Consider the following 58,089-nt stretch of genomic DNA (forward strand, 5'->3'; position numbering starts at 1 on the left):
CAAGCCAGATTTTTTGGGTGAAACATGGTAACATAACAAGGGTCGCGATGCTGAAATCGTAGCGATCAAGGAGTGGCCGAGATTTTCTTTTTCATATACAGTGGGGAGAACAAGTATTTGATACACTGCCGATTTTGCTGGTTTTCCCACTTGCAATGCATGTAGAGGTCTGTAATTTGTATCATAAGTTCTCTTCAACAGTGAGAGACGGAATCTAATACAAAAAAAAAAAAAAAAAAACAGAAAATCACGTTGTATGATTTTTGAATAATAAATTTGCATTTAATTGCATGGAATAAGTATTTGATACATCACAAAAATCGAACTTAATATTTGGTACAGAAACCTTTGTTTGCTATTACAGATACCAAAAGTTTCCTGTAGTCCATGACAAGGTTTGCACACACTGCAGCAGGGATTTTGGCCCATTCCTCCATTCTCCAGAGCCTTCAGGTTTCGGGGCTGCTGCCGGGCAACACGGACTTTCAGCTCCCTCCATAGATTTTCTATCGGGTTCAGATCTGGTGACTGGCTAGGCCACTCCAGGACCTCAAGATGCTTCTTACGGAGCCACTCTTTAGTTGCCTTGGCTGTGTACTTTGGGTCGTTGTCATGCTGGAAGACCCAGCCACGAGCCATCTTCAGGGCGCTCACTGAAGGAAGGAGGTTGTCAGCCAAGATCCGGCAATACATAGCCCCATCCATCCTCCCCTCAATACGGTGCAGTAGTCCAGTACCCTTGGCAGAGAAGCAGCCCCATAAAATGATGTTTCCTCCTCCACGTTTCACGGTTGGGATGGTGTTCTTTGGGTTGTACGCATCCTTATTTTTCCTCCAAACACGACGAGCTGAGTTTAGACCAAAAAGTTCAGTTTTGGTCTCATCCGACCACATGACCTTCTCCCATTGCTCCTCTGGGTCATCCAGATGGTCAGCGACAAACTTCAGACGTGTCTGGACATGCACTGGCTTCAGCAGCGGGACCTTGCGTGCGCTGTAGGATTTTAATCCATGATCCATAATCCATCCGTAATGTGTTTCCGATGGTTTTCTTCGAGACTGTGGTTCCAGCTCTCTTCAAGTCATTGACCAGGTCCTGCCGTGTAGTTCTGGGCTGATCCCTCACCTTCCTCATGATCAGTGATGCCCCACGAGGTGAGATCTTACATGGAGCCCCAGAATGAGGCAGATTGACTGTCAACTTGAACTTCTTCCATTTTCTAATAATCGCTCCAACAGTTGTTACCTTCTCACCAAGCTGCTTGCTTATTTTCCTGTAGCCCATCCCAACCTTGTGCAGGTTTATTATTTTATACCTGATGTCCTTACACAGCTCTTTGGTCTTGGCCATTGTGGAGAGGTTGCAGTTTGTTTGTTTGAGCATGTGAACAGGTGTCTTTTATACACGTAACAAGTTCAAACAGGTGGAGTTACTTCCGGTAATGAGTGGAGAACAGGAGGGGTTCCTAAAAAGAACTAAGAGCCGAAATATTTACTAGTTGGTAATGTATCAAATACTTATGTCATGCAGTTAAATACAAATTTATTATTTAAAAATTATACAATGTGATTTTCTGGATTTTTGTATTAGATTCCGTCCCTCACAGTTGACGAGAATTTACGATACAAATTACAGACCTCTACATGGCTTGCAAGTGGGAAAACCAGCAAAATCGGCAATGTATCAAATACTTGTTCTCCCCACTGTATTTACCCTTTTAAACGTTTGGTTTTTTAAATTTCTTTGTTTGGATCGATTATTTATTATCTAAAATACTGGGGAAAATGCGACAGTAACAACAAAAATGAAATTAACCCATAGTTATGAGGTAGATATCCGTGACTTATTTACAGACACCATTTTTTTCATTGTGACGTAATTTGTTTATAAGTTTTAAAATATGCGAGTGAATAATTTTTTAAAGTCTTTTTTTTTTTTTTTTTTCAAGAAATATTAGACATTAATTAATGATTCTAAGCTATGAATGAAAGACCTTTTGAAACCTTTTTATGGCTGGGTTAAAACAAAGGCGGTTGCACGACATCTGTAAATGTGGGTTTCCAGGGTAAAACTGACACATTAAAAATAGTTCAGTAGCTTAATGCACTATGAATCTGCTATTGCAGCATATAGACATATTGATCTAACAAACACGACAGTTCTTTTGGCTTAAAATACAGCAGTTTATTTTAAAGAGGGGTGCAAGAGCAGAAACTGCTTTTTCAGTCTTGTCTGTGTTTTTCACCCTATATTATATACGTAATATATTTTTTTAAATCTAAATGGGATATTTGCAAACATCTGCTTTTGCGCTGTAAAACAATGAGAGTAATATAACAATAACATGGCGGTTGACATTTCAAATTACTTATTTTTTTCTAGCTGGAAACAAAATCAAAGGAAAAAATCTTCAACACACATACAAAGTTATTTTCACTTTTCTTTATTTGTCAAATATATCTCTGTTGTGCTATCAACAAATTTTGAGAAACTACATTTCATTCCACGCTTTAAAATATTGTCATATACATGATGTGCCATAAATGTTTGCTATAATGCACTGACAGTTGACACTTGAAAGAAAATGTTATCCCACAGATATTGAGTGTTACTATATCATAGACGGACATCGACAGCACGAGACATCATTTTCAATACGAGGGAGAGAGAAAAAGTGAAGAAATGTGCTTGATTACCGCGATGTCAACATGTAAACATTTCAACAGGTGCACTTGAAGCAGAGGATCATTTTAAGAAGTGTTCAAAAGTAAGACTCGTTGATCCGAACAAAGTGCGTAACTTTATAAAAGCATCTTTTAGCTTTGTTGTCGGTGACAAGAACCAGCCCACAACAACTGCCGTTGTCAACGACCTTGTAAACGTGGCAGACGGTGTAAACACTTCTTACCATTCAGAAAACAAACATTTTTTTTAAAAATGTACTACTTATACCACTTTATGACAAGTCCATTATGAATACACGATTCACCAGTGCACATAAACAATTCAGTCACATGCTGGTAAATGTTTCCGCGAGCTAATATCCGGTGAAAAAGAAAAGTTTCATTCATCACATACACTTTCAGTATTGAGTAAGATATGACAATAAGCATAAACAAAAAGGCTAAATTACATAGTGGTGCACCAATGACTGTTTTGTGTTTTCATTCAACTTTGAAAAACTTTCACAGCCATAATAAAAGCTTCATCATTTTGTAGGAGGCAACAATTGTGTGTAGATGCATAGTTTTATAATATACTCAAACCTCTTTGCATCGCCACATAGACACGGATGTGGATCAGAAATAAGTCGAGTATTGAACTGGTCCTAGTATTGGTACTTTTCTAACTCCATATATTAGTCATATACTTGGCTTACTTTCACACAACCTGCACATTTTCTGTTTTTAAGGCACACACACTCACCACTTTAGTGCGTGTAATGATAAATTGGAATGAATCATGTAAGAGCATGTACACAACTTTGTAGGAACATTATGAATTTTTATGATACGAGACAACAAAACGTGCTTTTAAAAGTAGATTTTCTTCAATCCCGGATAAGGTTTAAGTTTAGAACATGGCGGTGCCTTGAGATATGAGTGATCTGTCATACGGGTTTACTGATATATGAACTGTAGCAATACATGTAGACGGAACATATGAAAATACGCACAAGGTAATATTCTTTATCCTCTTTGAAGAACTCTCCCTGAGGTGAGCAAACAATGCACACCAAAAAGAGCAGCACAATATCCAATGAGGCAAAAAAAAGGCACTCATGATTTAATTCTTTATATAATAGGGTTTCCTTAGAAATGGCAACTCATTGGCTGCCATTGACGGCGCTAGACGTCCAATCCATTTTGACTGGGAGAGGGTGGCAGCTTGTTGTCTTAATGGCAGTGGAAGATGAGCATTCAATGGCAGGTAATCAGTTACCGTAAATACTATGAAACTACCATATGTATTTATGCTATGATTAAATGTCACTATCTCATGATATATAAATATTTTTTTAATGGGAAAGATGATCTGAGTTCCACGTTTTGAGTGGGAAGCAAATTCAACTCGTATTTCAAGGCACCACTTAATAATTTACATATTATTATTATTTTTCCAAGCTGTGGGCAGTGATTCCACACCTGGACCCACGATTTATTTATTTATTTGTTGTTTTTTTTTGTTTTGTTTTTTACAATTAACTCTGTGCTTTTTACATGACTTTACGCAAGTGAAGTTCAAGGATGATATCTAAATAAAAATTAAAAATTAAAAAATAAAGTCATGAAACTAATGTTCTGCTTATTTAAAGTCTCATGAGGGTCAGAAAACGGCACAGGCTCCTATTCTATTGCGCCCCCATATGACCGTTTAAAGAAATTACATTCCCAAAATAGTCCTGGATTTAACCTCTGCATGCCTGAATTTATATACAGTATAACAAATATACTGTACGTAACGCATTGGAGGAATACATAACTACATAAAAATATTATTAATGAAAAAATACTGAATATAGAAATTTTCTCTTAAAAACACAGCAAAAGGGGTGAAAAAGAAAATCAATTAAAAATATATATTAGTTTAGGAAATAAAAAATTAAATCAGTAATGTAGTGTTCATCATCATCTTTTTATTCAGTTTTCAAATCCCCCACCCCAAAATTCTTCAATTTTCTTCTTATTTTCAGTTTTTTTTTTACATTTCATTTTTGTGTGATTTTTTAATTTAGGGTTTTCCAATTTGAGTTTTCAAATTAATTCAATTTTTTTTTTTTCAAATTGTCATCATTTTTATGTGCTTATCTAATCCGCCAATGCTTTTTGATGTATAATTTAACTCATTCACTGCCATTGACAGCAACGTCCAATCCAATTTGGCTGCCAGTGATTTTAGCCCTTCCACTCAAAATGGATTGGACGTCTTTCGCTGTCATTAGGAGCCAATGAGTTAAATGTAGGCATCAAGTGGGTTAAATCAACACTCAATCAATGATTATTTAAACACATTTGGGGGTATGAGTGAAAAATAATTTTCCAAATAATAATCCAGATTGGCGGCAAATCCTGAGACAGCCTGAAAACTCTTTTCTGGTCTTATCATCTTGGTAATTTTGTCATTTGGCATGAAAAGACGAAAAAAAAAAAAAGACCCTGATTTGTAAACTTTGGAACATAAGTAGAGATTATTACGACACCTGTCACTCAGAACATTGTCGTTCCATGTGTTGACCAAAGTGAGGGCCCCGTGTCCGTTTTTTCGTGCCTCTTGGAAATGTACAACATCCGGCGCCGCTTGGATTCTCACTTAGTGTTGGTGAATTGACTAATCCACACCGTCAAAGCCTTGCGCATTCTCGATTGCAATATGAAGTTTCTCCCTAAGTTCCTCGAAGGACTCGTAGGGTGGGAGGTCTAGACGGTTAAAGCTTTACGGGAAAAATAAGAAGACAGATTATAAAAATTTTTTTTTTTTAAATCATCAGAGAGTTTAAAATCACACCACGGTACCTGCAACGTCAAATGAAAAGTGGTCGTTTGCCTACATTTTTAGAGCCTCTGAACTCACTGGCTGCCATTGTTGGTGCTAGACGTCCAATTAGATGTGGACTAGTGGCAATTCATCAATCATCTTCAAAGGCACTGAAAAAGTTTTACCATATTTTTCGGACTATAAGTCACAGTTTTTTTTCATAGTTTGGCTGGGGGTGCGACTTATACTCAGGAGCGACTTATTTGTGAAATTATTAACACATTATGATATCATTTCATATGTTATTTTGGTGTTTTGGAGTGTAACTGATGGTTTGGTAAATTTGTTAGCACGTTTTCTATGCTATAGTTATCTGAATAACTTTTAAGAGCTATGGCCACGTTCGCGTTCTGCCTTTGGCAATGTGTGTTCAATTTTATTATTGACTTTTTTATATTGAAATGCATGCTTTTAGTTTGTGAGACTTTCACGCCCACGTGGGGGCGCACTCGCACTTTTTTACGCGAAGAAGAGCGCTCACACGCCAGAAGAAGACAGACAGCTACGCAACGTCTCTGAGCGAGTGGGCGAGAGAGTTAGAGCCAGTTGTGTGGTTGTTTGAACGATGTGCTAATGCTAGCAAACGCATGCTAACCGTTTGTGTCATTGCCGTAATCGCACCTAATTATCATTTATTTACGTTGATGCGAACCTGTTTGGTATCGCGGACGAAATTGATTCAGCAAACTATACGGATGTCCAGCATCATCATTTGGGAGTTTAGCTTGCTGTATAGCCAGGACCGAGCCGTAGCGTCCTGGTGAGGACAGTATATTCGCATTTCGTTGTTCATGCACTGTACACTGTACGTTTATTCAGCATGTTGTTCTCTATTGTATTTTTATATTAAATTGCCTTTCAAAATGACATAGCTGTTCTATGTGTTGGATTTTGTCAAGTAAATTTCCCCCAAAAATGCGACTTATACTCCCGTGCGACTTCATATTTTTTTTCTCTTCGTTGGGCTTTTAATGGCTGGTTTGACTTATACTCAGATGCGACTTGTAGTCCGAAAAATCCGGTAATAGGGTTTATTTGAGTTTTATAGTTTTCCTATTTAGTTTTTAATACTGTAGTTTTTTAATTTATTTATTTTTCATTTAAAAAAGGGTTAGTACAGTAAATATTCTTATTCATTTTTCATAAAAAAAGGGGCAACCCTTTAAATATTATTATTATTATCTTTTTTTTTTAAATGTACAGTAATTATATGAAGAAAAAAAAGAAACAACCCCCTACACGAACACACACGCAAAACTGGAAAAAATAAATAACCCAAAACATTTTTGATTTCTGTAGTCCTTGATCTTTGTCCTTAAAATTTTATTTGAATTTCGTTTTAGTGAGCAACAAAGTCAATTAGACGCGATTTACTTTTGGGGGCCACATAAAATGATGTGGTGGGCCAAATCTGGCCCACGAGTCATGATTTGTATACCAGTGACTTAGGGCTAAGAAAGACCACAACGCAAATTAAGGCTCATTTGCAAATATTGTAGAAGTTAGTTGCGATTACTTTCATGTTACAACGTCGTCCACTACTTGATAAAATTCACATGAATGGTTGAGACAAAAATCTGGAGGATGGCTCACCACGTGTGTGCTCGCGGCAGTTTGTCCCGTGTTCCCCACTGCTCAATGGTGAACCGCTGCGGCCCATTAGATCCTGGATTAATGGATAAAAAGCACAACAATAACAGGTGTATTCAACACGCAAAACAACAAATGCCAAGAAAGACTGCAAAATTGCAGACCCAAACCCAAAGTTTATCTCACCATAGAGTTCTCCAAAACCGTTCATTGGCACTCTAGATGTTCCCGTCACAAACTGCAAGAGACGAATTCGCTTTTCGGCATCCATTAGCAGTACCGCCTACAAAAAGTATGGAGACAGAGAAGAACAATTCCTATTAACTTCTACTTTGAAAGGTTTACATTTTTTCAACAAAATCAGCTCTTTTAACCCTCAATAGCCGGAGTCCAAAATTAGCGGACCGCGGTCCACGGCACACCTCTCTGTGGACCCAGAGCAAATGGCACTTTCAAAAAAATTTTTTTTATTTTTTATTTTTTAAAAACATATACTATTTGTATGAATTGCAGATCTATCGCTATATGCTACTATTGTATCGCAAAATTCTGTTTCATTTTTAGTCAAATATCTTCCATGTTCCCACTTCTGTTGTTATCTCTATGACAACGATGCGCTGATTGGCTGAGAGAGCCTGCATGCTGCTAGCTAGAGTGGACGGACCGCGGCAGTGTGAAACCCGAGTTGCACCTGGAACTTTGCAATCTGTTTGTTTACATGCCACCAGTGGAAGACCGATCTAACAAAATGGCATGCTCAAAGTTGACCAAGAGAAGAAAAGTGGACAACGAAAATCGCCGTTTCAATGAGGAATGGACCGACAAATATGCGTCCATTTTACCACCTGCAAGTACCAAACATGCTTAAAGACAGTTGCTCGGATAAAAAGTGAAAATGTGAAACGCCATTATGCCATTTTGTATTTTTATTTAAGTCAAAAAAAATGTTTTGTTAATTTATTTTTATTTAATCAGATTGTGCATTGTATTTTTGTTTGGTCAAAAGAAAACCACCTTTACCACCTTCGACCTGCCTTGTACTTGACCAATATTAATTAATGGACCCATGCTTGTATGAAAAAAACAAGTGTGCCCCTTCAAGATTTGTATTTGAGAACCCCTGCTCTATACAGTCCCTGACAAAATTCTTGTCGCTTATCCATCTTGTAGAAACAATTGCTAATAACCTGACTTTTAATTATTCAATTGGTTTCAGAAATGGCTCATATGAAAGCCAAAACCCTCCCAAATGATGTTGAATGTACAAAAATATATTTGTTTCACTGAAAAAATATTTATCATTTAATGAAGACATACAGGTCAAATTTTGGCAAGACATAAGTTTTGTCGCCTACAGAAAGTAGTGTGAAAATTGAACAAAAAATATACTTCAAATACAAAAATATGTTACATAATATGAGCGAATTAAGTAGTGGTGCTGTGAGATCCAAATTTAATATTTTGTATGACTTCCAAGGACTCGGCAAGGATTCATACAATTTATTGATGAAGTCATCAGGAATTCAATGGAAGAATAATCTGAAAAATCCACCTTTTGCCGCTTTTCCAGCGTCCATCCTTTTAACAGGCCTTGGCAAATGCCACATGGTTTTTTAATTGTTTGCACCCTGAGACATAAATAGTCTGAAATATCAACAAATCTTAGCTGCCTCTCACATTCCTAACCATAAAAAGGGACAAATTCTGCAGCAGGATGGTGCTCCATCGCATACTTCAATCTCTACCTCAAAGTTCCTCAAGGCAAAGAAGATCAAGATCCTCCAGGACTGGCCAGCCCAGTCCCCAGACATGAACATCATTGAGCATGTCTGGGGTAGGATGAAAGAGGAAGCATGGATGGCAAAACCCAAGAATGTTGATGAATGTTGATGGCAGGCAAGACTGCTTTCTTTGATGTTCCTGATGACTTCATCAATAAATTGTATGAATCCTTGCCGAAGCCCATGGAAGTCCTACAAAATATTAAATTTGGATCCCACAGCACCACTACCACCACTGTAACATATTTTTGTATTTGAAGTACATTTTTTGTTCAATTTTCACACTACTTTCTGGCGACAAAACTTTTGTCTTGCCAAAATTTGACCTTTGTGTCTTCATTAAATGATCAATCTTTTTTCAGTGAAACAAATATATTTTTGTACATTCAACAACATTTGGGAGGGTCCTAGCTTTCATATGAGCCATTTCTGAAACCAATTGAATAATTAAAAGTCAGGTTATTGGCAATTGTTTCTACAAAATGGATAAGCGACAAGACTTTTGTCAGGGACTGTAGAGCAAAAAGCTATTTTGAGTAATTAAAAAAAAAAAAAAAACTTTACTTGGCTCCATAAAGACCTAGCATCCACATCAAGGTTATAAAATTGATTCATTCATCTTATGAGTCGCTTATCCTCACAATTGTTGCGGGCGTGCTACAGCCCCTCTCATTTAACTATCTGTATTTGGATTATTCATTATAGTTTAATTGTATTTAGCTTTAGATGTTGCTTCTAAAATTCAATTATTTTTAAGTTAAGTTTTTGGAGTGATCTAGCTATTTATTCAATTAGGTTTTCAGACCGCCCGGAGGAAGGTCTGAAAATTTCACTTTGCTGTTCTTGGTCTCCTCCATTATTCATGGGTGGATTAAAACGAAATTTGGTAGTTATAGTCTAAGGATATATACGCCTCGATTCTCTAAAACAGATTTTATTTTCTCTCAATTTTTTTGTCTCCATACTAATTAATTGGATAAATTTACGGCGGACATAAAATCCATTGTCCTTCGTAATTTGTGACCGGAGGAGAATTAAATTTGGTAGGTATATTCTAGGTATGTATACGCATCAACCCTCTGAGCCCAATTTTTTTGTTTTAGGGCTTATTATTTAGATTAATGATTTGTGGAATTACTGTTGCCTGTAGGTTCCGAGTTAGCCACTAGAAGGAGCTGGGCGGTCATATTTGCTTGTTCTTGGTATTACTCAGCTTAGTTCTTATAACCATAGTTTCAATATTAGTTTAATTTTCACATAATTCTCAAGAAGTACAATTTGCTATTCTGCAGTTCATGTACATGCACATTATTATTAAGTATTTAATAGGTCAAGTTAAGCATTTGGTATTTAATCATATTTTATGTTGTACATTGTTAAATTATCACTACTTAGCAAATATCAAATAAATGCTTTAGTAATTCTGAGCATTAAGAATTTATATCTTTAAAAAAAAAAATATATTATTTATATTATTATTTATATTAACTTCATTGTGTTTTCTTCTATAAATATAAATAACATGAAAAATATCTTGAATAGTAATCGGTTTCGTTTTTCAGCCACATTTTTCTCATTTGTTTTTTTGGTTTCAGGAAAGCATTTTCATTTTGGTCCATTCCTACTATTAACATTTGGCACACAAGCATAGCCTACATGACACAGATATGTGGACGACAGGTCTCAATTACAATTATATTCAGGGTTTTTTCTTTTTAAATTAATCAATATATTTTGTACATTTTTAATGATTATTCCTTAATAATTATAAACTAATAACATTTTAATAAAAAACTAAATCAATACAGCTAAAACAAATAAAAACAGAAATGCACTCTGATTATGGCAATAATAGTCGAAAGTTGATATTCATTCATTCATTTAACTCATTTCCTGCCATTGACAATAATAGACGTCCAGTGGCGCACCGCACGCATGCTATTTTTAGACCGTGACCTGCTACTTCTCCCCGGTAAAGTTTCAAAAACGAACATGCCGATCACACATTGCTTTTTTGCAACTTGTAGAAACAACTCTAGAAATTACTACATGTGAAGGATGTTTTCTTCATACCTTTCCCAAAACCAAAAACTCGGAGGAAAAAATGTGAAGAATGATTCAACTTGTGCGGACTTTTGACGACAGCTCGGTGAATCCATTCACATTTCATATGCAGTAAACATTTTGTTGGGTTGGCGTGGTCTTTCAGAGGACAAAGAGGTAAGCCATTTTGATATTTTTTACGTATTTTTTAGCGTGACGTTGTGCCGTGCTGCTTCTGTCAGACAATGAATGACCTGAAAAGAATTAAAATGGTATCTGACTGCCACTGTTAGCTTTTCTGTTGTTAAAAAAACAAACAACCTTAGTAAGGGGGACATGTAAATAAATTATAGAATTAAGATTTGTTATCAATGAAAAAATTAAAAGTGTTCATTGGCTGTCACTGAGAGGCATTTGCGATCGCTACACAAAAGAATATACAGTGGGGAGAACAAGTATTTGATACACTGCCAATGGGTTTTCCCATTGGCAGTAAATTACCCCCAAGAACGGTCAGAGACTTAGGACAAACAGAGGATATAATATACAAGATAGGGCATATGGTGGTAAAGAATAGTTTGTTGAAACAGGAGATTGTCATTGTCAGTCACGTAAGAAAAAGGTGTCGATAAAAAAGCCAAGGCTATGCTAAGGTCGGCTCGTTTTTTTCATCTTTTTCAGCCCTCGACACGCAAGCCATCTCTTTAACTCAGTGCTTCTCAATTATTTTCTGTTACGCCCCCCCAAGGAAGACGTAAATGTTTCGCGCCCCCCCCAACTCTCTGCCGCCACTGTAAATAGTATCATTTGTCTATATTACTATTATAAGTACGCCTCAGCCTAACATTGTGTCCTTTTTTTTCTATTAAAGAAAAAAAGTAACATAGATCAACTTATAATAAAGTATAACTTTTTTAACATTGTGTTGCTTGTAACAGAAAAGACTTAACGCGCATCAATTTGCCTGAAGTTAAAAAAAAAAAGAAAAAAAAAAAAAGTCACATCCAAACTGTAAAAATACACTCAAGGTACATTTTTGACCATTTGATACTGAAAAATAAAATGTAATAAAATCAGTAAATAATAACAAATTCAAATTGATTAGAAACATTTACTCTTCAGGACAACATGCCAAAAAATTTGACCGAAAAAAACCCAAAACTGAATAGAATTGGGAGTCTTTGGACAGAAGGAAAGTTTTTATTTTCGCTGATTCACCACAGTGCTCACTGGTTTACTGATATAACACTGACAAAGCGGGACGATTGTGAAAATTGGCAGTATTCGGCACATTTTCGCTGAAAAATAGTCAAGCGGCTTATCAATGAGATTGAGGTCTAATGTCTTTAAGTGGCGTCTTAACTGATTTGGCTTCTCCGCTATAATCATTTTTAGACTCAGTAAACAGTGGTCTTTCCTCATTTTCCACTATATTAAAAGTCAAAGGCAAACGGCCCGAAAAAAGCGCATTCTCGGCGGCCGAGGGAGAACCGTAGGTGAGGGCGGTGGTCGTGACGATCCCAAGCCGAAAACGGCACTTCTCGGCCGGACACGTGAGAACCGAAGAAGACAGTGGGTCGCTGCGTGAGTCCAGCTCTGCATGAGTCTCTTCCGTGTGCTCTTGCTTACTTCAAAAATACTGCACGCACTTTGAAAATGAGAGCGCCACTGCCACCTATGGAGTGGATGTGCAAGTACACTTTATTCTAGTACGGCAAAAAAAAAAAAAAAAAAAAAAAAAGCATGTTCCCCGAGGTCACTCGCGCCCCCCCGGCATCGCTCTGCGCCCCCCTGGGGGGGCGCGCCCCACCATTTGAGAAGTACTGCTTTAACTGAACATTTTTATGTTCTTCCACATCTTTGCAAGTGAATTTGGCACCAGGGACATCATTTTTGGAGAGGATTGGTAGGTTTAGCTCTGTAAACATCTCCTTCGTACACGATTTCCATTCATTTTCCTATTGGGGACAAACGGTGGCGTTTCCTCCCTTCGCAACAGTAGCTAACGTCATGAATATTAATTAGCGGAAGCGACGTGTTGCTTGCGGTACGCCATTCATTTAAACTACGAGGACAGATTAGGAATGCTTATCTTTCAATGCCATTTAGTGAGTACCCCTTTTATTCCTCTTCCGGCAAAACCTTTTGTCTCTTTTGTTGCTCTGGCACCTTAGTGGATTTCGCGCGAAAGCGTTCGCATCGACTTCTGCCTTTATAACGAATGGGGATATGAGGAAATGACGTATGCCGTAAATCAGTCAGCACATTAGTAGTTTTTTGTGTGGCAGAGTTCCTGCCACCCTTTTCAAAGTTGAATACTGCCGGTGAAAGTGATAAAGACCCACTCAAGATATAAAAAACATTCAACTAGTTGTCAGTCGACATATCATCACAAATGTTATGAAAATGTTTTATGAAGGTTGAAAAGTTGCCTAGTGTTGACTTAAAAGGAAGCAGGGGAAAGAGTTGCTTAGGGCATGGAACATCTCTTACTTTCCAGAACCAGCTGATTACCACATGGTTTGAATTGTAGCCACTCTTGTACTTGGTGTTCTGTCTCCAGTCGTTCACATCCACGTCTCCCAAGCCACACATGAGCAACTGCGGGGAGAAGAAACAAAAGCTCATTAGTCCTATTTATGAAATGGATCATAGAAATACAGATGGACGGAAAACTCACCTCAAGCTCGTTCTCATCAAAGATCTTGATCAGATCCTGAGGGATCAACTCAAAGAATCCCTGGAAATAAAAGCAAGCAAAAACTTTAAATACTACAAGCATGGAAATTTTCCTGCCAATGAAAAAATGTCTTTACATCCTTGAAGGCAGTCATCTGCTTCTGGATTCGGTTTACGAAGCGCCACTGGATCACAAGACTGTCGATGAGATAATGTGTATGTGAACAATTTATTAATAAGAGTTGAAAATTCAAGTTACGTTCTAGATTTTTTTAAAAATTTGCTTACTGGATGTATTCATCCTTGTTTTCATTTGTGACAACAATCTCTGCACCGTTGGGCTTCAGCTCATGCTGGTGAGTCTGTTGAGAGGAAATGGCACATTAGTGATACAAGATATTAACTCAGTGGCTGCCATTGACGGTGACAGATGTCCAAACATCTGGCTTTTTTCATCCTTCTGTTGTTAAATAAAATGAGTTTACTAGTAGACGTCAAATCCATTTTAACTGGGAAGGTGGCAGCGAACAGTCATTTGCTGCCAGCTCTTCCACTTCTAATGAATTGGATGTCTATTGTCGTCAATGAGTTAATCAAGACAACCAAACTAAGTAGATAGTAAGGCAGTGACTAGCCTACACATATAGTTATGGCTTCCTTCAGAGGGCCGTTATAAGACATTTTTTAGAGACATTGTTGACCTTAAAATCACCCAAATCCTTTTTTTGAGCCTCTCAATAGTAAATATCTTAATCTTTAATTTACATTTTTGTATAAAAATAACAACAACAAAAAACTTATTATTTGATTAAATATTTTTGTTTTTAAGTTAAAAAAGCAAACTGTGCTATAAAACAAAACAAAGCGTAAATATTGTCTTATTTTTTTCAATTTTTACTTTTTGATTTACATTTTTAATTGATTTTTAATTGAAGCGAAAATTGAAAAAAAAAATTAACTAAAAAGTCTTGTGTTCTTTGCTTTCAAGTAGATGCTAAATCAAGTTGAATGAAGTTAATTAAAATAAATGACAACATAGTAAATAAGAAAAAAATACATTAAAAAAAAAAAGGAATAAAAATATAGATATCATTTTATGTATGATGCAAATTACTGACAATAGGCATCTATGGTAAAAACATACATTGAGGCCTCTTTGATTTGGAAAGTGTTCATGAAAAACACTAAGTATTGCCGTTTTTTTATCATTTCAATTTTAATAAAAATGGATAAAAGTGAAAAAGTAAAAATTCTCTTATTATTTTGAATTGAAAAATACATTCTTAAGGGGAAAAAACGGTAAATATTCTCTCATTTTTGTAGGGACATGAAGTCAGTGCACATGATCTACTTTTGTGGGCTACACAAAATTATGTGTTGTGCCGGATCGGGTCCCCGCGCCGCCAGTTTGACACTGGTAGTACATGAAACAATCACTGACTACTTACTCAGTTTAAAATTAAATACCATGACATTTAATAGCTGGGAAAAATTCTTAAGACATTGATTTAGGCAAACGTAATTGAACTTTATTGTGCAAAAAATTTGCACTTTTTTTTTAAAGTACAGATCCTTCCGTAGTCTTAAGAGACGTGCGAAAATAATATTCAAACTGTCCATCATATTACTGTGGCTTACAAAGACAAAAAAATATATACTGTATTTAGGAATAGACCCTCACCTCCATTTTGATGAACACATATTCTGCATAGTTTTTAAGTGAGCCCTTTATTTAGGCAAATATACATATAACTGACCTGTCCGAAGAGCTCCTCATCAATGGTAAACATCAAATCCAGGTCAGTTGGGTCGTTCTCCAAAATCCACTTGAGTGAATTAAAATATTCACTATCCTGAGAGGACAACAACAAATCGGGATTATTTAAATGACTGCAAGAATACCTAATTCACCATATTGTTAATATGATAAGAGTTTGGTGACTTACGACAGACTCCATGTCCTGCAGGGTTATGGGCTTCTGCAGCATCATTTTGTAGAAAGGCCGAATGAAGAAAGCTTGACGCACAATGACAAGAAAGTCAGAATCTTAAATTTCATGACATCCTTTAAAACATCATAAAGAAAGTTTGGGAAGTTTGGCTTTTTTTTTTTTTTTTTAACATCCATATAGAACTCGGGTCTTAAATTTGCGGCCCACGTGACAATATTTTGTGGCCCTCATTTGACATCCAATTTTAGTATAAGTGTTGCCCACTTGTATTTTGTGATGAGAAGTAATATGTATATACATATAAAATGATTTTGATTGATGATTATTTAAATATTAATAAGTAAAAAAAATAAATAAAAAAAAATAAAAAAACACAGGTGGGCCACTGTCGGCCAGGCTTTGCAAGTTTTCTAAGGGGAACCTTTTTTTCATCCAGAAATTTCACTAGAAAACTGAATATCTCAACTTTTTGTGTAAACTCAAGTTAGCAAAAACTCACCATCAAGTAGTTTTCCATGCCAGACGGCCATTCCTGCCACGCGGCCAATGCACTTGAAGTAAGTTAGGTGGTCCTCATTACATAGACCTGAGTTGGGATTAATCTGCAGTGTATAGTTGTCACTGAAAGACCAACATCATCAGAATTCATGTTACTTCAAGGCTTTCTTGATAGCACGGGTGTCAAACTGGCGGCCCGAGGGCCAGATCCAAACTCCCATATAATTTTGTGTGGCCCACCTATCAATTAACTAATTTAGCAATGACATTTTTGATGACGCTTATTAATTCACAAAATCATTTTGGAACACTTAAATTCTTTACTTAAGTACAAATAAACATGTAAATAACAATATTTAATCACAAATAAACAATGAGGTAAAATGCTGATAGCATTTACTAGTGCAAAAGAATGGAACGTAAACACATTCTGAACAATGACTTCGCCTTTCCAACATTATTCAAAACAATTCTTAAAAAGAAAAAAAAAATCTAGGATTATTATTATAGTGTACTACTATATATATAAATGTATTATAATAATTATTCATTGCCAATTATATTTTTCATAAAGAGTGAAAGCTATTCTTAGCGTAGAATTTGAATTCTGGAGTATTATAGTATTTACATATTATAGTATTGATTCTGAAGTGTGTGGGATTAACTCCAGAAATCATTATCTATATGACGAACATGACGTGCTTTTATTTTGAAATGTTCACCTGAAGCACGTTCGCTAAACCGCTAACTGTAAACTTTACACTTTGCAAAAAAAGCACTTTTTGTCATTGCTTGTGGTGTCACTAATAGATTTTTTTTTTTTCGTTTGCACATGCTGTTAACCCGTGATTTTTCATGTTTGAAGTGTCACCTTTTAACCACAAGTTTGCGTTTTGGAGAAGACTGCTAATGTTTTATAGCAGGCTAAAGAAGGTTGTCTTTTTCCCCCATTAGTCTCAATGTAGCAATGGTAAGGTTTACAGTGTTTAATATAGATGTGTTTCCTTGTGTTGTATGTCTGAACTGTTATTCTACGGCGTGTTGATGACAAATAAACACCTGTGAAAGGAATTGGGGTCTCATATGTCACCTACACGCACGCTCGCACGCGTGATAAAACGCAGGCGTGAAATTACCGCCCTCATTATTATTTACCTTCCGATAAACGGACTCATTGCATATTGCGACAGGCTGAGCAACTTCAATAAAACACATCATTAGTTAGTCAGATGGACTTATGATCTGCCAGTGTCCAATAGTCTAAACTTTCCACACATATATTTTTTTCATAGCTTTTTTTTTTTTTTTTTAAATCCTTCATTAACCGTCGACGGGATGTTGTCAGCGAAGCAGCCAGAAGGGTTTGCTGACCATCCAAGTGTCACTTTTTTAAAGGGCCGATTTCTGAAGTGCTCAGTTTACGTACTAAGTTAATCACATGATAATAATAATAATTTTAAAAATCTCCCGGCCCCCATCAAAAAAATTTCTCCTCGGATCCAACCTTGTTTCCGCAGTAGCGGCTCCTAACATTGGCAACAAAAGAAAGCACACATTTCCAGCTTGCTATGTTGATAATTGCGATGTTTGTTTTCCGCTTTTCCTCTTACTGCGAAGAGGGAGGAAATGACGATCGGCCCGCCATGATATTTACGTCATCAGCCATCGTGCTGTGACCCGGGTATTTAACACCTGCTTTCACGCACACCGCTTCCCGGGAAAGTCCCGGACGTTATACTAAGACGCGCCCCGTGTAATGTCTGCGTCATCTCCGTGTCACATACAACTGCTACACAGTTAAATCTTGCGATATTCCCGGTGTTTCGGAGTGTGTGAAAGGGACTTATGATACAGCCCATGATAAATATCAGTTTGACACCCCTGCTTTGGACAATGCTTTTTCATTGTATTTAATAAGGATATTCTCCAGCAGGGTTTTGGACTCACGTGGCAGAATATTCAAAGAGTCCGTAGTAGGGATTGAACATTTCCTTGGACATGAGGAAAAACCACTCCCGGGCCAAACCTCCGTAGTCCAAACCCTTTTCTCCCTCGAACTCCACCCACAGTCGCGCTTTCAACAAGTCTGGCCGCTTCACAAGGAGGATTTGCCGGTACGAGTCCTCCAACACTGCGTTTCGTCTCACCTTCATCTCAAATCTATTCGGGATGTTGTCCTACAATAGAATGTGCGTTACATTTCCTTCGGATCAACAGGTCGGTAAGCAGAGATGGATAGTACTCACTGGTTTCTTTAGCTTCTTGCGGAAGTAATCATACTTCTGTTTGTAATCTCTGGAATAAGGCACAGCCTGTAGCCAAGCAAACACACAACCGATCAACCCGTGAGTTAGTTTTAAATGATACACAGATGACACCTCTGGGGAGCAGAGCAGTCTTAGTTCCTTTTAAATTTGTTTTTTATAATCTAGTAAGTGTAGCATTAATTATCAAATTGTGTCTTTATATACTATATACAGTATAATTTCTCTGAACATTTAGACCTAACACACTGATGTACTGTATATTAAGTCATTGCCTGTTACTGATAGCGACAGATGTCTAATTCATTTAAAATGGGTGGACTGGCAGCGAATGCTCATTTCTCAGTGCCATTGACAGGGCTAGATGTCCAGTCCATTTTGACTTGCAGCGGCAAATGAATTTGTTCGCCCCCTCAGTCAAAATGTTATGGACTTCTAACGCCGTCAATGGCAACAAATGAAATAATGTCTGCCTTAAAGGTGGTACTCGAAAAGTCAAATATTGTTTGAGTTGGTACTTGTCAAATGTTTGACAACCACTGTGTTACACAATTAATACTTACTGGTCCAGTTATTGCTGAGTTCTGTAATCGAGGATCATCCCATTGTGTGATCTTTGTATCTATGAAATACAGAAAGAAGGATTTGACCTCAATGAAAATATACACTTGTGATCGGATAATATATCAGATCAGGTGTGATGCTCACTGTGATCAATGTAAAATATCCTCCCATCTGTGTGGACCCTCTCCTCCCAACCAGGCTGGAAAGAATAAGAAATGTCAACAAAGATTCAGAGAGGGAACAAAAAGGACTTTCAATGAAGCTACATCACAGGTGTCAAACTCGAGGCTTGGGAGCCAGATCTGGCCCACCACATTGTTTTGTGTGGCCCACCAAAGTAAATCATATGCATCGTTTTTTGAAATGAAACTGAAATTTAATACAGTTTCCCTACTCCTCAACCAAAGAAGTCAGAAATTGTTCACTTTTTTTTAATTTTTCAAAATTTAAAAATAATGAGAATATTTACCATTTTTTCCCTTTTCAATAAAAAAGGGTTAAAAAAGGAACACTTCCAGTTGTTGTTTTTTTTTAATTAAAAAATGTCAATAAATTAAATAGAAATTTAAAATTAAAGAAGACAATTTAGTTGTTTGGTTGGTATTAGTATGTATCAAAATAGTTGTCGATTCATTTGATCATCGATTTAGTTGTTGATTAGTCCATTGGTCATGGCACCCTAATTGTCAAACATACAGTAAAGGCCAGTTGAAGGAAACCTTTACTACAATGTGGCCTGCGACAAAGATGAGTTTGACGCCCGATCTACAGAATGAACTCACTGGCATTGGGCCAAGATCAGATGGGTCCAGTGAGGGTCTACTCCTTGCATGAACAGGAACCGTAAGCCTGGGATCTTGCTGATTGGAGGCAAACAAACGTCTCTCATTCAAACAGGAAATGTTTGGGTGAACTTTTCAAAATATATACAGTAAATCCCTGCCTGGGATTTATGGTCGCTATGTAATTTGGAAACGGAATTGGAAAGGCAAATCATTACAGCATTGATAAAAACTACAACTACTATGTTAATTTCTCACCCAGGTAGTAGTCTTTGTATTGTGGTCAATGAAAAACGGTCTTCCATTGGGAGCACTGCGGACCTCCCAACCAGTTGGCATAGAGCCATACTCTGATGTGGCTTCCGGGCTGGGAGTGTGCTGGGGAGATGCTACAGGGGACACAGACGTGATGGACGGCGGACTCGCACGACTCTGTGTGGCAGCTGATGTTGAGGGAGATGCTACAGGGGACACAGACGTGATGGACGGCGGACTCGCACGACTCTGCGTGGCAGCTGATGTTGAATTTGTTCTCTGTCGGTTAAAAAAAAAATATATATATATATATTTGAAGAGACGCTATGGCAAAACTGCATTTTTTTAACCCTTTATTAGGCACTCCTTTAATTCAATGGCTGCCATTGATGGCACTAGCTGTCCAATCCATTTTGACTGGGAGAGGCGAATGTCAGTCAGAATGGATATAATGTCTAGCAACGTCAACTGTGCCAAAATATGAGCATTCACAAGCAGTCCTCCAGTTAAAATGAAATGGACGTTTTTCGTTGTCAATGGTGGGTAATGAGTTAAATACAATGAATAAAAAAAAAAATAAAACTTTAGTGTTATTTGGGGGCCAAAACAAGAATGTTTTTTTTTTTTTAATAATTACATTTTTATCAACATTTTAATCATTGATAATGTATTGATAAAAATAAAAAGAATATAAAGTATACAATAATGAATGATTAATTTTTTCCAAAAAATACTGTTATTATATTTAAGACCTGGTGTCCACATACAGTAAGTGGACATCCCATTTTAAGTCATGTAGGCCACACTTGTAAACCGAATGTTAATATTGTGACCAAAACTACGATGTCCACATTAATGGTTGGCAGGGCATTATGAGGTTATTTTTTTAATTACCAAAAATATTAACTTGCCCAATATTAATCAATTAAAAAAATGTAACATGTACTGTACATGCATGCGGGGTCGTATCCATGAGGTGGTTCGCTTATTGTGGTTGATATAGTAGCGTCTTCCTTTACTGTCTCTCTTTTCCTCCCATCCTGGAGGCAGCACCTCAGAGGTCCCAAGCAGCTATTGAACACCATGAAAATAATTGTGATCATTACAATACAGTAAAATACTTAAAACTGAAGTGATCTCCACAAGTGACTACTGCTTTGTTTTCAATCTTTGCACATATTCCATATTTAGAGTGGTATGAAAAAGTATCAGCCTTTTGGAATTTCTCACATTTCTGCATAAAATCACCATCAAATGTGATCTGATCTTTGTCAAAACCACATAGATGAAAAAAAAAAAACTCTTTGTGCTTTAACTAAAACCACCCAAACATTTATAGGTTTTCATATTTTAATGAGGATAGCATGCAGACAATGACAGAATGGGGAAAAATAAGTAAGTGAACCCTCTGCCTAAGGAGACTTAAAGAGCAATTGAAACAAATTTTTACCAAACAATTTCAGTCAGGTGTGTGCCCGATCACTGATGAGTAGTTTAAAGGTGTCCTGCCCACTATAAAATATACACCTGGTAAGAATTGTCTTGATGAGAAGCATTGTCTGATGTGTATCATGGCCCGGTCAAAAGAGCTGTCTGAAGACCTGCGATCAAGGATTGTTGATGTGTATAAAGCTGGGAAAGGATGCAAAACTATCTCTTAAAGTCTTTATGTTTATCAATTGACAGTCAGAGAAGTTTGAGAGAGTTTGGCACTATTCTCTCCCAAGGAGTGGCCGTCCACCAAAGATGATGCCAAGAGTTTGGCGCAGAATACTCATATAGGTAAAAAAGAACCCTAGAGTGTCTGCTCATTTAAGACTTACAGAAATCACTGGCCCTGTCCAATATCTCTGTGCACATGTAATGGGTACACAAAGCTCCGTTGTGGAGCGTGGAAACCTCCCTCCCAAGTGAGGAGGAAAAATGGAACACCTCACCAACTTCACCACCTCACCCACACCGTGAAGCATGAAGGAGGGAGCATCATGATTTGGGTCCCTGAGTTGGGACTGCTAACTCAGGGCCTGGACAACTTGCAATCATTAATGGAAGAATGAATTCAAATGTTTTTCAGGATGTTTTGCAGGAAAACCTGAGGCCGTCTGTCAAACAGTTGAAGCTAAAAAGAGGATGGATGCTGCAACAAGACAATGATCAAAAACACAGAAGTAAATCAACTTCAGAATGGTTCCAGAAGAACAAAATACACGTTCTGGAGTGGCCAAGTCAAAGACCAGACTTGAACCCCATTGAGATGTTGTGGCTTGACCTAGAGACAACGACTCAAGCTCGACATCCCAAGAATCTGACTGAACTACAGCAGTTTTGTAGAGAGGAAAGGGCCAAGATTAGTCCTGATCGATGTGCCAGACTGATCTGCAGCTACAGGTAGCGTCTAGTTGAAGTTATTGCTGGCAAAGGAGGCGCCACAAAATATTAAATGTGATGGTTCACTTACTTATTTTTCCACCTTCTGTCATCGTTTGCACACTGTCCTTATTAAAATATGAAAACCTATAAATGTTTGGGTGGTTTTAGTTAATGCAGACACTGTTTTCTGTGAGATTTTGACAAAGATCAGATCACATTTGATGGTGATTTTATGCAGAAATTGAAAAATCCCAAAAGGTTCAGATACTTTTTCATACCACTGTATCTTTAAACATATCTCATGTATTCATAAATAACTGTGTGGACTTTCCAGGATGTACAATTTCAATGTAAAGTTGGGTTTTAAAGCTTAGGAAATGAGAGCTTTCACAAGGAAAGGAAATACCGCAGAATTAACAGGATGTTCCGCTGTTGTTGACATGTGAAAACTTCTTGCGCGATTGGAATGCCTTGAATTACACCCATGATCCTGCAAGTAGAACGAGTGGAAGCAACAATGACAAAACGTGCCTCTTAGTGTCGATCCAGAACTCTCTCTCACATAAGGTCATAATTCATATTGATCTAATTATGGCGCTACTCCGGTTTCACAATCTTAGGGGAATGTAACCAAGAAATGACTCACCGCCTGATGGTCGTAAGATGCAGCCCCAGTAATATACAAGTTTCTTAGCTCATCATTCAACATCTGCATCTCCGGGGGCGAAGTGAGCCGGTTGCCCTGGTTCAGAGTGGATTCATCTTCCAAAACCTCCCATTCCTTGACAAGAGGACAGTCATATATTGAGCACACATTGAGATGGAACAAGTAAAGTCATCCAGGAAATGTAATCTTGTTAAAAATTAGTGCACAATATATACTGTATATGTATTTAAAATAGAAAAAAATCCTATTAGTCATGTTAAATTATACATGGGGCCGATCTGATAAATTTTTGGGGATTGGTGATTGCTCGATCACAAAAAAATATGTAACCGATCTTGTCAGCCGATCGAGTAACTTAGCCATATTAGCCCGCTAGGATTCGTTCACAGACATTTGTGGTTGTTAATATCAACATACACTCTAAACTTACTTGTTTTTCACACTTTCTGACCCCAAAATAATGTTTATGATTGTAACGTGCTCTATTCTTTGTTGTGCTAATGTGTGAACGAATGGAATTTGTGTTGAAGTTCCATATAGTCGCTGGGTGGTAATTGTTCCCCGGCCGCTAAATGGCCTCATTACCCTTTCCTTTGTGAGTGAATTCAGTCAGATAGTACTTGTTTACTGAATGCAGACATTTGGCTCACATTTAAACTGTTCCAGCATTAAAATGAATTAAGATGCAAAAAAGACAGATGGACACTCGATATAGTTTCGTACTTCTCTTCTTCAAAACATTAATTTATCCATATCCTCAAATCTTGAATTTTTCTCTTTGTAAAGCAAAATACTACTGCATTTAGATATTTGGTAAAGCAAATGAGAAGTTATTAGTTCAGAAAGACAGGTTTTTATTTTTAACATTTCAATTATTTTTTTTTTTTTAGCGATCTACCACATGTGCAGTTAAAAAGAAGTCTTGGTTCACAGGTAGTGTTCAATGTTTTACTGGTTTCAATCCCTGCTTGTTACAATTTATTATATATTTACTTAGACCAAGTCCAGCTTACTTAAAATGATACTTAAGTAATTGTTTTAAGTAACTTTTTCCATCAAAATTTGAAAATTCATGTGACATTGGTTGACGTGAATTTTCAAGTTATGCCAACTTTTTTTTTATTTTACAGCCTGGTGACATCGTTCTAAATCCATACAACACTTGCTTTCATTTTGAATAATCCTTACCATCCTTGATTGAGAATTGGGACCAGAACAGTCATGACAAGCAAGGAAAATTCAAATTAAAATAAAGGGATCAAAATTACCTCATCTTGTGCAGTGGTCTCATCAGGGTCTGAGATTTGTCTGCGTGTAATGTAACTCTGCGCCCTCTGTCTTGTAGTGTTTTGCCTCCTTGTGTCCACATTATTGTCACTGTTCATGCGAGACACAAACACACAGTGACCATCAAGACCAGCCCATATCAGGCCATAGAAATATGCTTTGGGAAGGGAAGGAGCAAGCGTCATCTTAACTGTAATGTAGGCGGCTGCCACTGTGTGGTTCTGCTCTCATGATGGACATAGTAGGTCCTTCCCAGGTTGTCCTGACGCTCCTCCCAGCCAGGGGGCAGAATAGGTGCCTGCTGGCTCTGCATTGGGCCCGATATGTCCTGAGATTCCAAAAGCTCCCATGCAGGCTGCACAAAAAGCAAAATACTTTGCTATATTCATATATACGGTATTTCATCATATTCATGCAGATATGCACACTGTGTGGGACAGGCCTTAAAATAGCAGCCTATGGTGTTAACATTAGGCTAGCAGACTGCCACTGACGACGACAGACGTCCAATCCAAATTGACTGGAGGGTTGGCAGCGATCATTCGATTGCTAACTTTGTCCGTCAAAATAGATTGGATATCTATTGTCAGCAATGACAGCCAATGAGTTTAATGGATATGCGTGTGTACTGGTACTTGTGTATACTGTAGATAATTGTGAGTCTCCTTTAAAATTCCATCAAAGTGGTTTTCCATGCTAGTCCCTCATTTGTTGACAAAGGGAGTGAGAGAAAACCGGTGTGAAGGAATATTTGAAGAGGGTGTTTAGTTGTGTATTATTACACCGAGCAACACATTTTTTTGTTATTTTAGGTCTGACAGCTATTTTTAAACAATTTCAAGGAATCCAAAACTGATCTCAGTTTTTTTTCCCTATCACATCAAGTTTTCAAAGTACATGGTCCCCGTTTTGTTAAGAAATGTAACAAACACTGTATTGAAATATTAAAATACAATTCTTTACACTATGAATGTGCTCAGTGAGGGTCCACAGCATTTTAATGCGGAAACAAGATACACTAGCTGCTGCAAAACCATACTTACATCAGTGTTTTCAGTTTGATCTGTCTGTTCCTCATCTGATCCCTGGTTCCTTGGCATATAAGTCATTTTGAGTCGCAAGTGGCCCTTTACTCTGGACTTGTGACTGCATTGCATAAAAACGATATACAGTAAGTCATTGTTAAGGGTTTTTTAAAAGCTGCCAAACAATGTAGAGTATTTCAATGGAATGCACAGAAAAAATATTAAAAGCTTTAATGATCATGAGATGACGCCAACCTTCTGGGGTGAAGCAGAAAATCCTTGAATGTGTATGGCCTTGGCGAATCAGGATTTTCTGTCTGAGAACAACAACAAAAATACAACAACAAAACATTTGAATATCTACTTAGAGTAATGAACTGCACCATCATTGCCCATGAACGTCACATGCACGTGTAATGGTTCATTTCTTAACATTTTTGTTTACTTTTAAACAAACCCATTAATGAGATATAAACATTTTTGACTGTGTTTTCATAACTAGTGACAATGATGCGGAACAGAACCAATGCTAAGGGTGTTTCTATTTACATGGCGGTAAGACATGGGTGCTGGGTGGTACAGTATGACCTTGTACAGTTATGCAAACAGCGAAATGAGCAAAGATTTACTGCAGCTCTTTGTATATGTCCAACACTTACTGGTATCTGATGGAGAGGAACATCCACCTGTCCCAGAAAGTCATCACGCGTCTGACAGGAAGACAGAAGCAGACATAGAAGTCATGACTTGACAGTTTCAGTTTTAGCAAACATACGTATAATACAGTGGGGCAAATAAGTATTTAGTCAACCACCAATAGTGCAAGTTCTCCTACTTGAAAAGATTAGAGAGGCCTGTAATTGTCAACATGGGTAAACTTCAACCATGAGAGACAGAATGTGGAAAAAAAAACAGAAAATCACATTGTTTGATTTTTAAAGAATTTATTTCCAAATTAGAGTGGAAAATAAGTGTTTGGTCACCTACAAACAAGCAAGATTTCTGGCTGTCAAAGAGGTCTAACTTCTTCTAACGAGGTCTGAGGCTCCACTCGTTACTTCTATTAATGGCACCTGTTTTAACTCATTATCAGTATAAAAGACGCCTGTCCACAACCTCAGTTGGTCACACTCAAAACTCCACTATGGCCAAGACCAAAGAGCTGTCGAAGGACACCAGAGACAAAATTGTAGACCTGCACCAGGCTGGGAAGACTGCATCTGCAATAGGTAAAACCCTTGGTGTAAAGAAATCAACTGTGGGAGCAATTCTTAGAAAATGGAAGACATACAAGACCACTGATAATCTCCTTCGATCTGGGGCTCCAAGCAAGATCTCACCCCGTGGCGTCAAAATGATAACAAGAACGGTGAGCAAAAATCCCCGAACCACACGGGGGGACCTAGTGAATGACCTACAGAGAGCTGGGACCACAGTAACAAACGCTACTATCAGTAACACAATGCGCCACTAGGGACTCAAATCCTGCACTGCCAGACGCGTCCCCTTGCTGAAGAAAGTACACGTCCAGGCCCGTCTGTGGTTCGCTAGAGAGCATTTGGATGATCCAGAAGAGGACTGGGAGAATGTGTTATAGTCAGATGAAACCAAAATAGAACCTTTTGGTAGAAACAAAGGTTCTCGTGTTTGGAGAAAAAAGAACACTTAATTGCACCATACCCACTGTGAAGCATGGGGGTGGAAACATCATGCTTTGGGGCTGTTTTTCTGCAAAGGGACCAGGACGACTGATCTGTGTAAAGGAAAAAATGAATGGGGCCATGTATCGAGAGATTTTGAGTGAAAATCTCCTTCCATCAGCAAGGGCATTGAAGATGAGACGTGGCTGGGTCTTTCAGCATGACAATGATCCCAAACACACAGCCAGGCCAACAAAGGAGTGGCTTCGTAAGAAGCACTTCAAGGTCCTGGAGTGGCCTAGCCAGTCTCCAGATCTCAACCCCATAGAAAATCAGTGGAGGGAGTTGAAAGTCCGTGTTGCCCAACGACAGCCCCAAAACATCAATGCTCTAGAGGAGATCTGCATGGAGGAATGGGCCTGAATACCAGCAACAGTGTGTGAAAAGTTTGTGAAGAGTTACATAAAACGTTTGGCCTCCGTTATTGCCAACAAAGGGTACATAACAAAGTATTGAGATGAACTTTTGGTATTGACCAAATACTTATTTTCCACCATGATTTGCAAACAAATGCTTTAAAAATCAAACAATGTGATTTTCTGTTTTTTTTCTACATTCTGTCTCTCATGTTTGAGGTTTACCCATGTTGACAACTACAGGCCTCTCTAATATTTTCAAGTGGGAGAACTTGTACAATTAGTGGTTGACTAAATACTTATTTGCCCCACTGTATATACAAACAAATAAAATAAATGAGTTTAATATAGATTGGACAAAAAAAGAGATAGAAGGACAACTATGATTTTTTCTTTTATTTTGTGTTCAGCCTTTGATACCACACTGAACAAAGAAAAAAACAACAAAAAAACATTTTGGCCTTTGACAGTATTAGGTTTTAGAGAAGTTTCTTTATTGCCACCCATACTGTGTACTAGGGAAAAAAGTTGGATTCCTCCGTTTGTATTAGTCTTTATTCCTGTATCACAAAGGCTTTTAAGCTCAGCGAGTATGCAGTAAATGGTAAATGGACAGTACTTATATAGCGCACTTATCTACATTGTTACTATGCCCATAGCGCTTTACATTAGCACACATTTACCTTTGCATGAACACATTCACACAATAGTGCTGCTGCCATGCAAGGCGCTGCCAACCGATTCGGGTCAATTTAGGGTTCAGTGCTTTGCCCATGGGCACTTCGACAGTGGGCAGTCGTAGCTGGGAATCGAACTGTTGACCCTTCGGTCCGAGGACAACTCCAGCTACCAACTGCGCCACGGCCACAGTAATTTAATATAAAAGGAGAAAAAAAAACTATAACGTGTATGTCCTTTCAAGAACACAATATCAGTTTAGTAATATGCACAGCTGGGTATCAGAATTGGTTTCGGGTCCAAGAAAATGGAATTTGTACAACACTACTGAGAACTGCCGTGACAACTTCATTATAGTTTGTTGTCATCACTAATCTATCCATCACATTGAAGCTCAAAATACCTTTTTGGTGAACTTTTGATTAAAAAATCAGAAGTCAGATTGTACAAATGATCTTAAGACTAATTGGGATAATGAACCTTTCAATGAAATGTCAGTGTAGTATTTCATAAACAGTTACAGGCTTCTGATGATGGCAATCCCAGCTGGTTTAATGACTTGCCCAAAATTTCAATATTAAGTAACACAAATGCCATGAACATCGCCAATGTTAAAAAGTCATCGTCAAAAGCAAATCAGAAAATTCCTGGACTGAAGTCTGCTCAATTTTCAGGTTTGTGGCAGAGAGTCGTAAAACTTTGAGGCATCTGGGAAGCAAAGTAAGTGATATTCATCTCCACTTGGCAGCTTTAAACTACTTGACAGGTGGAGCGCAGAGCTTGTGAAACCTTAACTACAGAAAAGCAAGCCAGCGAATGTTATTGGAGCGGCACCACTACAAAGTGTCAAAAATGAAGACGGCCTGATCAGGTGGTTAAGAACATTTTTAATCAACACACTCAGTTGTAAAACCAACAGCAGAAACATGAATATAACACAGTATCTATGAGACCTCTAAAGAACTATGATAAACCAGGAAGTGACTGTGTTACTGCCGTTTTATAGGTTATGTTTACATTTTATTAAAGCAAGTGAGGGTTTGGAAAATTACTGGGCTCCTTCCTTCTTTGGATGATTTCTCCAAACAACAACAACATTTCAGCAGGAATCAACACGAACCCTCAAATGTAGCCAACCGGGCCCCACCACCAACACCACCACCACCACAACACAAACAAAGAAAGGGTGACAGGTGCTCCTTGCACCACTTAAGCCTGTCAAGCAACTCTATAACAGCATTTAGGTCAAGATGCCTGTGTTATTGGTGATCGCTAGACATTTCTGACTTCTTAGCACTCTATGAGCGTGTGAGCAATCAGATTTGGAGTGACAACTTGAGACCAAAATAAGAACAGAGGTTTTTGAATGTACTGACAAGCGTACTACTGTGCTTAGTAGTTCATTAACTCGTGACATCACCCACGGGCTGATAAGAGTTGACCCAAGTGTTACACATTTTTACTCATCTTTAACCAGGGGTAAAAGTTGGCCAGAACGCCGTTCCGGTAAAAGATTTGGATCTGGAACTGTGCTTTGAGCCTGAAAATATGACGCCAACTATCAAAACCCTATGTTTAAATAAAAACCTGGCAGGCTGTCTCACACGCATCTCTAAAAAGAACAATTCGTCAGATTTACATACACAAGTGTTAACAAGTGCTTATGTCGTGTAGCGTAATCCGTTTCTACAGATATTGAACATTTATTTATTTGTTTCACGTAGTTCTTCCCAGCTTCTGCGCGCCGCAATGCGCAAACAACCCTGGACTCTGCTGTCTGTTCAATTGGCTGACATACTGACATGTGATCAGCATGGTTCGTTAGCTCTGATTGGTGAGGCGGGGGAAAATGTTTGTTGAATTAATGCTATAAAAAGGGCAATGCAACAGACAATTGATCAGATATTTAAGAGAAAGGAAAGAGTTGAAGAGGCTCTGACTTGGAGGTTCAGAACATCTTCCATGTTAATGTGCACTTTGGACTTTTGTTCATTTATGTTAGGCTACTTATTCATTTTTTTATAATAAAAAGAAAAGTAAATGTTTGCATTTTCTTCAAAATAGTCAATTTCACTGTGCATAATATAAGTCAATTGTACTTATTTTTGTTAATGTACGTTACTTATTTAAAAAAAAATATTTGTACATCCTATGTTCTTAAATAGTTAAAATTGAGGTTTTGCATTTAGATTTGATGAAATGAGGAAAAATACAAATTAGATAGAGTTTAGATGGAATTTTGCAAGTCAGTGAAAATCAGTTTCTCATTTATGCCTTGTTTCAGTGTAATGCAGTAGCCTAATGCATGTGTAAAACCTTGTTGTTTAATTGTGTGTTATAATTTTATGTATAACTCCGCCAAAAGCGGTTTTTGCATTTTGGTGGTTTCAGGATGTTTGTCATTTCGAAGCTTATAAACAGAAGTAGCTGTCCAATTTTGTAAACAAAATTTATACTAGATAGCAATCTCACGAATGATAAGGTAGGAATTTATTGTTTACACTTTGTTAGCAAGCTAGTAAATTTCTTAACATTGCCCATAGTCGGGGGACGGATGTTAACTTACTCATTTGTATAAGAACAATAAAAACACACGCCCGATAATCGCGAAGGTCGGCCCACAAGGACAAGAAGCTTTTTCCTTTTCTTTCCTTTTCCCTTGCACAGTGGATTTTTTTACCTGATTTTTGTCTATATTCTGTTTTGCACTTTATTCCAAGTTTTATTTATTATTCTTATTATTGTTTTCTTTGTTGCTCTGGGATTGTGGATTATCATCTTCTGTTCAATTAAGAGATGTTTAAAAAAAAAAAACTGTAAAAAAAACAACTGACTCCAGTTTTCTTTGCATCAACTTTTTGCTCATATATACAACCCCAAGCAAAAAGTTTGGAATCACCAGTCTCGGACGAACACTCACTCAGACATTTTATTATGTACAACAAACTCAGATAAAAAGCTTGAAAAAATAATGAACTAGTTAAAAAATGCAACTCTTTAGCATTCAGAAACACTAAAAGAAATGAATAAAAACATTGTGGTGGTCAGTAAATGTTACTTTTATAGACCAAGTGCAGGGATATAAATATAGAATCACTTCATTCTGAGGAAAGATATATGGAATCATGAGAAACAAACAAAGAAATAACAATCAAAACACATCTCTAGTATTTAGTTGCACCACCTGTGGCTTTTATGACAGCTTGCAGTCTCTGAGACATGGACTTGATGAGTGACAAACAGTATTCTTCATCAGTTGCCAAATCATCCTTGCAGTTCAGAGCCTTGCTGTGGACCATTTTTCTTTTCTTTCTTTTCATTTCCACCACAGGTTTTCAATGGGGTTGAGATCTGGGCTATTTGCAGGCCATGACATTGACTGGATGAGTCTTTCTCCAAGGAATGCTTTAACAGTTTTAGCTCTGTGGTATGATGCATTGTCATCTTGAAAAATGATTTCATTATCACCAAACATATTTTCAATTGAAGGGATAAAGCCTGAGTTATACTCCCGCATTGCGGTGACGGCGCAGCGACTACGGCGTCATTCGATATTCGATGGTTCTGCGGTGAGGGAACGCGTTGCTCTGTAATTCACCGCCAAGCCACTAGAGGGGTGTGGCGTTATGTTTGTACGGTTTTGGGGCATGCTTGTTGACTTCCGCTAGTCGGAGAAAAAATAAACAAGGCAAGATGGATCTTTTGAAAGTAAATATTCTGCTCATCAACACTGAATAAATATTGAACATACAAATGTGGAGGGGCAGGCGACGCAGAAGACTGTTTCAAGGCGGTTGGCCGACTTTTGATGCCGCACAGAGAGTTTTAGACTCGGGTGGAGAGAGCTAGCTGTGGCGGCTAGCTTCAAACTGGCTTCGAGCACTGAGTTCAAGGTCTGCAAAGCCCTCCAGCCCGATTTGTTTGCCGTGTCCTACAACCAGCCAGTGGGAAGCCATAGCATATTTCTGGCGTCTATGGAATTTCCCAAACTGCGTTGGGAGCCTTGATTTTAACGTTATCATAAAAAGCACCGAGGCACTCTCAATCAGTGATGATGTATCGTGTGTGAACTGTCTGTTATTGAAAATTAAAGATCAAAACAACTCTTTTGACACCAAATCTGTGCTTTATTCTTCATATACTTGAAGTGTGACACGTAAATAAGTGACATACACACAGCAAACATATGTACACAATAAAGGAAGTGCACCAACCAAAAAGACGACATAAAGTGATAAAAAGTTGGCAGTTTTTGGACGACTGGGTAACCGCTTCGTGTGGCCACTCGATTCCGAACACACACGTCTCGGTGGTTCTTCCCCCCCCCCCCCCCCCCCCCCCCCCCCCAATCGCCGACCTAGCCACTTGGCAATCACAATAATCTCTTGACGAGACTTGCTCTTCGATGATACTCCCGTCGGCTTGGTCCATTTTTGCGTGTAGAAAATAATGTTCAATTCTATTCTACAATGGCAGTGATTTCGCGCTAAACCGGAAACAACAGTCTGAGCGGACCAATCACAGTCCGTTTCTGCCACGTCATACGCGTCTACGCGACGCGAAGGTTAGAAAATTCGAGAGGCGCGCGTCAGGCTACGGCGCAGGGTCTTTCTTGACAGCGCAGGTCTGACGCGGAAGTATAACTCGGCCTTAAGAAAGCTGTCTAAAATTTCAATGTAAACTTGTGAATTTATTGAAGATTTAACCACAGCCATCACCCCAGTGCCTTTACCTGACATGCAGCCCCATAACATCCAGGACTGAGGGAATTTTGATGTTTTCTTCAGACAGTCATCTATGTAAATCTCACTGGAACGGCACCTAACAAAAATTCCAGCATCATCACCTTGTCCAGTGAAGATTCTTGACTCATCACTCGTCTACTAATTCCCATTAGGAGTCCTGGTGCATCCTGTCTATCCGTCCTGGGAGTGGAGCTCTCCTGATTGTGGTACTCCCCAAGGTTTCTAATTTTCTCCCAAAGAGTTTTTGGAGTTTTTCCTTGCCGACATGGAGGGTCTAAGGATGGGGGATGCCCAGGACTTGAACTTTATCTATTTCATCTTTATTTATATCATCTGCTGTTTCTGGCTGTGTATCATATTGCCTGTGCAAAGCCCTCTGAGACAACCTTGTTGTGATATAGGGCTATACAAATAAAATTGAATTGAATTGAATCACTGAAAATAACATTCATTCAGTCATTCACAATCCATGATTACCTCTCCAGTCCTGTCTTGTTCTTTTGTGTTTAAGCGTCAATGATGGGTTCCTTTTAGCTTTCCTGTATGAAAATCCCATTTCCTTTACGCGATTTTGCAATGTTCTGTCACATACCTTGACTTCAGCTTCCTCCCATTTCTTTTTCATTTGTCTTGTTGTATATCTTGTGTTTTCAAGACATGGCCTTTTGGTGTTTGTCATAACGTTTGGATGTCTTCCACAGTTTACCAGAACGCGTAACTTTAACAACCTTGCCATGCTGTTTGTACTTCCAGATTTTTGATACAGCTCACTATGAACCGCCCACATCTTTGGCAACCATACGTGTAGCGCTACCTTCTTCAAGAAGTTTGATAATCCTCTCCTTGGTCTCAAGAGACATCTCTCTTGTTGGAGCCATGATTCTTGTGAATCAACTTGGTCCAGCAGCCCTCCAAGGTGTGATAACTGCACTGTTTTTAACTGCTGACTAACAAGCAGATCTAATCTGAGGCAGGGGCCCAATTAAGGAAAGGAAATTGACTTTTCTATTCAAAATGGAGTGATTCCATATTTTTTTCTTCAGAATGGAGTTATTCTATATTTCCCTGCACTTGCTCTATAAAAGTAACATTTACTGACCACCGCAATGTTTTTTATTCATTTATTTTAGTGTTTCTGAATACCAAAGAGTTGCACTTTTGAACCAATTCATTAGTTTTTCAAGCTTTTTATCGGAATTTGTTCTACATGATAAAATGTCTGAGTGAGTGCTCGTCCGAGACTGGTGATTCCATACTTTTTGCCAGGGGTTGTATTTACACACTGTACATATATAATATATAAGAGTGAAAGTCTAAAATTATCCACACAGTGATTTATAGAGAACTCTTGCTTGTTTTTTCACAAATTTTTAACACACATGGACTACTGTGTCACGGGATCATGATCAGTTTTAACACGTGTTATTTTTGTTTGATAAAAATGGACGCGCCACTTGCACAACGCACCAGAGAAGAACAACGTGCTGTGGTCGGATTTTTGTGGTCAGAAGGTTCAACGTGGGCTGAAATTCCCAAAAGACTCTTAGCACAATATACAGACAGTGCACTATCGAAGCGAAAGGTGTATGAGTGGATTGAGGAGTTTAAATGTGGCCGGACAAATGTGAAACATGCAGAAGGAGCAGGACGTTCATCAAGACTGAGCAAGCTCAACAAATGATATTGGCAAACTGGCGACGCATTACCATTAATGAGTTTGCACAATCTTTGTAAATCAGTCACGGCTCTGCTCAAGAAATCATTCATGAAATCCTTGGGTATCGTATAGTTTCTGCAAGGTGGGTGCCAAGACACCTTACAGAAGAGCACCCGCGTGGACATGTGGAGATCTGGCAAACATTACTGAACTGCTACAACAATGAAGGTGAAGAATTTTTTAAATCAAATAGTCACTAGAGATGAATCATGGGTTCATCACTACAGTCCTGAATCCAAGAGGCAAAACTTGGAATGGAAACATCCGTACTCCCCAGTAAAGAAAAAATTCAAGAGTCAACTTTCTGCAGGAAAGGTTTTGCTAACAATTTTTGGGGATTCCAATGGGCCTATTTTGGAGATGTGATGTCCATGCATATGGATGCCTTTATCAGGTTAAGTTTTTGATTTTTTTTTTTTAAATTACCAAAAATAGTCACTTGTCCTTTAAGGGGTCAATCTGGACCAAATTGTGTACAGATTCATTCTTTATTCACTGAGAATTCAAGGAAAAGCTTCATCAAAAAAACAATAAACAAACAAAAAAAAAAAAAAACAGGTCTGAGAAACCAGTAACCTGGTTTACGGGTTTTCCCAGATACAAGCTTTTGTTCCAATGATTTTTAGCTTTGACTTGTGTGTATATATATATATATATATATATAAACTAAATAAATAAAAATACAAGCGGCAGTGAATGCATGTCACTTCACAACAAGCAGTAAGTATCGAAATAAAATTGATTGAAATAAATTACTTGCATAAACCCAATGGAGTCACAATATTTCAAGCATGCTGCACAAATGTTTTTTTTCTTTATTCGTAATTATAGAATTAGAACTGTATTACATAATGTTGAATAAAGTACAATATTATGGAGTGTGCTTTAATGAACTTTTAAATACCTCAATTAATTATGTGATTTTGGTTTGCAACAGAGTTAGCTATATGGATCTCTTGTGTTCATTAGTGGAGTTTTTAACGTCTCTGTGATAACCAGCAAGTGCATGAACTGGGTTAATTACTGTTATCTGTGTAACAAGTTTCTGATGGGAAAAATTGTCATTCAGTGAAATGGCTATTTCTTTTAAGAGGATGACTCACATGATAAATAATATACTAATAGTTCATTTGATCATTATCCAGTAGGCAAAAAAAAACAAAAAAAAACAAACAAAAAACATCTGACGACTTAAGTTAAAAACCCTATTCAATATTGATACAAGGTATTGACAGCATCAAATCCCACTCTCAAAGATAATTACACCTGACAAACTATGCAAGTAACAATGAAAACAAATCTGGATTTACAGAGCAATCTTTTAAATAAACACACTCATTAACTCATTGGGTGCCATTGAGGGCAATAGACAAAAATGAATCAGTGCCAGCCCCTCACAGTTCAAATGAATCGGACGTCCATCGCGGTTAGTGGAACCCAATGAGTTAAATACTTCAGACTCTGACTTGACAAGCTGCTAAATACGGGGGGGAGGGGGGGGGGGCCCTAATACTTCACAAGCACAGCCTCGAAGGGGCACCTGCAAAGGAGGGGGCTCACCATGCTTTTAGAGAGAAAGTTTCGCACTACCACCCAGCCAACGTTGACACCCACCAACATCAGCCCACCCCATTTCCAGACACGGCTGGCATGACTGCGCTCTGCTCTAGTATCATGCTGTTAAATTTGAATCCACGGGACTGAGCAGTGCTACACAGCACCAGACTCTCTGGAGTCACGGGGAATATTTCAGAAGCACTTTATTTATATCTGCAAAGGGGCAGTGCTTTTCTCACCACTAATATTAGCTTGGGTAAATACTTAACGAGATTACTCATAGTGCAAAGAGAATAATGGTATATGGTACAGTTAGTGATATTAAACTGAGCTTCCGCTTAAAGATCATGAATTTCAGCCATGAGGGATTCAATTGTAGAGGATTTTCCTTTCTCAAACAACAAACATGTTTACTGTCATGAAATTTAATATTTACATGGGTCTGTAAGCAACAGGTTGGTTAACTGTATTATTTAACTACAGCATTAGCCATGATTTAAAGGGAAAGGCATATGAAAGACAATTGTGTAAGGTATTTAAGAGTGCAAATTGTAAAATCTTTTCGACCTCTTATAATGAAGAAAACAATAGTTAACCACGAAAAATTATACTGCCTTATGAACTTACTGGCTGGCAATGCCCAATCGCAACCTGGCCATTAAAATGGATTGGACATCAATCACCTTCATTGGCACTGAAAGATGAGCATTCACAGCCAGTCCTCCCAGTTTAAATAAATTGGATGTCTATCTGTGTCAATGGCAAGCAATGGGTTAAAGTGATGACTTGAGTGTAAACATTGTTACGTAAGTCTCTATAGACCCTACTCACCAACGTCACAGAATGACGTGTCGCTGTATCAGGCCGCCATATTGTCCGTCATTGTTTATCTGTATTCTCAATGGTTTCAATTTGTCGTGCAATTTATAGTGCAATTCATGGAAGCCCCGGTGCTTTCAGACGCTGTAAACTCATTGGATGCGTTGCATAAAAGGCGTTATGTGGAAAAGCTTCAGTCTATCCATTCGCCAGATCCATATTTGATGCCTAAATCGATATTTTTCGCCCGCTGTCTTCGCCCTCTCTGTCTGACATCTGCTACCCTGATATCTACAACTATCTTATCCACACAAAATCAGCATATTCTCACGAAAGTTTGAAAGTCTGGCGACAATCAATAAAAATAAAAAAAAGTTGACTGCGATGGCCGATGCTTCAAGGATAGGTGGATATTGGACTATTTCTTCAATAAAACACGCAACAACTGTGTCTGCCTCATTTGCAAAGAGACAGTCGCAGTTTTCAAAGAGTTTGATGTGACGCGATAATGATATTACCGAACAAGACACGCTGACATGTAAGACAACATTACAGGGAAGATACGCAGCGAGAAATTATAGCAACTTGAAGCTAGTTTAATGTCACCGCAGCAGTATTTCGCAAGAGCCCGAGTGTCGAAAGAGAACGCCACAAAGACGAGACTGTTGAAATTATGAATTAAAAAAAATAATAAAGCAAATGTGACACACAGAAGGGCTTGCTAAAATTTGTTTAAATATATTGTTCTACGTAAATCAGCCAAGGTAGCCCCCCACATTTTTACCACACCAAATCTGGCCCCCTTTGCAAAAGGTTTGGACACACCTGTTTAAGTGATGATCCGTAGACGAGGCCAGCTTCTTTCACTTGGTACCAGCTAAATATTATTCAAAATATAATGATGGTGGAAGAAATAAGCATCTTGAATTTGAAACTGTATGTTGTCGGCGATTAGCCTCGCAATGATCTTAATTGTGGTTGTCAGCCCAAAACCCTCTAAATATATATTAAATGCATCTTACCAGATATTAAATGACTACTACATAATCTGTGGTAATCGTTTGGAGCCCAGTTTTCTCGTCGAATTGCAGCAGTCCATCTCGCTCTCCTCTCCGGGTCTCTCGGAATACGGTAGAACTTCAAGTCTCTCCGTCTATCTTCTCTGTTATTGCAACCAACAACCACACACGCCTTCACCATTTTGATTATTAATGTTAACGAGCAGAAAAACACGCCATAATAGGAGGAATTTACGTAGCGGTAATGCGTCAACACGACGAGTTGACGGACAATATGGCGCAGAGGCGTGGTTGTGACGTCATGTGAGTAGGGTCTATAGCCGCATGGGACAATGGGTTTTACTGAGGTCATGAGAAGCAATTTCTGATACTCACATTTGATTGGCTGAAACAATACCGGCATTGACAAAATGTCTGCCCCCATTGAACGCAGCTATTTCTGAGACATACAGTCTTTTATTTACGTTTTTCCTCAACTATTACATAACAATGACATTCCATTTTTTCTTCCAATTCATTATACAATGTTCGTTCTGTTTGTACGCATATGATAAAGGTGTTGTCTTCTCCTTCATTATCTCTCTTAGCTGCTATAAGTTGATATTACTTTGAGAATTAAGGGTTTTTAAGGATAAAGCTAGTGGAATAGATAGGAATTAACATTTTATATTAATTGCAGAAAGCCATTCACGCGTCTGACAAAAAAAAAAAGACTATCCCTGAACAATGACTAAGCATAATAGGTTTGAGACGAGCACAGTACTTTGCTGATGCACAAATTGTTTTGCATGACTCACGCCCTAAGTCAGACTCATTTGAAAAACTGTCTCTTGAAGTTGTCAGAATCTTCTTCTACCGGTTTAACAACATTTTACCTAAATGAAACTTTGTTATCTGGCAGTTTGGAAAAAAACAACATGATGACCTGCTCGCCATTAAAGCGCTAAAATTTTTTGAACATTTTTAGCCCAGGTTTCATACAGCATCAGTCAATGTCAATCAAAGAAACTCACCTTAGCACTTAAACTTAAGTTATTTGTAGTACTGTTCCCATCCCTGCTTTTCTCTGCATCATTAGGTAAGTTTGGCAACTTAGTTGGACAGCATGGAGACAGATGAATATGCACGTGTGGAGAGTATGTACTCCCGAGTTTTGTGTTGGAAACATGACAGGAAATCCCAGTGTTTGCATAGGGCACTTCCAAAGAAAAGCTCCGTTGTATGGCGCGATGACAATGGTTTTCCTCTAACCTTCCCTGCCCTTTTTCTGAGGCACAGTGCTTTTCCTCTGATGGTTTCACGGATGAAAACAAACAAGCTGAAGTACTACGGTACAGTTTTTTCTTAGGGTCACATTTAGTCTCAGGATCTATAACTGGGTAGGGAGTGTCGGGATATTCCGCATGGACTTCAGTCAATTTCCCAGTCGTAACTGGTTTCTGGGCAAAGTGTAGCAGAACACTTCTTGAGCGACTAACGTCCGCCGCTTTGCATTTAGGTTTGTCTTGGAGAGGAATATTGAAGTGTACCATATGTTTGGTGTCCCGACAATCAGATGAAGAGTTTCCTTTGAGACAATGTTGGCCACTTGCAGATGTGGCAGAATCCTTCCAGATTAATTCCTCATCATTCCATGAAGAATCAGCGATAAGGCCCTGGAAAGGTCCTCTCGCGACAGGGTTTACCGGAGAAGACGGCGGCGTGCTGCAAGGACTCTTTGGAAATATAACCAAGGAGGAACAACGTCTCAAGGGGACCTTGGACTTGCGGCAGAGCACGCTCTTCTCTTGGGTGTTCCTGTGCTTCTCTGGGGTCTCTGGTTCAAATATACTGTTGCTACTCCAGTACCCGGCATCGCTGGCCATACTGCTGCTACACGAACCTCCATCAGAGCCTGCCACAGCTCCAGCTTCACTGCTACCAGGATCTCCATCCAGGTCTCCACTGAGCATACCACAGGGCTGTAATGAGATCTGCACGACACTTTTTTGGCTACATGCCCCTTTGTTAACCCTTGGTATTAAAACTGAAGAATATCTTTGGAAATTTCCATAGTCCGGTGACAGCGAAGTCACCTTGAAGTGTAGAGAACTGTGCGCCAGACTCTCTTTGGGGGTACCAGCTGACAAAATGACTCCGCTCTCCTCACCATGGTTGCTGAAACAGTCTGACAGCGGGTCGGTGTGGCTTCTCCTTGACGCGAAGTCCAAACGGAGCCGGTTTGCCATACGTTTAACTCTCTAATCCCTGCAGCACTGAGGAGTGCTGCATGATAAAAGCTGGCGGTTGAAAATGGCTCTCCGCTTTGCGATCACAATCATTAGTGGGTGTACATAGCCAAAATAGCACTGGTGACATCCTACATTCCACTCAAGGCTGATCTCAACTTTTAGTCACAGGAGGTCAGTGATTCTGTTTGGAAATATGACCCATACACACAAACAGCAATCCCAGGGGTTCAGCCGCATATGGAAAGGAAAATCATGGTCAGAATTTGAGGACTTGATTAATATGTAAGCTTAATCAATCAGCTAGTTCAGTTGACCCCAGGTTCCGTCCTGTTTAGTGTGACAAAGCTCCTGTCTTGTCTTATCGCTTCACTCAAGTTGAAGACTGAAACTAAAAACTACACGGGACCCTTCTGTGTTGCATCTCAAACTGAAGTGCTGGTAAACTGTTACATCTGCCTCTGGCTTCTCACTCAAGACTCTACTTCCTGCTGCGGCTAGGCTTCTAATCTTTCTACCACTCGGTGCCCCCACAAATATTTTTACCAGCTGCTATTGAATTACAGGAAATCGAAGGAATGACTTGAAATACATCTTAACGTTAAAAAATGTGGTTGGTCCTGTCATTTAATGGTTTTTCACTGATATGAATTTGCCAACAGCAAAAATAAAAGTTGTAAATCTGTAACATTATCTGCCCTCCAACAGAAAATAGAAAATACGAGCAAGGGCGACCTGATTTGACTGTGGAAAGACTCCTGCTATATGACACCGTATGTTACTGTCTGTACTGGTCTGATTTCCTTTCATTGCAGTTGCTGCTTATTAATGGAAGGCTATTGTGAACCAGGTTGTGCTATTTAAACTTCTATGCTCTAAACCTTGTGACTGGCTATTAATTGATGCCGCAGGAATAAAGAATGGATGACGCATGTGTATTTTTGTCCAGTCGTATTCGATAGGACAATGCCATTGAAGGTGTTAGACGTCTAATCCATTTTGACTGGAAGATGCTGGCAGCGATTAAAATGGATTGGACATCTAGCACCTTGCACTGAAAAATGAGCATTCACAGTCAGCCAGTGATTACAGTTTAAATGTAGGGTTTCCTACCCAGAGCTGTATCGAGGCTTTGCAAGTTTTCTGGGGGATACACTCAAATGGATGTCTATTGCTAAAAATTGACGGCAATTAGTTAAAAGACTTAAATACAGTATATCTTCAATTTGTTATTGGGGGCCATTAGTGAGTACCAAATGTTAATGTTATTGTGACCGACATGACCCACATAACTCTGATGTCCACACGTGTGATCACCAGGTTTTTATGAGGGCAAGTTTGTTTGTTTTTTTAATCACCAAAAATAGTTCACTACGTACACTATAAAATGTTAAAAGTCAGCTGCCAGTGATGATGAAACATCAGGTGAGACCTATAGTATTTAGCATTTTTTTTTCAAGAGAACAATTTTCTTAATGAATGATGGGAAACCTAAACACGGGCGGTATCAATACTTGAAAGGCATTGGCACCCATTATTTTTTGAAAAGCAGTCACTTGCTATCAAGAAATTCTGCCATGAAACACAGTCGTATAGTTTAGTGGTAGTACAATGTAAAAGGTCAAACTCTGGCCATACAAAAAACATGTTCTCCCTATTCTATTCCCATTAATGATATTTCACAGACCAAACAATGGAGGCCGGTGAGTCGAGCACCACCCAAAAAACCGATGAGTGTACTATGCAAAGTCTGCTGCAATCCCCCCAAAAAGGTGATGAACTTATGGGTTGTAAATAGCCATGGATTTTGTGACTTTTACAACTCTTGACAACAGAAAAGCAAGACAGTGCATATTTTACTGAAGTTAGTGGGAACATACACATTATTGGAAACAGGGAAATGTTTTTATTCCCCTTTTTTATTTTATTTTATTTTTTTAAACGAATGAAATGACCAAGTCAAAGTGATCTATCCAGGAAGTAGATAACGTGTCTTGACGACAAATGATAAGGAATAATAAGCTTTTCCCTTTCTCTCAGGAGTTACCTAGTTCCATGGAGGAAGGGGACAAGCGGATGAAGAATAATGGAACGCGGCGCTGGCCAATCAGAGGGAGAGGAAGGTGGGCTTTGTATGAAGAAAGCGTCATTCTATTGGTCAAAAGTGGGAGACCCAGTGAAACGATCACTTCCAGAACTTCCCAATAAAATGTCTCGATTTTATTAGCAAATTTAAATTGCAATATTTGAACATAACTTGAATTATATTGACATACAGATTATATACACAAATTTTTGAGAAATATATTTAGGATTATTCAAATAAAACATTGATGTATGTTTAATAACACTTATGTTGCACACACAACATAATAAATTATGTAACTATGTATCTGATTTTTTTTTTTTTTTTTTTTTTTTGATGTCGCAATCTACCTACACCAGCATTACGATCAACTGGTAGACTGGTCGACTGCCTTCACAAATGACTGACCACTTCTGGGAAATACTAGTTTTTATTAACATTTTCTCTACTAATACACATCAGTCAGAAACCTTCTATGATTTTCAATTAAAACATTCTTTCTGATGGGATGCACATAATGTGTTGTCTGTCCCTTGGAGGAAAACCCCTACTTTCAGCCTTTGCAGTCAAGCACCAGTTTGTTAATAGCTTGGAACTTGCACGTACGCTGCATTTCAAGAATGTTTTTTTGGCTGACAGAATTCGAAACAATCGATTCAATTATTGTAAAAATGTATCATTTATTTGCAAAGGTTATTGGTTAGAGGCAAAATGGAGCACAACAAAGTCTCTCTTTGTCCAGTCCCTTCTACTTGAGTAAAAAAAGGAACAAAACAATGGACTATAGGAAGTTGAACCATAGACTTTACCATCAGGAGACAGTGAGGGACAGGAACAAGTCCAGGAAGCTGACCGGGGCCCACAAGTCATAGGCCAAGAGGCTATCTGATTGTTGAAAGACGAGGGCCAGATAGCTGACAAAACGTGCTGAGGCAATTGTGACATTGGATTTCAGTAAGTTCAATAAGTTGTCATTGTATGTAGAAAAATGCCAGTTTTGCTTTTGTTGAATAAAATTAAGATGATTCTGCATGCTTTTCTCAAGTAGTCAGTTTCTGATGTGAAAATTGACTGATTTACTAGCTGTTGACAACTTACGTCAAAATTGCACTAAATAAAATAAAATTTGAAGTTGCTATTACGGGCAAAAACTTATATACGTTAAATATTGCTTTTGATCTGAAAATATAGGGGATTATCCCTCCATTTGGTGATTTTTGTGCATCGAGCGTTTTTTAAGCCGCTGCTCATGGAGACTCATTTAAGTCTAAGGGAAGTGCCTGTTTTGGTTTTAGGTCGCTATGTGAATTGAATATATTTGAATTTTAAGTTGTTGTTTTTTTAAATAGGCCCCCTATGGACCGGCCCCGAGTCTCATCAACTGATAATGAAGTCTATGGTTGAACGATATCTACGTAGACCTCGGCTATGGCAATTGTTTCGGACGGCCAAGCAGGAATTATAGAATAAAAAATAGATTATTGATTTCCCAATAACACAACATTTAAAGAAGATATTTTTGCCCTACAGCCAAAATCACACTTCTTTGCTTGGACATAGGTACTACTGTGAGAGGATGGGTAGAAAGAAACCAAAAAAATGTAATCACCAATTTACTTTCTCCTTACATGATTAACTTCAGCTGCAAAACATATGGGGCCCTTGAGAGGGTTTTACACTTAAATTATCCAAATGAGATGCAATAACTCCCCTTCTAAGAACATCACTATCAGATAGAAATTCAACAGCCCATGTGTGATGAAAATCCCTTTCATTTACTTCTACACCTTTAGGCAATGGGTGCAGGGTTTTGTTTTTTGTTTTTTTTGGAAGGGACAGATTTACCCATATTTACAGCTGGAGACGATACCGTGCTGCAGTTGTCAAACAGTATACTGTCATCATGGCAAAATAACGGTCACTTAGTCTTTAACAGGCAGTCAAACAAAACTTAACCTTGCGATATGTCAGTCTTGGCGTCATCTGCCTACTTAAAACCCATTGCTCAATTAATGTATAAAACATTCACAACTAATATCTGTACATTAAGTTTGATTTCGAACAGACAACATATTCCTCGGTAACGCCTTAGCCTGCATCTTTAGTATTTGGAACCTGAAATGTCCAACCCATTCATTGTGTTTCAAGGATCAACACTGTAACTATCCACATATAGAGTACATAACTATTACAGTTTACAACAAAGTGCAAGGGGCTTCTAAACAGCGTTGGACGCATATTGATAGGATGCATCAGATATCAAAATGTTTTTTTTTCTTAGCACTAAAAAAAAGAATCACCTAAATTAATTCATCACAACCACAGGCGAACAAACACGTGCTCAAACCAGCAATTAAGAGACTAAGATTATGTAACATTCCAGTCAGCCAAGTGTTTAATTCATTTTAGATAGCAAATAAACATATCACTTACCAGGCGGTTCTCATCAAACACCTCCAGGAGGAGGCGGTTTTTCCTGGGATGGACCTACAGTAGAATGTGTAGGAGGCCAGTTAATGATTTGATGCTCGCGACAATTAACACACACATGCACACAATGGTCTGATTGTTGACGATTTTTGAAAATGGTATCACAGCTAAATTAATAACATCAGACATTGCATATTGTACTGGAATGAAAGTACACCTTTCTCAGAAGCCTCATACTTTGCAGTAATCAAGTATACAATGAAATGATTTTAATTTTGCTCGTACAAATGTATATTGCGACCCCCACCCGACCCGATTCAATATGATATTTTTATCTCATTTACTTATATCAACTTTGCAAATGTTTGAATGTGAGCGTGAATGTTTCTAAACATGTGCGCTATGATTTACTCGTTCATGTGATGCAATAAGCCACTTACTCGAAAATAAAATTCTTCATTCCATTTTGGATCCAGGGACTGCAGATGACAAGAGACATGTGAGACAAAAACACATAAGTAAGTAAACATTCTGTGGTATCAGCACAATAGGCAAACATGTACTGTAAAACCTGACAGTACCACATTTTAGTTGGTTAATTTTAGACAGACAAAAGTAATATTCATCTCAAATTTCTGATTACTTTCCACAAAGGTTTACCAAGTTGTCAAATTTTGACTGTGGTTGATCGCACAACATATCACACCACATTTAAATAAAACATATGAGCTAACTGCAGTCAAATATATATATATATTTTTTAAAACAAATATTTATATATTTTTTTAGTTACTGTATTAAACTAAAGCATTGCACTGTGCCTTGCGATTGGTCGGCAACCAGTTCAACCTGCCTACATTTAGCTGGAAGACACTCCAGCACCTCTGTGACCCTCGTGAGTAGGGATGGCCTTATTCGGATCATGTGATTGGTATTTGGGCCAGATCATTCTTATTTTTAAGTATTAACTAGCTGGCTGGATGCTATCGACGGCGATAGATGTCCAATCCATTTTGACTGGGTTGGTTGGCAGCTGCCCTGTCAAAACATGATTACTCAACGCCAGTCTTCCCAATTAAAATAGATTTGAGTTTAATAACCGTCTCTGAATCACTGTCTTTATGTCATGCCACAGCATCTCAATGGGGTTCATGTCTGGACTTTGACTTGGCCACTCCAGAACGTGCATTTTGTTCTTCTGAAACCATTCTAAAGTTGATTTACATCTGTGTTTTGGATCATTGTCTTTTTGCAGCATTCATCCTCTTTTTAACTTCAACTGTCTGACAGACGGCCTCAGGTTTTCCTGCAAAACATCCTGATAAACTTTTGAATTCATTCTTCCATTAATGATTGCAAGTTGTCCAGGCCCAGAGGCAGCAAAACGGCCCCAAATCATGATGCTCCATCCACCATGCTTCACGGTGGGGATGAGGTGTTGATGTTGGTGAGCTGTTCCATTTTTCCTCCACACATGACGTTGCGTGTTACTCCCAAACAATTCAACTTTGGTTTTATCAGTCCATAAAATATTCTGCCAAAACTTCTGTGGAGTGTCCAAGTGCCTTTTTGCGAACACTAAACAAGCAACAATGTTATTTTAGACAGCAGTGGCTTCTTCTGTAAAGTCCTCCATTCTTGGCCATAGTTTTTCATATAGTTAAAGAGCATACGACACCAGAAAAAAAGTCTTAAATGGCATTATTATGTGAATTAGAATCATATTTTGAGACGATTCGACCATATACAACAATTTAGCAAAGCGCAGATGACGAGAAATTAGTCTTTTAATCTGCCGGTTAGCCACGCCTACAATTATAGGGCTTTAGCGTCCCCAACAGGTGGATGACGTCAGCGGTAGACTAGGCTCATCGGTTTTACTATTCAGCCCATTGAGGGGGAATTGTTCAGAACGAGGAAAACGAGACGAAGAGAGCTGCAAAATGTCATTGTTTCAGTCTCTCTACTCCCAATATTTTTACAGGATATTCTTTTTATCCAAGTATTTTCCCCAATAGCTATATAAATGGCTTGAGAAGGACCAGTCAGCCCGTCGAGGGGGAACTATTCACAATGAGGAAAATGGGACGAAGAGAGCGGCAAAATGTCATTGTTTCTGTCTCTTTACTTCAATATTTTTACAGGATATTCTTTTTATCCAAGTATTTTTCCCCAATAGCTATATAAATGGCTTGAGAAGGACCAGTCAGCCCGTCGAGGAGGAACTATTCACAATGAGGAAAACGCGACGAAGAGAGCAGCAAAATGTCATTGTTTCTGTCTCTTTACTTCAATATTTTTACAGGATATTCTTTTTACCCAAGTACTTTCCCCAATTGCTAAATAAATGGCATGGTCATGACAAATAACTTGTGCTAAATGGAATATAAAATAATAAAAATCCATTTATTCAAGACGACATGGCAAAATTACTCCATAATGGTCAAAACAGTCGACTTTACCTTTACTGTCACACCTGCCGAACGATATTTTATGACACCTAAATCGGACATATGTCATTTCCCTTCCCCGGCTTCGGAGAATGTAAACAGACCAGAAGGAGTGACAGCTAGCCGACATGCTAACCCGAACCGAGGGATGTTTCAAAGTCTTCGAAGTGGAAAATCACACATAACTATCCTGGATTATTTGACATGACGACCCGGTTGTCGAGTTTCTTTGCGGATCGGCAAACCGCCCGGCGGAGAGCAATTTACAGTTCGTTCCCTGGAGGAGGGTGGCTGGAATTGTTGTGTAGCTAACGTGCTAACAGCTAACTGCTAATGAGCGTGAGGATAGCTTTTTACATGCCTATCAATGATCAAACGTAAGTAGTCCTTTATTTAAAGGAATTTTATAGTGTTTACTTTGTAATCACTGTATTCGTATTTGACATAATACAAAACAAGATGTTTACTCACTTCCTTGTAAGTCCAATGGTCCCACAGTAAATATCCACGGTGAATGGGAACCTTTTGAAACTCCAAAAAGGCGCATACGCCTCTCCCGCATACAGAATGATTTTTCTGCAGCCGTTTGGCTGGCGTGATGCAAAAAATAAAAGTATTAATCCGCAAAATCAGCTGAATCCTTCGTCCTCATACACAACAGTACACTGTAGCGTGAAGAGGACGTCTTCTACCGTACACGTCACAGCGCCCTCCTCCTCAATGCGAGACCGAAGCCGGAAGTCACTCATTTTCCTGGCGCGGGATTCAAAAAACTAAATAAATATAGCGATCGCTTCCACACACATCCAAGCGGTCCATATCATTCAGGAGCATAAAATACCGCGTGTATTATGAAATAAACATGCTTTTTCGTGTCACAAGCACTTTAATGTGTGCACAGAGATATTGGACTGTGCCAGTGATGTCTGTAAGTCTTTAGCAGACACTATAGGGATTTTTTTTTTTACCTCTATGAGTATTCTGTGCTGAACTCTTGGCGTCATCTTTGGTGGATGGCCACTCCTTGAGAGAGAGGCAACAATGCCAAACTCTCTCCGTTTGTAGACAACTTTTCTGACGGTTGATTGATGACCATCCAAACTTATAGAGATGGTTTTGTATCCTTTCCCAGCTTCATACAAATCAACAATCCTTGATTGCAGGTCTTCAGATAGCCGTTTTGATTGAGCCATGATGCACATCAGACAATGCTTCTCATCGAGACAATTCTTACCAAGTGTGTGTTTTATAGTGGGCAGCGAAGCTTTACACCACTCATCAGTGATTGGGCACACACCTGACTTGAATTGTTTGGTAAAAATCGGTTTCAATTTCTCTTTAAGTCTCCTTAGGCAGAGGGTTCACTAATTTTTCCCCCTTCTGTCATTGTTTGCATGCTATCCTATTTAAAATATAAAAACATATAAATATTTGCGTGGTTTTTGTTAAAGCAGACACTGTTTTTACATCTGTGTGATTTTGACAAAGATCAGATCACATTTGATGGTGATTTTATGCAGAAATGTGAGAAATTCCAAAAGGTTAAGATACTTTTTAATACCAATGTAGAGTTACAGCTGAGAAGGGCAAAAAGTAGGTGGGACTCAAGCTTCTTGTGCGGGCCATATTCTATTGTATTTTCATAATTTTCTACAGGCCAATAAAAAGTGGTATGCGGATTGCAATTGGGCGGCGGGGTGAAGTTTGGAAAACCTTGAAGTTGAGGTTTTAGAGTGTGTGGGTTATCGCTCACCTTTTTAATCGTTTTAGTCTGGATGCTTGCTATTTCCCCGCTAACGGGATCGTAAAGAGACAATCTTGTGTATGGATCGCTGCAAAAGAAATAACATACATTTAGATGCAGTCATGAAGTCAACATTGATCTGCAGAAAACAGATGTGTACAGTGTAAGTGAATTGTAATGTGACCAAATGACATCAACATACAGTAATGGTTAGGGTTGGCTACTTTTTACTCTACTCAAATTGGACTGTAAGTGTTATTTCATAATGCTTTAGGTCATTGTGATGCACATTAAAACTACATTCAGTGTATTAGTAATGTATTATAGTAGCAGGCTGGCAGCAAACAGTTTTTGCCAATTACATACAGTAATTCTGGCCAACAGCAGAAATGCTGTAAACGGTAATTTTTTTCCCATCCAAGTATAAAAGTGAACCAATTAAATACTTAATCTGATATTAAAATTCTATTTCTTTTAGTAACTAAAATGTCATTTGTAACTAAAGTAGTTGTTACACATTAACTTTCACTGCTCTCAGAGGAACCAAAGGTCGGAAAGCTGGACGACTAATCGAATAATGCCTTCCCAACATTAGAATTAACATTCGTCGCAAATTGTAACCGTACGTTTTATTACACGGAACCTAAATGGGATACTGGAAACCAAAAGCTGTCATCAAAGTTCACTGCCAGACAAGAATATACTGTCATCACTGACTCTTTAGCTGATGAGAGTGAAATTCTACTAATTCAACTAGAGTAAAAGTTAGTGACAGACATTTTACAGTGAGATGAAAAGCATGGCATACTGAAGTGCAGACAAAGCACCAACACCATTTTTTAGACAGAGAACTAAAGTAAAATACATTATACTAGCGTGTGACATTATTAACAGTCTTACAAAAAGGCAAAGTCTCAAAATACAGTTTTAAAAAACAAAAATACAACGCAATTCAGTGCAATGGCAGAGAGCTGGGACAAATTTGTTCACACACTGACAATAAGATGTCGCTATTGCAATTTCAACTGTATCACCAAACGTTGGTAAAATGTGTTTAAATTATCTATAGTGTTTGTACTTCAATTGTAGCGCTTTTTTGGCCTAACGGGGGCAAGAGAAGCCTGGCGGCCCGCCAAACATATAAAAACACTGGGGGGAAACCCTGATTATCCAAAGTAAGCGGGGGGAAAAAAATCATTTTATAAGGTGTGTGTAAACATTTACATTCAATAGTTTGGAGCCACTTTCCCAACGGGTGCAATAAAGTTAATCCAGATCATATTTGTGTAGGGCTGAATACATATATGAGCATGTTTAACAATATGACATCTACTACTGGTTAGACTTGAGATATTCCACTTACCTTGCCCCGAGGATGTCTTTTTTAGCCAGGCCAATCCCAGCAATAACTTTCACTTTAAGGATTCTGGATTCACTCTAAAATAAACAACAAAAAGATTGACTTTATTCATAAAATCATGTCATGCTCAATGTCTTTTTGAGTAAAATTAGGAAATTGAGTATTTTATCATGAGTATATATTTTTTATAATGTTTTTGCTACAAGTGGTCATTTTTGGTGCTACAATTTTGTTTTTCAATTTTACGAGTGGTGCATACATACTTACTAGTTGTGTTACTTGTACATCAGAGTACTTTATGAGGAAGGTCTACTTACGTACGGGTTTGCCAAAAGTGCTAAAATAATTGGCAAAAAAACAGCGTGCATAGCGGTTCTACTAATGTGCTTATTTGTTTGACTAGCAGTGATAGGAAGTAACAGTAAAACATGCATGTGCTGTTCTTAACGCTTCATAATTAACATTACCTGTGTCATTGGCTACAAATCCCTTCGGATTAGAAGAGGCTGGCAGTGAATGATCACATGGAATTTATTTAAAATGTTTTCAACCACCTGATCAGGTCTCATTCATTGACTGTGCTAGACATCAAATCCATTTTGACTGGAAGGCTTGGCAGAGAATGGTCCCCGCCAACTCTCCAAGTCCAAAATAACTGGACATGTCATGACGTGCCATTAATGGCACTGAAAATGAGCAGTGACAGCAAGTCTTCCTCGTTTAAAGGACTTGGACATATGAAGTTGTCAATGGCAGGAATTGAGTTAAATACCATAATTTTCGGACCAAAAGCCGCAATTTTTTTTCTTCATTTTGAATCCTGCGGTTTATAGTCCAGTGTGGCTTTTTTGTTGATTCATAAGACTATCATAAGACCATCATAACAATGACATGAAACTATCATGGGCATTACTGAATGCTAATGTCATAAAGTGTCATCCGGCAAATTATGTCACTATGTCCATTTATGTCCAGTTTTGATTTTTAACATCCATTCAAAAGTGAGATAATTTGCCGGATAACACTAAATGACATCTTTTATAAGCATTCATTAATTCTCAGGACAGAGTCATGTCATAATTATGATTGTCTAATGACAGTCTTATGGCGCCACTGTCAAATATAGTGTTACCAAATACCATAACTAGCAATTAATGAGTGGAACAGTAACTGAAGAAATAATTAGCACAGAACATGAATTATGATTGTTATTTACTTCTGTAGCACTGCAATGCATGCTAGAAGGCATGTTGGATAACAACAGTGTTGACAGCAGGTGGCAGCAGAGGTTGACTGTCTCCCCCAAGGGATCAGTGGTGGCCAAATTAAGCTTCTTGAAGCAATCAAACTTTGCAGCTAATTGGTTCAAAGCTTTATGGTGGTTCATTTGGTCTTATGACAGTCGTATGATGCCGCTGTCAAATAAAGTGTTACCGGTTAATATCTTTTGGTGTGAATATCCCATGATGCAGTGAGGACAGCTGTAGCTTATAGTCCAGTGCGACTTATCTATGAACAAATACCATTTTAGTGCCAAATTTGGTGGGTGGCGGCTTATAGTCAGATATGCCTTATAGTGCGAAAATTATGGTACTATGAAATTAAAAAAAGAGATAGAGTGTTAGTGGGGGCCACAACCAGTGTTATATTTATGTTATAATTTATTTTTAATATATTCATTTTGCTTTTATTAAACATTTATTCATTCATAAAAAAACAACATTGTACCTACATACTGTACATACAGACATAGCTACAAAGACACACACACAAAATAAAGACATGACATATGGCAACACTTGTATACCAAATATTGATTTTTTTTAATTTACCAAAAATAGTTGTAAATAGTTAAGCAGTTAATGCAGTATCGAACCCCAGGGGTTCGGTGAAGGTTAAGAAATGCAAAACCCTATTTTGTACGCTGACTAAATCTAGGCAAAGTGGCATTTTAGACCAGGATTTGGACTTGTTTGCCCTTAATTTACAGGCTTTATTCCATTTTTCAAATGCTAGCTCTCTATCTAATGGGAGGAGAAATCTGTTTGCTCAGTGGAAGGTTGACTGGCACTTGGTATGAGGACGTATAACAGACCTACAGACAGCGTGAAGTGCGTAGATAAATTTTAAAAAATGTATGTAATCCAAGCGATAAAATAAGAATGTAGACATGAAAACAAAAGAAATGTGTGAAATTAAATGAGTTTCATTCCAATGCAAAATTATTTGTAGAAAATTTAAAATCTGCAAGAAATTTAAACAGGATTTCACTTGGATACTAGCTTGCTAAATTTTGAATTCGTAATAAAATGGCTTTATTATGAAATTCCGAAGTGTTCGGTGAATGCGCCTGTGAACCTGTGGGGTTTGGTGTCTTTAGCAAGGTTAAGAACCACTGAGTTAATGTAAATAGTTATAAAAGGATGACTCATTGATGGCAGTGAATGGGTTAAACAGATTCTTGGGGTCATTTTACGTGAGTGTACATTTATCAAACATCTTTTAATCCCTGCCTGTACTTTCGAAATTCTTTATTTGCCACAATACTATTAGTAAACAGTGTATTTTTTATTCCATTATACAGTAGAGTGAATTCTGAACAGTCACATCTACTTGTATAAAAAAGTTGCTTCTGACGTCACAAGACGATAACTTGCACGAGTCCACGAGAATGATAGGATTTCGCAATGACTGACTAGAAAGCTATGACGAGTTCCCTCGAACCGGAAGTATGTTTTCACTAATTAAAAAAAACAAACTCTACACCCCTAAAAACTCCCCCAAAAACTCACGTCAACCTAAACTTTTTTTTCCGAGTTGTCTTGGCATTAAGTAGACAGTTGCGACTGCAAAGCAAACGTTGTTGGTGGTGTTCGCGCTAACTGGCTAATTCCTAGTTAGCATCACGTGAACGACGACGCCGTCAAAAACTGTTTGGAGACTTTTTTTTTTTTTTTTTTTTTTTACCTCTTGGTCGCTCGGAAGTCCTGGAATTTGTAAGGGAAGTGTGGCCATTATATCCCAAGTTTTCGCCCGTCGGTATAGAACAGGTAAGAACACTTGTGCTGTTTGGAGTTGGGACTCTGGCGAGGATTTCCTCCGAATGTTTACTGCCACAAGGCGTTCACTCCCTCTATCCATCCTTTCGACCTCCCCTTCTTCTCTGCCTCCTCCTCCTGTTTGTACACTACAGGAAAAACACATGAATACTTTCTATTTGGACGATTTCCAGTACTTCACTTTTATATTCATTAATGAATAAGATCTGCTCTAAAATGAACTGTTTTTACATTGACCACACATGAACCTTTTCATGCATTTTTTTTTTTAACCCTTACTTATTGACAGCCACTGACGGCGCTAGACGTCCAATCCATAGGACACTGAAAGATGGGCATTCACTGCCAGTCTTCCCAGTTTCATCATTTCAGGGAGAGTAATCAATTCACTGGACACAACATGTTGATGACCCTAAAACACTGTGTCAGCAATAAAATTAACTTACAAGAATATTTGTAATAATAAGTTGAAAATGAGCGTTTTTGTTTCCCATCATTCTTGAGGGGAATTCTAAATCAGGCTGCTTAGGACAGCTATACTTTTCGCCAAGATCGTCATCCATTTAATATGGTATGCCCGCCGGTGTCGTGCCAATGTCGTTACCCCAGTTAAAAATTGTATCGCCTGGGCAGAGCCATATGGAGGTTGATTTGTGTCTTCATGATTCAATCCAAAAAAAAAAAAAAAAAAAAAGTGTTTGAATGCAAAAATAAATCTGAAACTGAAATCTGAAGCATTTGAAAGCTATTTTTCTTTGATTTTTTTTTTGTTTGTTTTTTTGGATTGAAGTCTTTTTTTTTTTTTAATTAAAACAACTTTCTTGATTGAAGCAATGTTGTTTTGCGTTTGGGCCACATTTTGGCTAGGGCATTACTGTCTTTACTATCCAATCAAAAAAATAAGTTGCTTTAAACAAAAAATATTTTCAAACGAAAAATCACTTCAATCAAAAAAAAAGAAAAAAAATCAATCATATAAAAAAAGTTTTTGAATGAGAAAAAATATTTGAGAATCAAATATTTGCATTAGAACACTTAATTTTTAATTTAAAAAATATTATTATTTATTATTAATTTTATGGGTAGGACATTTGTGTCTAAATCATTCAATCCCCCCAAAAATGCTTCAATCAAAAAAAAAAAAAATTCAAACAAAGAAAAAAAATCATTTGAAAAATGAAATCCCCCCCCCCTTTTTTTTTTTAATAGTATGCAAAGCAAATGACCGTCTAAGGTGCTAGTCACATGAACTGTTAAATAATGAAAATAAAAATAATTTTGACCCAAAATAAAAATATCTTTTTTTTGCTCATTTCATTTTTGTTGTTTGCTTTAATGCTTTACAACTTTTATATATCTATATAGGAAAGTCAATTACATGCAATGACACTTTACGGCCACCAGGAGGGGCCTGGTCCCCCCTTAAACTCCGCTTATGAGTCAGTAAGTATTCAAAAGTTATCATTAACTTAAAATGCCTATGACACCAAAAAGCATGTTTATTTCATATTTCAAGCGGTATTTTATGCTCCTGAATGAAATTGACCACTTGGATGTGTGTGGAAGCGATAATTTTATTTATTCAATTTTTTTAATCACACGCCATGAAAATGAATAATTTCCTGTTTTGAGGAGGAATGCTAATATGACGTCACCCGGGTCAGCATCTCACAATACAGATACGGAATCAGCTGATTTTGCGGATTAATTCGTTTATTCTTCGCACCACACCAGCCAAATGTGCTGCAGGGATTTGTTGCTGCACCAGGGAGAGGCATGTGAGCCTTTTTGGGTTTCAAAAAATTCTTTGTTTTAAAAATGGTCGCGAATACAGCAATTCCAAATAAACACGACAAACTTTCTTAAAATAAAGGATGTTTACTTACATATGATCATGGACGGACATGTAGAAAAGTTCTCCTCAGACACATCCTGCAATGTTAGCTGCACAACAACTGTTGTGTCTGCCGCATTAATTTACGCCATATTTGTGTTGATCATGTGGCAGCTACGCGCTCCTCGTCGGCCGGTCTGTCCGGCGGGCATTCTCCAGCTGCTTCCCTGGCAAACAAGCTCTCCTGCTCGCAGCAGCGGAACGACGAGCTGTAGCTTGCTAGCCGCCGGGAGGGTTGCCGATCGGCGAAGACAATCGACAACCCCGCGGCCGTGTGAAATGATCCTGGGTAGTTTTGTGTGATTTTTCACTTCGAAGACATCACTCTGTTCGAGTTAGCTTGTTGGCTAGCTGTCACGCCTCCTGGTTTGTTTACGCTCTCCGAAACCAGGGCAGGGAAATGATTAAAGCCGGACTAACTCCGGTGGCATAAAATATCGCTCGGGAAAGTGCAAGAAGTAGAAAGTTTTGGCCATTATGGAGTAATTTTGCCATGTCGTACTGAATAAATGCATTTTTAATATTCCATATTCCATTTGGCACAAGACTGGTATTTGTCATGACCATGCCATTAATTTAGCAATTGGGGGAAAATAGTGAGATAACAAGAATATCCTGTAAAATATTCTTGTAGAGAAATTGAAACAATGACATTTTGCAGCTCTTTTCGCCGCATTCTCCTCGTTCTGAAAAATTCCCGATCAATGGGCTGAATTCTAAATCAGATGAAACCATGACCCTGCCGACGTCATCCTCCAGGCAGGGGCTAAACGGCAGATTAAAAGACTAATTTCTCGTCATCTGCGCTTTGCCAAATTGTTGTATAGAGTTGAATCGTCTCAAAATATGATTCTAATTCACATATTAATACTATTTAAGACTTTTTTTTTTCATTCTGTCATAGGCACTTTAACTCATTCACTGCTAGCTCAGATCACATAATATGTGTTGTGGTAGTTAGTTAAAAAGTGAAATTGATTTTGAAAACCCCTATTGATGGCAATAGATGTCCAATCTATTTGAACTGAGAGTCATTGAAAGCCAAAGAGTTAAGCTATGTGAAGTCACAAGAAATTTATAAAACAAATCAAATAAAATTCCTATAGCAAAATACACATGGGCCACACTTATTTGAATTTATGTCTGTATTCTTCTTTTTAAAAAAAAAGTAGTTATTTGTTTTAATGTACTTTTTGAAGTGTTAATTTATACTGTATATATATATATATATATATATATATATATATATATATATATATATAATTATTTACATATTTTTATTACTTAGGTCTTTTTTTTTTAAATGTGTGTTTCTTTTTATTCTTTATATTTATTACAATTTTAATTATTTTTTTCCCAAAATGGATCTGTCAATTAATTAATTCATTTTATTTATATTGCCCATCCGAAATTATGTGTGGGCGACAATAATACTACGATGAATTGGACGTGTAGTGCTGTCAATGAGTTAAATACTATGGAGAAAAAAGATCTGGGGTCACAACCAGGTTATATCTTGTTTTATTTATTCTAAATTTATATTTTTTTCTTTTATCAACATTTTATTCATTTATTTAATGTATTTATAATTATCTAAAAAAAATATATTGAAAAATGCAATCATGATTACCACTATATTTTAAAAAATACATAAAATATCTCATTGTAATACGATGCACAATGTATTTTATTCTTAGTACTTTATTCTATTCGCTTATATATACACATATTTATATAACCGAAAATTTATTTTTTAATGTATATTTCAAATAAAATGTTAAAAAAAATAAAATAAAATAAAATAAAAACTATTCGCTTATATATATATGTTAGTGATTTTTTTTTTTTTGTTAATGGCTAAAATAGTCATTTGCCTTAAAAACAGTTACAGGTCTTAAGTATCAACTTTTGAATAGCTGTCCACTGCGGTGACCACTTTCCCTAAAAGGTTAACAAAGCTGAAGAACAGCAAATGGTCAGTAGTGGTCTTGACTAAAAATCCCAAACCTGGCGATACCATGATTTTGAAGACTAAGAGATAAGACTTTCAAAATGAAGTCATTTTTTATTGGTCATTGCAATGGGGTCCCGTCATTGAGGAATCATTTCAATTGTTGAATAACCTGAATTAATTACAGTTGAGTTAATGGAGCCGATGACTAAGGGTAAAACATCATCATGACTCCACCTGACAGCATGTTCACTTAAAGTCCTGGCCAACTCAAGAGAATTCGTCCATTATTCATGTCACTTCACTCGTTACACCTGTGTTGTCAGTGAGTCACAATAGTGGAAACACCGGTGACATTTATTAAATGTTTATTTGTGAAATTATTCTGCAGTCCTAACTATGGCTGAACAATATTGGAAAAAACTTACAATGGGACTTTTTGGGGGTTTGCGATATATATAATTTTTTAAAACAGCAAAACCCTAACTGGAGGTGAGAGCACGCAAGAGTATAATTAAAGACGCCACGATTTTAACGACATATTATCGCGTACTTATCTCTTTTTGATTCAAAAACTCCATGTAGCATGTATCACCGGGTGTCAAGACACAGCTGTGAGTGGCCACAGTCGGATGTTTGGGGGATTTTATGGGTGGAACATGGTAATATAACAAGGGTCGCGATACAGAAATCGCAGACATCAAGGAGTGGTCAAGATGTTCATTTTCATGTATTTACCCTTTTAAAAGTTTTTTTTTCCAATTTTTCTTTGTTTGGATCGATGACTTAGCATCTAAAATATTGGGGGAAATGCGACAGTAACGAAAAAACAATTAAGCTATAGTTATGAAGTAGATATCCGTGACTTTTTAACTGACGCAAATTTTTTCATTGTGACGTAATTTGTATAAAAGTTTAAAATATGCGAGTGAATAATTTTTTAAGCGTTTTTTTTTTTTTAACTAAATATTAGACATCAATTATTGATTAAGCTAAAAATGAC

At 37.8% G+C, this 58,089-nt stretch overlaps 2 protein-coding genes across 2 annotated transcripts; both read right to left on the reverse strand.

Annotated features, from left to right (window-relative positions):
* Positions 1 to 2,428: 2,428 nt before the first annotated feature.
* LOC130914815 (E3 ubiquitin-protein ligase NEDD4-like) lies at positions 2,429 to 53,362 on the reverse strand. The gene is made up of 29 exons (XM_057834339.1): positions 53,150 to 53,362; positions 50,186 to 50,259; positions 48,832 to 48,910; positions 45,069 to 45,107; positions 44,632 to 44,685; positions 25,953 to 26,003; positions 25,549 to 25,610; positions 25,312 to 25,414; positions 24,460 to 24,623; positions 24,250 to 24,358; positions 22,961 to 23,095; positions 22,721 to 22,804; positions 20,896 to 21,015; positions 19,948 to 20,223; positions 19,690 to 19,767; positions 19,052 to 19,106; positions 18,907 to 18,965; positions 18,326 to 18,391; positions 18,027 to 18,256; positions 16,081 to 16,202; positions 15,576 to 15,646; positions 15,387 to 15,482; positions 13,918 to 13,991; positions 13,767 to 13,827; positions 13,631 to 13,690; positions 13,444 to 13,551; positions 7,313 to 7,409; positions 7,130 to 7,202; positions 2,429 to 5,432 (listed from the first exon to the last, which is right to left on the reverse strand). The coding sequence occupies exons 1-29, from the start codon at positions 53,321 to 53,323 to the stop codon at positions 5,330 to 5,332; spliced, it is 2,877 nt and encodes a 958-aa protein (XP_057690322.1). The 5' UTR covers positions 53,324 to 53,362; the 3' UTR covers positions 2,429 to 5,329.
* LOC130914824 (E3 ubiquitin-protein ligase NEDD4-like) lies at positions 36,028 to 44,624 on the reverse strand. The gene has a single exon (XM_057834351.1). The coding sequence runs from the start codon at positions 40,110 to 40,112 to the stop codon at positions 38,880 to 38,882; it is 1,233 nt and encodes a 410-aa protein (XP_057690334.1). The 5' UTR covers positions 40,113 to 44,624; the 3' UTR covers positions 36,028 to 38,879.
* Positions 53,363 to 58,089: the final 4,727 nt, after the last annotated feature.

Source organism: Corythoichthys intestinalis, chromosome 1, assembly GCF_030265065.1.
Source record: "Corythoichthys intestinalis isolate RoL2023-P3 chromosome 1, ASM3026506v1, whole genome shotgun sequence".
Lineage (NCBI taxonomy): Eukaryota > Metazoa > Chordata > Actinopteri > Syngnathiformes > Syngnathidae > Corythoichthys > Corythoichthys intestinalis.

What these genes read in the sequence shown, in the direction of transcription:
- LOC130914824 (XM_057834351.1), bottom strand. Translation starts at nt 40,112, where the DNA reads ATGGCAAACCGGCTCCGTTTGGACTTCGCGTCAAGGAGAAGCCACACC.
- LOC130914815 (XM_057834339.1), bottom strand. Translation starts at nt 53,323, where the DNA reads ATGGATAGAGGGAGTGAACGCCTTGTGGCAGTAAACATTCGGAGGAAA. An exon ending in GACTTCCGAGCGACCAAGAG is followed by an intron (nt 50,260 to 53,149) that starts GTAAAAAAAAAA and finishes TGTTTATTTTAG; the next exon opens with AGTGAATCCAGAATCCTTAA. An exon ending in TGGCAGCCGCCTACATTACA is followed by an intron (nt 24,359 to 24,459) that starts GTTAAGATGACG and finishes TCGCATGAACAG; the next exon opens with TGACAATAATGTGGACACAA.